The 53,599-nt window shown below is 31.6% G+C and overlaps 2 protein-coding genes and 1 pseudogene across 2 annotated transcripts; 2 read left to right on the forward strand and 1 right to left on the reverse strand.

Moving 5' to 3' along the window:
• Positions 1-29,184: 29,184 nt before the first annotated feature.
• On the reverse strand, positions 29,185-30,023 carry LOC115961529 (pentatricopeptide repeat-containing protein At3g21470-like). The gene is made up of 2 exons (XM_031080501.1): positions 29,473-30,023; positions 29,185-29,425 (listed from the first exon to the last, which is right to left on the reverse strand). Exons 1-2 carry the CDS (start codon positions 30,021-30,023, stop codon positions 29,185-29,187), a joined length of 792 nt encoding a protein of 263 aa, XP_030936361.1.
• A 2,602-nt stretch (positions 30,024-32,625) lies between these two features.
• Positions 32,626-35,343, forward strand: LOC115959565 (annotated as a pseudogene).
• Positions 35,344-40,575: 5,232 nt separating this feature from the next.
• LOC115960679 (pentatricopeptide repeat-containing protein At2g29760, chloroplastic-like) lies at positions 40,576-43,253 on the forward strand. Its single transcript, XM_031079644.1, has one exon. It carries the CDS (start codon positions 40,624-40,626, stop codon positions 42,469-42,471), a length of 1,848 nt encoding a protein of 615 aa, XP_030935504.1. The 5' UTR covers positions 40,576-40,623; the 3' UTR covers positions 42,472-43,253.
• The last annotated feature ends 10,346 nt before the right edge of the window (positions 43,254-53,599 follow it).

Raw genomic sequence — 53,599 nt, forward strand, 5'->3', positions numbered from 1 at the left:
ATACCAATTTACAGTAGTTGTAAAAAAAATTAGCTTTAACTTCTCCTATAACACATGATTTTTTGGTTTTCTAGTGGTAAAATAGTTTTTTTGCTAAAATATAATCACCATTGTAAATATTTTTATTGTTTTTGTTAGGGTTTTGGGTTGGATAGTTGCTATTTGGGTTAGACTAGTTAGATTGATTGGGAAAAAAATGGTCTAAGGTTTTGGAAAGAGAGCTCAACTTAAAAATAAAATATATAATAATTGTACGGCGTCGAGGTCCCAAGACCCAGATGGGCCCTGGGCTCAGGCCCAATGGCACGGCCCCATCACTCTAAGCTCTGCTTGAAACTACCTTCAAGAAATACGAGTTTTGAGCCTCAGCTCCTAAACTATGCTTGGCATAAATTTCCCGAACAATCAATGAAACCTTGTCCGAACGTACCATAGGATGCTCGGCAGTTCGGGGAACATCACGACCGAGCATATTCACCTGAGTTGGAACCAAGTTCCAAAGCCATAATCGCTGCATTCCACTCTCACCTAAACATCCACTTATAACAGATAATATTGGACCTTCAATTGCACTAACAATGGCAGCAATCATGATCTCCCCACTAACTTAGAGCTATAAATAGGAGAAGTTGGGGAAGAAGAGGGGGTTCAGAGAAAAGGGAGAAAAAACAGTCATTTAGGAAGAGAGGAGGGATATTACTCTGAGTTTTTGTGCCGAGAACGACCCAAAGTAAGAAATCCTAAAACCCACTTTATAAATAAGTTGTGAGCCCAAGTGAGGTTAAGCCCAACAGTCTCATTTCCGGCACGTACAATAACTATATAAAAATATTGACCTAGTGGGACCAGGACACCTTGGGCCCCCACCTAGGTCCGTCCCTGAAACTAGTGAATTTAAAAAAAAAAAAAAAAATTAAATGCACATGCATGCTTTCTTCAACATTGAAGGATTCTTTTCTTTTTCTTATTACCGTTTGGCAAAAAGTTAAAAAAAAAAAATAGTTTTTTGTTTTCGTTTTCTTACTGTTAAAAAAATAAAATAAAATAAAAAATAATCTATCAAAAACCACATAATGCCAAATAAAACGACGGTGTTTTTTTTTTTTTTTTTTCCTCCAAGTTTCTTATGTGATCATCTTGATTGATATTTATATGATTTAAAATAAATTATACCAACAATAAAATATTTTATTTTATTTTTAACAACTTGCTACAGTCAACTAATATTTATACCAGTTTATTGTAGTTGCAAAAAAATTAGTTTTAGCTTCTCCTATAACAACTATATTAAAATATATATATATATATATATATATATATATATAAATAATTGGCCCTCGGGAGCCCGGACCCCTCGGGCCCCCACTTGTGTCCATCCCTGACACTAGTGAAAAAAAAATTTTAATTCACATACACATGCATGATTTCTTCAACATTGAAGGATTCTTTTCTTTTTATTTTCTTTTTTCTTTTTGTTATTACCGTTGGCAAAAATTTGTAAATTTTTTTTTTTTTTGTTTTGTTTTTTGTTTCCTTTCTCTTACTTAAAAAAAAGAAAAAAGAAAAAAAAAAGCTATCAAAAACTACATAATACCAAATAAAATGAAGGTTTTGTTTCTTCCAAGTTTCTTATGTGATCATCTTGATTGAAATTTATATGATTTAAAATAAATTATACCAACAATAAAATATTGTATTTTATTTTTAACAATTTGCTACAGTCAACTAGTATTTATACCAGTTTACTGTAATTGCAAAAATTTAGCTTTAGTTTCTCCTATAACACTTGATTTTTTCGTTCTTTGGTGGTAAAATAGTTTTTTTGTTAAGATACAATCACCATTATGAACGTTTCTATTCTCTTTGTTAAGTTTTTGGGTTAGATGGTTGCAATTTGGGTTAGACTAGTTAGGCTGATTAGGAAAAAATGGGTCTAGGGTTTTGGAAGGAGGACCCAACTATAAAAATAAAATATATAAAAAAATATCAAAAATTTGACCCAGGGGGGCGCATGCCCCTTTGGGCCCCCATCTAAGTCCATCCCTGACACTAGTGAAAAAAAAAAATAAAAAAATAATTGAAATGCACATGCATGCTTTCTTCAACATTGAAGGATTCTTTTCTTTTTTTTTTTTCTTTTTTTTTTCTTTCTCTTATTACCATTTGGCATAAAGTTATAGAAAAAAAAATTGATTTTTGTTTTCTTTTTCTTACATTTAAAAACAAATAAAAAATAAACTGTAAAAAACTATATAATGCCAAATAAGATGAGGGGTTTTTCTTCTCCAAGTTTCTTATGTGACCATCTTGATTGACATTTATATTATTTAAAATAAATTATACCAACAATAAAATATTGTATTTTATTTTTAACAACTTGTTATAGTCAACTAGTATTTATACCAGTTTATTGTAGTTGCAAAAAATTTAGCTTTAACTTCTCCTATAACACATGATTTTTTGGTTCTTTGGTGGCAAAATAAATTTTTTTTGCTAAAATACAATCACCATTGTGAATGTTTTTATTGTTTTTGTTAAGTTTTTGGGTTAGATAGTTGTTATTTGGGTTAGACTAGGTAGGCTGATTAGAAAAAAAGGACTAGGGTTTTGGAAGGGGGGCTAACTACAAAAATAAAATATATAATAACTATATAAAAAAAATATAAAAAATTGGACTCAGGGGCCTTGGGCCCCCACCTGGGTCCTTCCCTGACACTAGTGAAAAAAAATAAAAAATAATTCATATGCACATGCAAGCTTTCTTCATCATTGAAGGTTTCTTTTCGTATGCACATGCAAGCTTTCTTGGGAAACCCCAAACCTTACAATTATATTTTCTTTGATGAAATCAGTAATTACCCTCGGACATGATTGGTACTTATCTCTAGCAAAACGAGTAGGTCTACACTTTGTCAAATATTGGGCATAATGCTCAAATAACAACTGCTGCAGAATAGTACAATGGGCGGAAGAGGTAACTATATGACAGGATCCCGCCTGACTCTCGTCACTCCGCAGGATGTCTAATTGGACATATAGATGCCCCAAGAACATGGGGGCCAACGACAGGCTCACCCTAGCAAATATTTTGATGGCTAAATGAAAGTATAAGGGCTTTATGGCATAGTGGGGGTGGGACCCAAAAATAAATTTACAAAGCCAAAACGCAACAAAAGCCGCGTGGCAGGCAGCTATAGAGAACTTAGAAGAAGAACTAACCTAGTATGACAGTTTGGCGTTCCCGACCATCCTCTTCTTCAGTTCGGCCTCAATAGCCTCTTCTTTCGGAAAAAATTCTAGAGTGACAGGATCGGCATCACCAAGAATAGGCAGGAGTAACTGATTGGCCATGTCTTCAAGGGTAACAATGAGTTTTCCGCACGAGAAAAAGAAGGTGTGGGTGGTGGTATACCACCGTCGAATCAAGTGTCGAAGGTTGTAGAGGTCCCGGAAGTTTAACAAGCAGCGAGATGGGACGATGGCTTTTAGGACACCGGCACGTTGCAACAACCCTATGAAACCCACATCAGATAACTCATTATCTACACATTCGCTCCAACCTAAGGCAATACTTGACCCAAATTCGAAATGGATGGGCATGGGAAGTGAGATGCCTTGGCAAATGGCCAGATCAGGGATTGAGGAGGCTAACGGAGCCCAAGAGACGTCAGGGTTTCGCCAGCAAAGGGTGAGCCATACGCGACCCGGCGGCGGCGGCGGCGTATAGCTGTCGGGAATCTTTGGGAAGTGAGGGTTGACTTCGTACCATGGATCGATCAGAAGGGCGCATTCACTATTGGGGTCGCCCTGTGTCTCTTCCCCAACGGAGTGCTCTGACTCAGAATACTCTACCTCCTTGACTACGTCAGGTATGACGGGAGGGTTGGAAGCGATTTCTTTCCCTTTACGGCAGGAAGAGCCTTGACTTTTCACCGGTGCCATGGTGAGAAGGCTTGATTGGAGAAGATGGGTATGAGTGTTTGAAAAGAAAAAGACAATGAAGAGAGGGAGACGGAGAGAATGTGTTATTGGAAAAGAAGAAGTTTGTGTTTAAAGTCTAGAAGGACTCCTCCTTAAATACCCAGGTCATTAATAACGACACGAAGGAAGGCGACGGGTCAGCCATCAGAATGGGATGAAATTAATGAAATGGCGGTTATGCTTAAAGAATAACTGCCAAACTGGGAAATTTGAAGAGACAACCCTGTTCGTGGCAGGAGAAGAAAGAAAAAAAAATAATATATATATATATATATATGTGTGTGTGTGTGTGTGTGTGTGTGTGTGTGTGTGTGTGAGGAGGGGTCCACTGCTTAAAAAAGCCCGCGAAGGAAAAGAAAGAAAAGAGAGGACAAAAACGTCTTTTCATTCACATATGAACCGCAGGAACGCTTCATATGTTCAGGGGGCTAAATGTTGAGAGTCATTTGTGAGAATCCAGGTAGAAAGAAGAAAAACCCAATAACAAGGGCAGCAAAGAATTGGCAAGCAGATAGCAAAACCATTAGGCTTAAGCGGTGAATAATGGATCACAGGCCCATGAAATAAACAAATGGGTCTCGAAGAGGCAAATGGGCTTAAAGAAGCCCAGAAAGAGAGAAATAACATACCCATGGGCAATATATGATGTAGAAAAGTGAGAAAGGGCCGCCGCAGGCCTAAAGTAATGCAAACTAAGAAAGTAAGAGGTTTATGGCAGGCCCATACCCCAAGGATGAGAATAAGGTAATTGGGCTAGGGAAGCCCAATGGATTTAGTAAAAGCCCATGGGAATGTAGAGTTAGTAAAAAGGCCAAGGAAGCCCAAAGAAAGCAAGTAGGCCAAGGATGCCCAAGAGAAAGACAAAAGGGACACAGGAGCCCATAAGTTAAATGAGAGTTTTTTTTCCCTCCAAGTTTCTTATGTGATCATCTTGATTGACATTTATATGATTTAAAATAAATTAAACCAATAATAAAATATTGTATTTTGTTTTTAACAAATTGCTACACTTAACTAGTATTTATACCAGCTTACTGTAATTGAAAAAAATTTAGTTTTAGCTTCTTCTATAACACATGATTTTTCGGTTCTTTGGTAGTAAAATAGTTTTTTGGCTAAAATACAATCACTATTGTGAATGTTTTTATTGTTCTTGTTAAGTTTTGGGGTTGAATACTTGCTATTTGGTTTAGACTAGCCAGGCAGTACATGCATGCTTTCTTCAACTTTGATGGATTCTATTAGGTTCTAAGACTTTAGGAACTAAATGTATTAGAACTTCAATGTGTAATGTGTTGGAAAACCATGATCAAAACTTAAAGTCTAGTTTTATACTACTCAAAGTGTGTTTATTTGTAAAGTTAGAATGAGTGATTGCAGGATTTATTTGTCTAAATCTGCAAGGCTCGATCGATCGAACCTCATGTAAATTAATTTTCTGCAGGATTTTCCAACTCAGTTCTAGCCCGGTTTGACGTGTTGGGTTTTATATTTTACTCTAAGTATAAAAGGAAAAACCCTAGCTACATTTTAGATGTCGTTGATGTGTTGTGTGTTGAATCTCTTGTGAGATCTAAAGGTATTGACCTTTATACATAGCACATTTGGTACACTGTAATGATTATTACATGAAAATAAGAATAACTATTATAAGAAATGCATTAAGTTAGAATGTAACAAGTATTACTATTCATTAGTTTGGTGACCATTTAGAAATAAAATCTTGAATATGCATCCACAATTTAGTAGAGTATAAAAAGAATGTGTAATTAAATTATTTTTAAGTCAAATTTAATTAACAATAAGGAAAAATTATTTTCTTTCATTTTGAAGATGTGGCAACTAATGGCTTTTTAGGAAATTTTAAAAAAAAAATTATTACATAAAGTGAAGGAATAAATATTCAGTACTTTTAATAAGGAATAGTTATTCCTCATTTTGGAGAATAACTATTCATAAGGAATAACTATTCATTGTATTAAAAACATAACCAAACAACTGAATAGTTATGTCATATGAATATCTATTGCATTACAGTGTCTATTACAGTCTACCAAATATGCCCTTAGAGTTATCAAGATTCATGTCAAGAACTTGGTGATCGTTTCAATTACTGCATAGAGAATTTAAAGAAGATCTGAAACCTTTGAGTGGAGTCTCAAAGTCACAAGTGGGAGTACTTGTGATTGCAGCGAATCAAGAAAAGAAGTAGTTCGTGGACTCGGAGCTGTCACGTGGTTATGGTAGTAAGTTTTCTACTCGAGGTAGCAATAGGATATTAGTGGTCTAAATCTTATTGTACAAACTTCAATTCTTTCACAGTGGATCTGTTTTACCTTGAAAATAGCTAGGTTAAATCCTCTCCAGATTTTTTATCGGTTTGGTTTTCTTGAGTTATCATATCGTGTGTTCTTTATATTTCCACATATTTACATGATATGACTTGATTATGTTAACATAGATCTGAATAATTTATCTAAGTAATCACTTGGCTAAGTAACTAAGTTAAACAACTTGTGTTTTAAGGGGTCTAAATACATACAAATTCTTTTCTTTTTCTTTTTCTTATTACCGTTTGGAAAAATGTTTTTAAAAAAATTGGTTTTTTGTTTTCTTTTTCGTACTTAAAAAAATAAATAAATAAATAAACTATCAAAAACTACATAATGCCAAATAAAATGAGAGGTTTTTTTTTTTTTTTCCCCCCCTCCAAATTTCTTATGTGATCATCTTGATTGACATTTATATGATTTAAAACAGGCTAAAATGCAAAACTGACCCTACAACTTTCTTCAAATTTTATTTTAGTCCTCTAACTTTGATTTCCTTAATTTCAATCCTCTAAGTTTTAGATTTATTCAATTAAGGCCTTTCCATTAACTTTGTTAAAAAATTTTGAAAAAAAAAGTCTAGAATATATTTTTCAATCATTAATTGAATTTTTTAATTTAAAAAAATTGAAGAAAAATTTATAAAATTGAAAAATTAACTACAATATATAACAAAAGTTAATGGAAAAGCCTTAATAGAATAAACTTGAAAGTTATAGGACTGAAATGAACAAAAGCAAAGTTAGAGGACTGAAATGAAATCTAAAGAAACTTAGAGAGTTAGTTTTGCATTTTACACTTGAAAATAAATTATACCAACAATAAAATATTGTATTTTATTTTTAACAACTTGCTACAGTAAACTAGTATAAACTGTCAACTAGTATTTATACTAGTTTACTGTAGTTGCAAAGAATTTAACTTTAGGTTCTCTTATAACACATGATTTTTTGGTTCTTTGGTGGTAAAATAGTTTTTTTGCTAAAATACAATCACCATTGTGAATTTTTTTTTTTTATTGTTTTTGTTAAGTTTTTGGGTTGGATATTTGCTATTTGGGTTAAACTAGCTAGGCTAATTGGGATAAAAGGGGTATAAGGTTTTGGAAGGGGGGGCTGACTACAAAAATAAAATATATAATAACTATATAAAAAAATTAAAAAATTGGACCCGGGGGGCCCGGGCCCCCACCTGGGTCCATCCCTGACAATAGTGAAAAAAAAAAATTTAATTCAATTGCACATGCATGCTTTCTTCCACATTGATGGATTTTTTTCTTTTTCTTATTACTGTTTGGCAAAAAGTTAAAAAAAATTTCCTTTTTTGTTTTCTTTTTCTTGCTTTTAAAAAAAATAAAAAATAAACTATCAAAAACAACATAATGCCTAATAAAATGAGGGTTTTTTTTCCCCTCCAAGTTTCTTATGTTATCATCTTGATTGACATTTATATGATTTAAAATAAATTATACCCACAATAAAATATTGTATTTTATTTTTAACAACTTGTTACAGTCAACTAGTATTTATACCAGATTATTGTAGTTGCAAAAAATTTAGCTTTAACTTCTCCTATAACACATGATTTTTTGGTTCTTTGGTGGTAAAATAAATTTTGTTTCTTTTTCTCCAAGTTTCTTATGTGAACATCTTGATTGACATTTATATAATTTAAAATAAATTATACCAACAATAAATTATTGTATTTTATTTTTAACAACTTGTTACAGTCAACTAGTATTTATACTGGTTTATTGTAATTGCAAAAAATTTAGCTTTAACTTCTCCTATAACACATGATTTTTTGGTTCTTTGGTGGTAAAATAAATTTTGTTTGCCAAAATACAATCACCATTGTGAATGTTTTTATTATGTTTGTTAAGTTTTTGGGTTGAATAGTTGTTATTTGGGTTAGACTACACCAAAAACTGATTGTTGTCTTGGTCCGATGATAAAGAGCTATCATTAGGAACAAATGCCATAGATTGAAACTCTCTCAAAAAAAAAAAAAAAAAAAAAAAAAAAAAAAAAGAAGCTAGACTGATTTGGAAAAAATTGGCCTAAGGTTTTGGAATGGGAGTCCAACTACAAAAATAAAATATATAATAGTTATATAAAAAAATTGGATCAGGGGCCGGGGCCCCATCTGATTGGTCCCTAACACTAGTGAAAAAAATAATAATAATTAATTCAAATGCACATACATGCTTTCTTCAACATTGAAGGATTTTTTTTTCTTTTTTTCTTTTTCTTGTTACCGTTTGGCAAAGAGTTAAAAAAATTCGTTTTTAGTTTTCTTTTTCTTACTTTTAAAAAGAATAAAAAATAAACTATCAAAAATTACATAATGCCAAATAAAATGAGGGTTTTCTTTTCCTCCAGATTTCTTATGTGATCATCTTGATTGACGTTGATATGATTTAAAATAAATTATACCAACAATATGAAGGGTTGAAAATCTAAATATTGTTTAATCATTTAAATCAAAAAGCGAGAAACGTTCTAAAATGTTTAGTGTTTGACCTAATGGAAATCCACCAGATCAGAGAGATTTTCGAGGTTTTTCTTTATACCTAACATGCCATATATATACATATAATCTGCATATTCTACCATTTAAAAATGAACAGTGCCCAAGATGCAAAATCATCTTAGTCACGCATGCATGTGTGATTTATGCCTTCTTATTCATGCATGCAAGTGCGTGGTACGTGTAGGGAATTGCCCCCCCCCCCCCCCCCCCCCCCCCAACCCCCCAAAAAAAAAAAAATCCTTATTATATATAAAATTATTTTAATATTTTGAAATTTTAACATACAAAAATAAGAGGTGACCCCTCCGAATATTTAAGTCAATCCAATGATGCTCTTAAAAATTAAAGTACTTAGTGTAATTGTTATAAAGATAGTACTTTATTTTCTTAATTTCATTTTTTATTGTAAAATGTGCTCTTATATGTGTTAAATTTTTTATCAAGTTTGGCATCAAATATGTCTGAATCTATTTTTTTCAACTCATTATGTGGCTAGTGGCGGCTCTAGGATTTTTTTATAGGGTGGTCATTAAGTAAATTAAATTATTCAAAATCTAATAAAAATAGAACTTCATATATTGATAAATAAATAAAAAAGCAAATACATAAAGTCTTATAATTTCCTTCTAATAATATATATTTTTTTCATATATTTTGAAATCATTGCATGATAGTCTCATTATCAATGTTGCAAACTATATCTCTTTCAAAATTTTAGTTAAATAAAAATTTTCTTGGATCTTTTCTTTTTGTTTGTAGAGACCTAATATATTGTTAAGGGGGCAAAAGTTTAAGGACAAAATTTGACTACAAACTTAGTTGTAACCTAAGGCTACAATTCTCACTAAACAAATTAACATGGCTACATATTTATGCAAATAGGTGCCCCTTTGGCTGCTCCTCTTATTCCATTACCGATTGCTTCTAGCGGCGGATTGAAAATCTAACCATTGAATTGAATGTTTTTTATGTTATTAAAACACATGTCAAATTTCATATCAATCAGATATTATTTACTATTCGATCCATAAACATTTGTTTAGAAATATAATTTGAGACTACAAAAACTTGAATTTAAATATTTGATTGACAACATAACTATTGATTTTGGATCTTCTTGAAATTTTGCAAATATGTATGATATAAGAAAAAAAAATGTAATCCAATAGTGGATTTTTCAAAATTCACATCCAATAGAAAAAATATTGAGTGGAGTTATAACTTTGCTCTACAGGACTACAATCATGTTTTTTTTTCAAACTTTGTTCAAAATTTAATTATGTTGGGCCTAAAAAATATTTAGGGTGGTCACAAATTTTTTTTAAAAGGATAAAAAAATTATAAAATTTTTAAAATTTATATATAATAAATTTTTTTCCCAAGTCATGGACCACCCTGGACACAATGTGGAGCCATCACTATATGTGGTGATTAAAAAAGTCATTGACTCATCAAAAAAATATTGTGACTAAAACTATACATTAAATGCTTCTTTAGTTGCCACATAATGTGTTAGAGCAAAATAGCTCCAAACATGTTTGGAGTCAAACTTGTGCATCCTAGTTTTTTTAAATTTCATTAGTTCAATTGAAATATTTTTTAAACACTTTGGTATAAAATTTGATACAAACATATTTTTGATAAAAATACTAAACCTTTTTTTTTTTGAGTGTGTGTGTGTATATATATATATATATATATATATATAACTTATCAAATAAAAAAGTGTATATATATGTGGAGGTTTCTCTCGAATAATATATTAGTGTCACATCTCAGCCCCCCAAACAAAAATTTCTAGCCCCGCCCCTAGGTGTATGCAAAATCATCTTATATAAGGTCATGGCATGCCGGTGGACACATTGACAGGGCCATGACATGCTAGTGAACACGCTGTCAATGTGTGTGTGTATATATATTCACATATATGTAGTGGCGGTTCTAGAAATTTTTTTTAAGATGGTCATTCAAAAAATTAAATTATACCAAATCTAATAAAAAGAGAAATTCATATATTGATGACAAAAAAATAGAATAAAATAAAACAAAACAAACAAACAAACAAACAAAAAAACATATGCAAATACAAGGTCTTACAATTTTCTTATACAAATTTTCTTATTTTGAAATTATTGCATGATAGTCTTATTATCAATACTGCAGGTTTCATCTCTTTCAAAATTTTAGTTCAATAGAATAATTCTTGAGTTTTTTTTTTTTTTTTTTTTTTTTTTTTTTTTTTGTAAGGACCTAATATATTGTTAAGTGGACCAAAATTTAATAACAAAATTTGGTTACAAATTTAGTTGTAGCATAAGGCTACAAATGTCACTAAGCAAATTAACAAGGTTATATACTTTAAAATTCTAACTGTTGAATTGCAGGTTTTTTACGTTCTTAAAATACATGTCAAATTTCATGCCAATCAAATTTTATCTACTATTTAATCCATAAACTTATTTTTTATGTATCATGTTAGACTACAAAAATTCGAAATTGAAATATTTAATTGATAACACAGCTATTGATCTTTGATTTCCTTGAAAATTTTCAAGTATAAAAGAGGATATAAGAAGAAAATGTAGTATATTGGTAGATTTGTCAAAATTCACGTCCAATAAAATATATATATGTGTGTGTGTGTGTGTGTGTATAGAGAGAGAGAGAGAATGGAATTGTAGCCTTAGTCTACAATCAAGTTTATTACCAAATTTTGTACAAAATTTAAATATGTTGGGCCTAAAAATATTTATGGTAGTCACAATATTTATTTTAAAAAGAAATCATAACTTTTTTATTTATATAATATATATTTATATATATATATATATATATATATATATATATATATATATATTATGGTTGTTGTGATCCTATAATCACCAGAGACTCAATGTGGAGCTGCCCTTGCATATACGTGGGGTCTCACCATCACAGGCCTAGAAGCACCCTTTCATTTAGTCCAAAGGAAGAGTAGGTTCCACGAAATCCATTGCCATTAATACCTTATAATCCGATAATCATTCCCACCTAAAATACATAATCTAATGGTAGAGTTTTAAGAACTCTATAGTAAAAATTATTTTAAGAATTCCAGAAGATTGTACGCAATCTTCTTTAACTCACTTTCTCCCTGTTCTGAAATCCACCCGTATCCTTTTTCCATGTCGGAAACATGAGCACTTAGTTCTTGCCCATTTGTTATGTTTGTATGAAAAAAATTGGGTGATTTTGATTGCTAAGCTCTTGTACTTTTTTATTTGACCTATTAGCCATGTGCTTGTGAGAATGAGCTAGCCTTATATAGTTAAAAACTCAAACCATACTAACTACGAATACAAGTTTTTTGTACCACTTTTTGTGTTTTACTTTATATTTTATGTTTTGCCAATCTTAATAGGTCAAATGTTTGATTTTTTTAAAAAAAACTTTTAATTTTGGTTATTTTGTAAGAAAAGTTAAGTAAATATGTTATAATTGGTAATTAATGGAGCACAAAAAGTGATTCTGAGTATTTTTATTCACTACCAACTAAGGGTTATTTTAATTCCAAATTCATAATATTTTAACAGACCCTTTTCAAAAAAAAAAAAATTATCAGTTGCATGAATCGTGATTAATCATTTAGAAGCAAACCATCAAAACCATCCCTTATAGCCACCACAAACATGTGCGCCTATGCGGAAATTGCATACCTGTTTTGTCTAATCTCATAACAAAAAAAGGTTCATTGCCATTCAAAGTTCAATAAAATGGTAGCTTATGAAACACGAAAGGTGCATGGAGAATAACAAGACAGTATGTATATATATATATATATATATATATAGGATTATGTTCAAGTTACACCTAGTATAACTCTAAACAATGTTACACTACCCAATAATTTGTTATAGAATTTATATTTTGAAAATCTCACCGTTGAATTATACGTTCTATATGTTCTTAACAATCATGTCAATTGAATGTTATTTACCATTCGATTCATAAACTCATTTTTTATGTATTATTTTAAACTACAAAAACTTGAATTTTGAACAATTGATTGATAACATGGCTATTAATTTTTTATCACCTTGAAATTTTGCAAGCATAGAGAATATACGAAGATAATGGAATCTAACGGTAGATTTGTCAAAATTCACATCCAATTAAAAATTATTAAGTGGTGTAAAAATTGTTTAGAGTTACACCAGGTGTAACTTGAACTCAATTATTTATATATATATATATATGAGTATCTGGGACTTTTGAGTAACCCAACCATTCAACAAAATACTAAATGATTGGATAATTTCTTTTGAACATAAGATATAAAAGTATTTAACTTTAAGGGGTTGGTTTAACGATTCTTAGGACCTCGTAAAATTTAGGAAGTTTTTTCATCTCTTAACTGTTAAGAATTATGCAAGCGTTTTGTAAGTCAACTAGTTGGTATTTTCTAGTATTTCAAAAAAACATCTAAGGTTCAAATCTTACTACCCAACAATTGAATTATCAATAAATAAAATAAAAACTATTAAGAATTAGAAAATAAATGAACCTTGATCAGAGTCACATTTTTCGGTCGCATACACTTATGCCTATTGACAGTTGCAACCCTAGGATTTTCTGTTAAGGGAGTCAATAGTGTCTTAAGTTAGGATTTTGTTGTGGGGGAGTAAAAAATAAAATGATTAATTCTATTTTATATATACAATTGTCATATTACATATAGTAATATAACATAGTATTCTAAATAGAATACAACACAACTATATTGTAAAATAGTCTAAAAGAATTATTAATAGTTTAAAGATCTGTAAGAAAACAACGATAGAATGCATAAATAAATAAAAATAAATAACTAATCATAATATTTGTCAAATTAATAATAATTTATTATAATCATATGTAACATCAATTAAATAAAAATATATGATAAAGAAGAATAGTAACACACCTAAGAGTAGGTCTAAGAGTAAACATTAAACTAAGGAAAATAAATAGTAACTTATATAAGATTTTGCTTTTGAAGTGTATGGATTTTTAACCACACATGTGGTCATTCTCTTGGAATTGGAGCAAGTACTAAAAGACTTTTTGGACTCAAAAAACTATAGAACACTTATCAAACTACTTAATTAGATAAAAAGAAGATATAGAAGGGAGAAAGAGAGAATGAGAAAAGAATCATAGATGTAAATACAAATCAGTTGGTTATACAAGTGGTGTAATTTTTTGTTGATGAAGAAAAAAAGTGCAAGAAAAAATAGTTTCATTCTACCATCAACAGATCATATTAATGTAAAATTATAATAACGTAATATTACGGCGTAACGTAACATCATGACAAATCAAACACTCTTCTAGTATTTCATGTGAGTAGGTATGAGTCATGCAAGTCCAAATTCATAAATGCAAAAATTGTCCCTTATGCGAAGTTAAAATGATACCATCATAACTTACATCATAAATTAAGGAAAACTTTTAATCTTCTAACTAAGGAAAGGTTGGACCTATATATCCCACCCCCGCTTATATAGAGCTTTAGAATCATATTGGGCTGCCAAGCTAAGTGTCAGAATCTTTCATGGTCTTTTTTTTTTAATAGCTTTTAGGAGTTACTATGAATTTTCCATATTCATGAAGGATTAGCTAGCAAGCTAGAAGTGACAAGTGTGCAAATTTTTTATTGGAAAATGGAAACTCCTTTAAGCTTGACGTAAATTTTTCATTTTTCTTTTTTTAAAGTTACTCATTTCAGATGCATGGAAAAACCTCTCTTAAAAATTAAAAATAGTCCCATTATTTCTCAACCGGAAATATGATATTCTTTCCATCTTTTTATGAACTGCAATATAACTTATGTATGTCACATTGTTTGTTATTGCTTCTTTCAATTTGTTGTTCCCAAACCCTGAAGACCTGTACTGTGGTTCAAGATTTTCGAATGGCTTATTTCTTAGAGAAATTGAATATAGTGTATGAATCTATCAACTAGAGTGTCGGAAACTTAAGAAGCAACCATTGAAAAGTAATGCACGAAATAATTTGCATGATTATATAAATTAAAACACCATCATTTCAAACTCATACTACAAACTGTGTCAAGTATGTAAACTAATTACTCCATTTCAAAATTATATATTTTCAAATTAATAAAATCCTCTGTTAAATAAAAAGAAAGAGGACAACTAATATATTTGTTGTTTTCAAGTATATGAACGTGCCATTTTAAGGTCACTGCCTAGCAGGTAGCTATTGGTAACTGCAAATTGCTTTGATAATTTGACGTTTGGACGAGGAATTAGGCACATTGAAGTTGGAACATCTAAGAATCTTAGACTACTCACCCTATTTTATAAAAAAAAGGAAAAAGATTACTCACCATAAGATGGTGGCTTAAAGTCAATGCCTTGTTGGGTTATTATTGGATTGAAGAAGAGATTTGAGGTTTAATCTCCGTCTACACCAAAAATCATTTGGTATCTTGGTCTGATGATAAATAACTATTATCAGGAATAAACGTCATATGTTGAAACTCTCTCTCAAATAAAAAAAGTCAAGGTCTTGTTATTTGTAGAGACGGATTCAGGATTTTAAATTAGCGGGGGCCAGATTATAATAAAAAAAACTTTAAATAGACATTTATATAGTATTAAAAAATTATAAATACACAAAATCGTCGTTTCTAAATACATTAAGATGTAATCATTAACCAAAAAAGACAAAAACAAAAACAAAATAATATTTTTTCTAATTCTAGGCTGGCTAGGATTTTTTTTTTTTTTTTTTTTTGGTTAAAGTTAGAGCATTTATAATGGTGGTGCTAAAAATTTTAGTTTTTAGTATCTCAAAAAATTACTTTATCTATTTTACCACCTCACTTTATAATACATCCAATATCAAATATTCTATTTTTGTTTATCACTTCATTTAAAATAATATAAACAACTCATTAAAATAATAAGGAAGAGAGAGAATTTGAGTTTTTTAATTGAAGGAAGAAATATAATCTTAATAAAATATTTTATTTTATTTTTAACAACTTGCTACGGTCAACTGATATTTATACTAGTTTACTGTAGTTACAAAAAATTTATCTTTAGTTTCTCCAGTAACACATGATTTTTTTGTCCTTTAATAGTAAAATAATTTTTTTTGCTAAAATATAATCGTCATTGTGAATATTTTTATCATTTTTGTTAAGTTTTTGAGTTGAATAGTTACTACTTGAGGTAGGCTCTCTAGACTAATTGAAAAAAAAGCGACCAAACTACCAAATGAAATAGAGAATGACTAAAAAAAATTTAAAAAAATTTGGACCCATGGGGCCCAGCCCCCTTAGGCCCCACCTGAGTCCGTCCTGGTTATTTGCCTGAAAAAGAGAACAAATGGTGACTACTCTTCATGTGCCTGCTTGTGTAAGACTTGGTTTCCTAAAATGTTATACGGTACTTAAATTATTATTTTATTTCTTTAGTGAAACATTTAAATTCAATTTAAATATTCAAATTAATATGTAACTTAAACATCTAAATAATTGTTTTCTATATGCTTTTTTATTATTTGTCAAGGTCAAATTTTACCTCCAAAGTTATAGGCCCATGCATTGCACACTTTTTTAAAAATTACAAAATTGTAAATTATTATTATTATTAGTGAAGGCAGAGAGAAAATCCAATTAAATTCTAAATTAGAGTCTAATTTTGCGTTACATGTCTCATCTAATTTTTAAATTTGTGTGTCAGGTAAATTATTATATGCAAAAATCAAAGAGTCTAAATTCAATTAGATTCTAAATTGAATTTTAATTAGAATTCAATTTTGCGCCATATGTCACATCTAATTTTTTAATTTTTGTGGCAAGTAAATTATTGGGTGCAAAAACCAAAGAGTTTAGATCCTAAATCATATATATATATATATATATATTAATAGTCAAGAAAATCCAATTAAATTTATATTGGATTCTCAATTTTGCGTCATGTGTCCCATTTGATTTTTAATTTTGTACCAATTGAATTATTAAGTGTAAAAATTGAAGACTCTAAATCCAATTAGATTTTAACTTGAATTTCATTATATATATATATATATATATATAATGAAACCTGTGGGGCCTGAAATTTGGAATCCCGGCCCGCTTCACATTAAGGGCCCAAAGCCCAAACCAAGAAGCCCTACTATCGAGGAGGTATGATGAGAACCCCTTAATGGCCCAAGAATGTAGCCGAGAACAACCTCACGCTCAACGCCTCACAAAACGCCTGAAGAAAAGGACAAACTCAGTACAAGAGCAGTACAAGCGAGAAAGCTGTCAACACCATAACGTGGAGCCCAGCACCTGACAAGCCCATACCCCATACCATGCTATCCAGCTTTTCCCAACCACTTTGACGTGAGGATTGATAGGACGAGTAATTGTCCCAAACAAGGAGAAACTGACACGCAGATGAAGAAGAGGAATTGAATACTAGTATAAAAGGGAAAAGAGAGCTAAAAAGGGGAGGGGGGCCCCGGAAAAAGAAGGAGAAAAAAGAGGAAGAATGGGGAGAAGGTACTGCTCCTAGGATTAATTCCGAGGAGTCAGACCTTTCAAACCACATCCGTGTGAGGGTTAGCTATATAGGCCAAATCCACCTTCGTATGGGCTTCCATGAAAATCCTGACTAAACCGTTGCCCATCGACCAAGGTCCAGCCTTTCTATCCCACTCTCTACAAATCATATTGTTCGGGCCCTTTGCATACGAGCCCAACGTCATCCTTGAGTCGTTAAAAATCGTGTCCTTACAAAACCATTACATATTTTAAAAATGTATGGTTTAAAAAAAAAAATGTAACTTAATAACAAATATAATTTGAACATCTTCTATAAAAAAAAATGTATAATTTAAATCGTATAATTGTAATTTTTTAATTATACCCGTACATATGTACGAACTACACACTAATTATTGTCAAGGATAGGCCTAAGTGGGGGCCCAGGCCCGCTTGGGTCCAAAATTTTCTTTCTTTGTTATAATATTTTTTATTTTTGTAGTTAGCCCATTCCAAAACCTAAGGCCCTCTATTTCCACAACAAACCTAACTAGCCTCACCCAAATAGTAACTATTCAATCAAAAAACTTGACAAAAACAATAAAAATATTCACAATGGTAATTGTATTTTAGCAAAAAAAAAAAAAAAAAAAAAAAGAAACCTATTTTCCACTAGAAAATCATGTGTTATTAGAGAAGCTAATTTTTTTGCAACTACAATAAACTAGTATAAATACTAGTTAACTACAGCAAGTTGTTGAAAATAAAATACAATATTTTATTAAAATTATAACTCTTTTTTCAATTAAAAAAAATCAAATTTTCTCGCTTCTTTTATTACTTGAATGAATTATTTATATTATTTTAAATGAAGTTATAAAAAAAAATAGAACATTTAATATTGGGTGTATTGTAAAATGAGGTGGTAAAATAGATAAAATAACTTTTTGAGGTGCTAAAAATCCTTATATTGAGTAATTCAATCCATAAATGGTAACTAGAAAGAGATAGAAATGTTCTAGGGCTGAAAATCCCCAAAACACCCTTAAAAGCACTATGCAAACGTCATGCAAATGTATTCATTTGATTGCTAGAGTCTGAATTTCAAATTAGTTTTTAGAGGTTTTAGCTATGACATGCATACACATAAAAGGATAATTTTAATTTCATCCATATGTATTTAATTGTGTCTATCTCATCTCTCAACTTTTAAAGTCAAATCAATTTTATAATAAACTTTATCAAAATATATATATATATATATATCATTAAAACTTATAAGAATAATAGTGATTTGGTCGTGAAAGTTGAGAGAAAAAACTAAACCAATTAATAGTTTATAGATTGATTTAGAAAGTCAAATTGAAAAAATTAATTGTATAAGGATGGGAATGAGCTTGCTCATGCCTTTGCTAGAAAAGCGGATTTAGTTGTAGATACTAATATGTGGTTAGAAAACCTACTACCAAATTTGGATGATATATTCCAATTGGACTTTTCGCAATAAAATATTCTTACCTTTTCCTCAAAAAAAAAAAAAATTATAGGGACAAAACTGAAACCATGACCAAATTATAGTTTTTCCATTAAAATATTACTCTAATTAACTCAATTATCAAAAGTTTCAAAATTTTAGGGGAATTTTAATATTTATTCTAAATTATTTTATAATTAGTTGTAATTTTGTTTTTTGATTAGTCTTATGTGATGTACATTTTTTATGTAACTTAAAACAATTAAACTATATTTTTGAAATATGGTCTTTATTTTACATATGATATTGAATTAAGTAGTATATCACACAAGAATAATATTAGTTTATAGGCAAAAATGGATCTTACACCCACTTACTTTGCCCAAAAATCATAATAGTATTTTAAGTTTTAAATTGGTCATTTTTAGTTGTTCAAGTTTGAAATTGTTCATTTTAGCTTATTAACTTTGCCCATAAATCTTTTTAGTTCTTTAACTAACTAATTCCTCTCAAAAGAAAAGGTGAACTTGAGTCCCACATCGTCAAGCTAGGAACTAACATATAGGTTTAAAGCTTTCGCTAGACTAACAAGACTTAGGCCATTTTGTTAGTTTACCGTTTGTGATCTTAAACCTGTTAGTACACTAGAATTTCAATGCTAACTTAACTAACTAATTCCTCAAAAAAAAAAAAGAAAAAAAAAAAAAAAAGTAAGGTAGAGAGAGAGAGTTTCTTTTATTGCTTGAGATTTTGTGATTACCATTGCCTTACTACTGAAAAGGACAAGAGAGAGATAGAGCGTGTGTATAGATCGTACATTTGGTGGGACTTTTTATTTTTATTTTTTTTTATTTTTATATTTAAATATAATTAAATAATATTTATTTAATTAAGACTATTTTCATTATTTCATTATTACCTTCTAAATCTTTTTAATGTATTTCTTATTCATATGTTATATTTTCACTCAAATTTTTATTGTCTTATTTAGTATTAATAACAATTTTATCTATAGTTGCCTTTTTAGATTCAATTTGTTTTTCTGGTTTTTTTTTTTTTTTTTTTTCTCTTCTTTTTTTAATTTTTTTCATATCTAGATAGATATTTTCTAGTAACCATTTATTATTAACAAAATATTTATAAATAAATGAAACGTGATTTATAATAGAAAATTATAATTGAACTAAAATAAAATTTGAAGTGTAGAACAATAGATCTAATTTATCAAAAGCTTTACTAAATAATATGGTCACTTTATACTCTAAATTTGTACAAATAAAAATTTATTTTATATAACTAAATAAATTAATACTGATAAAAAAGTAAATTATTTTTAAAGGATAACTAATGAAAATATACTTTTTTTTTTTTTGAGAATCTCGTCGGGGCGATCTTATTCATCAAATGACAAATTAGAAATTACAAATTGACTAACATCTGGTGAAACATGCTCCATCTAGACTAATAAAGGAAAAGAATCAATTGCTCTCTTGGCCAAAGCATGAGCTGCATTATTGCCTTGCCGCCTAGTGTGAGAGAAAGAAAAGGTTCTAAGTGAACCTGCCATAGACACTGTGTCTTTTACAATTTCACCAATGGATGAGTGACGCCAATTTGAAGCCTGAAATGCCCTATAAACCACCTCAAAGTCGCCTTCTAGTATTGAGGAAGATAATCCCAACTCTATAGCAAATTTTGCTGCTCTTCATGCAGCTAAAGCCTCCAACACTTCCACTGAACCCGGGTATAATATTTTTTTCAGCTAAGACAGCGATCACCTCCCCCTTGCATCTCTTACAATAACTCCAATCCCTACTTCTCCTGACTCGGTGAAAATATATTTAAACAATACAAATTAAATAAATTACTAGAATATTAATATATATTATTGGAAATTGGAAAGATCAAACTTAAATAAAATATATTAAAAAAATTTAAATAAAGTAACAATCACATCGGACCCACGTGATGATGGCTAGACGGTATAAAGCATAAACCCTCTAATCTTTATCTTTTTTTTTTTTTAATAAGTACATACTAGTTTATAGTGCGGCTTTTTTTAATATACAATGCATTCTGTTAGCCATTAAAAGGGTCTTTAAATTTTTTTCCTAATTTGGATAAAATGGTAAATAAGTCTTAATTAAAATATAACATAAATATATTATTTTAGTTAAAAGATGGGGCATTCTTTTGTTTGAAAACCTTAAGCAACTGCTTTAGTCATTTATATACTAGAGCTAGCATTGGCGCTTGTCCTTGCATAAGAAACTTGAATCTAAATCTTACTTATACAAAAAACCAATTGTTCATCATTGTCTTGATTATAATCAATAAAAAGTAAATTTAATGAAGTGGACACCATAAGCTTAACTCTATTGTTTCTAAAATAAATTTTTTAATAAAAAGAAATCACTAAAAGTAATTTCACCACCCTTCCTCATTTTACTTTAGTAAAAGTATATGTTTTGTCCCTGAATTTAGGTCAAATTCTAAATTAAACTTGAAAGTTGAAAGGTTCTATTTTAGTTCTAAAAATATATATAAACATGGATGAGTTTACAATAGAAGGTTACAAAAGACCGACGATTGCAATATATATAAACATGTTTTGTCCCTCCATTGCAATAGAAGGTTACAAAAGACATAACTTGGAATGTTCACAATTTTTTTTAGGACATATGTTTTATACAATACTAGTGTATAATCTGTGTATATGCACGGTACAATTAAAAAAAATCATAATTATATATATATGACTTTAAATTATACTTGATGTAAGAGTTATACCTTTTTTTAAGCCATGGATGAGTTCTCTCTCATTGTTTTATTTTAGTTTATTTCTTATTTATTTATATATATATACACATGAGTTTATTCTTTCTTCTTTTTTTGTTTATTGAGTTTTTGATGATTTAATTATATTAGACTCTTCATTTTTTGCATAGCATTAACTCACCTAAAAAAAAAAAAAAACTTAAATAGGACATATGACGCAAATTGAGTTTTTGATGATTTAATTATATTAGACTCCAATTGAATTTTTTTTTTCTCAACTTGGCTTTAATTATGTTTATATATATATATATATATATGAACTTCCTAGTTACTATTTTACTTCATACATGGCAATTTAATATGAGAAATACTAGCGACACAATGATTTCACAACAAAATTTATGTGACAAATTATTAGTGGTATGTAGATTAAAAAAAAAAAAAAGTGATGTTTGTGGTGACCAAAAAAAAAACCAATAATAGATTGACACCTAAAATTTATTATGAAAATGTTAGGGATGTAAGACTCCTCATTTAATATTTAATATCACACGATCTAAAAAAAAGAAAAAAAAACTACATCAACAACATTTTCACAACAAATCTTAGGTAGCAAGTTGTTACTTGCTATAGCTAGTAAGCAAAAAAGTAATTTTAGTGGTAATGACCTATGTTAGGAAAAAGTATTTTGTATCAAATGATACCATGTCATCCATATTCAAATCCAAAAAAATGATAGATATATGTATAAAAATAACTACCCACTAACACATGTTTTTCATTTATTATTGATGTAGTTATTTTTCATTGATATATCTCACACTTATTGGATTTTGATACCGCTAACATGGTATCATTTGATACTTACCATGATATATCTCACACTTATATCTCTCTCTCTCTCTCTCTCTCTCTCTCCATATATGTTTTCTCCCAAGAAAAATCCTCAACTCAACCATAGACCACTTTAAAACCTGATTTTTTTTATCATGGTAATCTGGTAATTCTCTGCTTCTACTGCAATATTTGTGCAAATATATGTAAGCACTATTGTTGTGTATTTCAACTTTTTTATTTTTTCTTAGCATTTTTGGATAATGAAGAATGAAATTAGATGGTGGCTGTGATGGGTGAAGAGAAAAAAATTATTTAAATAAATTAAAAAAATAATATTTTATTAAAATATAATTTAGAATAAATAATATAAGGTGAGTGTTTTTGAGAAACTATTCAGTAAAATTATATATAAAAAATAATAATAAGTTGTTATGTAAGTAAATAGTAATTTACGCATGAGCCGACATGAATAACGTGTTTTTAATATTAAAAAAAATGCTACCGTACTCGTGGTTATATGAAAAGAGGCCTATTCCAGTGCTTTTGGAAGTGCCGGGACAGGCCTTTTTTCATAAGGGAACTGAGAGACCTATCTCAGCGCTTTTAAAAACCCTGGGACAGGCCCCTCCATTCCCTTATGGAGAAAGAGCTATCCCAGCGCTTCCAAAAGCGCCGGAATAGGGCTCTTTTCATAAGGGAACGGAAAGACCTATACTAGCGCTTTTAAAAGCGCTGGGACAGATCCCTCCATTCCCTTATGGAGAAAGACCTATCCCGACGCTTTTGGAAGCGCTGGGATAACTCTTTCCCTATAAGGTAAATCAAGAATCCTATCCCAGCGCTTTTGGGCTTCCTATACCAGCGTTTTTGAAAAACGCCGCTATAGGCCTCCTATGGCAGCGCTTTGTAAAGTGCCGGCAAAAAGTGCTGGTATAGGCTTATCTATTACGACGATTTGTAAAAACGCCGAGAAAAAAACGATGGGACAAGACGATTTTTTTGTAGTGATCTCATAACTAAAAAAGATTCATTGCCATTCAAAGTTCAATAAAATGGTAGCATATAAAAGCGGGATTCGCCTTGAAACTTGAAAGCTGGAGTAAAAAGGGAATAACATAATGGAAGAAAAGCGGCATATATATGGAGACTGGGAAATAAAAAATGACACCTGTTCGAATTTTGAGACTTATGAAACACGAAAGGTGCATAGAGAATACTAAGACAGTTATATATATAAATATATATATATATATATATATATATATGATTAAGTTCAAGTTACACCTAATATAACTCTAAGCAATGTTACATCTCCCAATAATTTGTTATAGAATTTATATTTTGAAAATCTCACCATTGAATTACATATTCTATATGATCTTAACAATCATGTCAATTTTCATGTTATTTACCATTCGATCTATAAACTCATCTTTTATGCATTATTTTAAACTACAAAAACTTGAAATTAAACAATTGATAAATGACATGACTATTAATTTTTTATCACTTTGAAATTTTGCAAGCATAGAGAATATACAAACATAATGGAATCTAACGGTAGATTTATCAAAATTCGCATCCAATTAAAAAATATTGAGTGGTGTAAAATTGTTTAGAGTTACGCCAAGTGTAACTTGAACTCAATTATATATATATATATATATATATATATATATATATGAGTATCTTGGACTTTTGAGTGGTGTGTATGTGTGCACATTAACGAAGTTTGATATTCACATATTTGTTGTGGTTATGTATTATATGTATAGGTCTTGGTGACAATGCTAAAATTGAACTAATTGGACCTCCGGATAAAGTGATTAATGCATTTGGACCTGAAGTGATTGGTGAAAATGTAGAAGGGAAGGTTATAAGTATAAATGTAGTAGAACACTTAGGAAGAACAAACTACCAGTATGAATTAGAGCCACCTCATGCTCTTATCACTGCAACTGCGGCTAGAAATCGCCTCTACTTATTTAATGTAACAGCAAGTGTTATGGATATTTATTTTGATATGCTTCAATATAACCAAAGGAAAAGTATTCAATAATTCTTTTTCTTTTTCTTTTTTGATAAAATTCTTTTTCTTTTTGTAGGTCTTCAGTGGAAGAGGCACTACGTTGTCTAATTTAATTCTCTCATTAAATGAGACAGCATAAAGATATTGTTTCTGTAGTGTAATTTACAACAATTAGAGGAAAAAAGAAAATACTTCAAATATAGTTAAAAGCAAAGAGTATTGGTGGTGGAAATTTTGGGTTCAATTTTTTTTTTTTTTTTTTGAGAAAGATTTTGGGTTCAACTTGATATCATACATCTCATAAATATATTGTTTCTATAGTGTAATTTACAACAATTACAAGAAAAAAATAATAATAATAATTCAACAATAGTAAGTGTGTTGGTGGTGGAAATTTTGGGTTCAACTTGATATCATACATCTTTGGTGCGTATCAAATTCGTAAAAAGCTTTCTTGCAGTTACCTAACATGGGTTTGAGGCATTAAAGTAGGTATAGAAGGCCATCCTTCCAGCTCTGTATATGACTTAACCTTCAAAGTTCAGCACCTTTGCAATTAAACTTTCTGATAATCATTAAACTTGACAGCCAGCTCCTGAATACTTCTTTGCATGGTGAGTCTTGGTTTTGGATGGGGAAAGGGCAAAATATCCAATTAAACTGAAGCAGAATGTCAATCACAATATTTCCTTCTTCCAGTGATGACAGGATCCTTTTGGAAAGTAGAATATAGTCAAGAAGTTAGAAACAAACTTGGTTATGCAAAACCCAGTATAGATCTATGCTTTATTTAGCATCAACACAAAATGTGTTCTTAGTGCTGCCTGGCATAATCAAGCTGCAACTTGGTGTCTTTTGTAGCCTTTTGTTATCTATGACTGTTCTCATCCTTTCAGCTTTCTCCCAGCTGTCTGAAGTAGCATAAATATGTGACAGAAGAACGTAATGTGAATCAGTAGCAGTCACCATGTTCACATTTTGTGTGCCCTCTTTCACTATCTTTTCTGTCATATCCTAGTCCTGATGAATCCAACAAGCTCCCAGCATAGCTGTCCAAATTGTGTCCTTAGGTTTCATTGGCATTCTCAGATTCTCTTCACTAGATCATAATCGTCTCTTAGTCTCCCTGCTCACCGCAAAAGATCAACTAAGCACCCATAGTGCCTGACACTTGCTTCCAAGCCATACTTCTCCATCTTGGAGAATATTTCTATACCTTCATTCATAAACCCCCCATGCGCACATGCTGAGAGAATAGAAAGAAAAGTTGTATCATCAAGCCTTTTGTTTGAACTTTCCATTATGTCAAAAAACTCAAGAGCCTCTTTGCATCGTCCATGAGTGGCAAAACCCGAGATTATAGCATTCCAACAGGTAGTGTTCCTCTCAGTCATCCTTTCAAAGACCAACCTTGCATTAATCAAATCCCCACATTTCGCATACATCTCAACCAATCCACTCAAAACAAACACATTAACCTGAATCTTCTTACGATGTATCATGCAATGGATTTCTTTACCAGCATCCAATAGCCCCAACTAAGCACAAGCAGATAAAACACTCACAATAGTGTGATGCAAGAGATGCAAGAAGATTATTATTTAGTATTATTTATGTTTGTAAGCCAATTGTATTTTTATGTTTTAGGTCCTGTTAGTTTATTGGGCTTTTAGTATTTTAATTTAGAAGTAAGGTTATTTTTGTAATAAGGCAATTAGGGTTTCCTAGCCAATTAGAACTAGGGTTTAGCAATCCTTTATAAACAACTTATTGTATTCCTTGAGAGATAGTTGATATTTTCATAAATGAAAAAATGGCCGTTTGGTCTTTTTTTGGTCTGGTGCTGACTCCAGGTCTACCTTAGGTGCTGACTTCTAGTGGTTTCCTCACTTGATGCTGACTCCAAACAAGGCCTAGGTGCTAACTCCTAGGTCATATCCCTTTATTTTATTGTTATTTCAGTTTTGTTCTAGTTGTCCTGCGTCATAATGATGCGAGAGATGCAAGAAGATTATTATTTAGTATTATTTATGTTTGCAAGCCAATTGTGTTTTTATGTTTTAGGTCCTATTAGTTTATTGGGCTTTTAGTATTTTAATTTAGAAGTAAGGTTATTTTTGTAATAAGGTAATTAGGGTTTCCTAGCCAATTAGAACTAGGGTTTAGCAATCCTTTATAAGCAACCTATTGTACTCCTTGAGAGACAGTTGATATTTTGATGAATGAAAAAATGGCCGTTTGGTCTTTCTTTAGTCTGGTGCTGACTACAGGTCTACCCTACGTGCCTAGTGGTTTCTCAGCTTGGTGCTGACTCCAAGCAAGGCCTAGGTGCTAACTCCTAGGTCATATCCCTTTATTTTATTGTTGTTTCAGTTTTGTTCTGGTTGTTTTGCGTTATATTTGATATCAGAGCAAACATCAATCTGTTGAAGTATCACCGCAGGAAAGAATCAGAAAAATTATACACACCCAAAAAAAAAAAAAAAAAATTTCCTATCACTGCCGTGTTTTTCACCACTAGAAAGTTGTCGTCATTTTTCTTGTTTCGTACCAAAAAGCTGTCCTATAGTTATGCTACCCATCAGAAGACTAGATATTCATGCCAATCAAGCCTCCAAATCTCTTGCAACCATAAAGACATAGAGAAGAGAAATAAGAGCCCATTGCTGCAATTGTGCCACACTACCACCAACAAACCACCACGTTCAGATCGGGTTGAATCCTTTCACGACAGTTTTTGCGCATGCCACCACCACCACCTCTACGAGCCGCTGCTTTAACTGGTTATCCTCACCATCACCTTTTTTTCGCGCCGCCATGATTTCAGTTTTGCCCAGTGCCACAAAGCCGCAATCTAATCAGTCTCCATCGTTCAGATGTCACAAGGTAACCCACTAGCCTTGTCTAAACCCACTCTCTTTATTTTTTAAACCATCAAGCTAACTCGTCCCACTTTTATAACCCAGACCATTACCTAATCTGGCCCATTTGTTAACAAGCCCAAAGCCCACATTTTACAACACCGGTTTTCTTTAAAAAAAAAAAAAAAAATACAAGACCCAGTCCACGAAATCCAGCCTGTTAACTAGCCCAGTCCCAGCAACTATTTGAAGAATAGTCTTAGAAGCCTATTCCAATGATCTGTCCAGAGAACATCACAGCAACTCAGGTTCTTGTTCCAACTTCCAACTATTTGTTGAAGCACTATTTTAGAGAATCATGGTAATATTAGAAGCACCTTATTTTGATGGTTGTGAAACTTATCCACGAGATTTTGTCAACTGGATGAATGGGATGGAGCAATTCTTTGAGCAAGCAAATTTTGCAAATAACAAAAAGGTTAGGTATGCCAAGTTGAAGTTAAGAGGTAAAGCACAAAGGTTTTGGAAGAATCTTGAATATTTTCGCTATATGAGGTATGAACCTGCCATTAGTGTGTAGGAAAATATGAAAGAAAAGTTTTGTGATGAGTATTTGTCACCATACTATCGAGCTAAGTATTTACCCCATCCTCATCCCATTTCATGTCCTCAGCGCACTTTTGAACAATCTATCAAGGAATTAGCTACCAAGGAATTAAAGGAATTGTCTATAAAGCTCTTGAAAAATGTTCAAGACAGGATTACTCAGATGAATCAAAAGAAGACTCAAACCGATTCAATTGGGAAACCAAAGATATTTGATCACAATGAACTTATTGCTGCCCCAATAGAAGACAACATTAATGATGATATCTTGGTCATGGAGAATCCTCTAGCAACACTAAAGCCTAATGTTGACATAGACGTACATGCCTCGACAAGTGTTGCTTTAATATGCATGCAGGGAAATGAATCTATTGAAGAGCAACAAGGTGAAGAGATGGTGTCTAAAGAGAGTATTATGTTAGAGGGTGCAAATGATGTGATATTGAAAACTAATGAATCTGCTTTTGATTAGCCTTCCATGGTGCATGAAGACAAACAGTTTGCTAAAGTGGAGAAAGTGGATAACATACTGCTTCCAATGATTCAAGATAAGATTATGTTGATTCCACACATTGATTTTGTTATTCCAGAAGAGTTTGTCATGGTGGAATTCAAGGTTTTTCTTTTCTCTATGCTCCCTAAGGTAATTCCAGACTTGAAGCAAGTGTTACTTGTTAGCATCCTAATCCTTCAACGATTGAGAACTCGAGGTCGATTTTTCTCCAACCAGAGGAGAATGATGCGAGATGCAAGAAGATTATTATTTAGTATTATTTATGTTTGCAAGTCAATTGTATTTTTATGTCTTAGGTCCTATTAGTTTATTGGATTTTTAGTATTTTAATTTAGAAATAAGGTTATTTTTGTAATAAGACAATTAGGGTTTCCTAACCAATTAGAACTAGGGTTTAGCAATCCTTTATAAGCAACTTATTGTACTCCTTGAGAGATAGTTGATATTTTGATGAATGAAAAAATGGCCGTTTGGTTTTTCTTTGGTCTGGTGTTGACTCCAAGTCTACTCTAGGTGCTGACTTCTAGTGATTTCCCCGTTTGGTGCTGACTCCAAGCAAGGCCTAGGTGCTGACTCCTAGGTCATATCCCTTTAATTTTATTGTTGTTTCAATTTTATTTTGGTTGTCTTGCGTCATAGTGACTTCATCAAGTGCAAATCCTTCAGCTTGCATTTGGCCAAATGCTCCCATAGCTTCCATACAAAAACCATTTTGAGACTACCCAAAAATCAACGAATTCCAATTCACTAAATTTCGGACAGGAATTCGATCAAAAATAGCCTTGGCCTCATTTACATCACCCTTCTTGCAGTACCCAGAAATCATCGAAGACCATGCAAAGAAATTCCGGTGTGGCATCTCCTCAAAAACTTCCCTTGCAGCCTCCATCTCCCCATTGCTGGTATACCCATCAACCATCACAGTCCAGGTAACCACATTCCTCAACTCATGAGGAACACTGTTGAACAATTTCCTTGCAATACAATATCTCCACCCTTTGCGAACCCATCAATCATTTCATTCCAAGTCACTGCATTTCTTATTGACATCTTTTCGAACAAAATTGATGCAGAATTCGTTTCTTTATTCCTCAAGTATTCACCAATCATGGCATTCCATGTTACAACATTTCTCTTAGGCAAATAATCAAACACTTTACGTAAATCAATGATATCACCACATTTAGCATACATACCAAGCAATGAGGTCCCAACAATTACATTGCAATCCACCCCGGTCTTTATCGTCTCGGCGTGCAAAGCTTTCCCAAAACCAAGGAAAGAAAGAGAAGCACAAGCCTTGAGAATTAAAGGGACTACACCCACATAGTCAAGTCCTATACGCCTAATATCATTGTACACAACAAGAGCTTCTCTAAGGGATCCTTGAGAGATGTGATTCCTTATGAGGAAACTCCAATTAGTGAGAATTGGTAGGGTACAATAATCAGAGCTTTGGTTAATTGTTTTTGGATTTTGATGTATGTACTGGGTTTGATGATAGTAGACTGGGCAGTTTGTAGTTTCTTTAGGATTTTGGGACAAAGTTACTCTCATTTTTGAAAGTTTCATTTATTTTCCACTTCAAATCCAATTGTTTATTTAGTTTTTGGAGGGAGCTTCTTATAACATGCAGCTCTCTCACCACATCATTTTTACAAACTCTCACCTCATTATAAAGTGTGTTTTTGGTGGGTTTTTTGTCATTGAATAAGAGATTTGGAGTTTGATCTTATCCTATACCAATAAAACTAATTGGTATCTTAATTTGATGATAAAGAACAACCATTAAGAGCACATGCCACCTCAAAATTATTTTTTTTTGACAAACTCTCACCTCATTATAAAGTGTGTTTTAGTGAGTTTTTTGTTATCAAATAAGAGATTTGGGTTCAATCTTACCCTACACCAATAAAAATCATTGCTATTTTGATCGACCATAAAAGGTTAAAAGAGGTTGTTTGGTTAGTTGGAGAGGCACCATTTTTTGTTTTCATTTTCAACTTTTGAGGGTCCCACCACTAAAAAACTGGTTTGGTTTTAACATTTGAATTCAGTTTTTATTTTCAGTATCTTAAAAGTTGGATTTGAATAAAAAAATGAATACAAATTTTCATTGTTTTTGTTTTCTAGGAATACAAATACAGTGGCATATTCGTAAATATTGTGAAAGCACAAAGTTAATTTTTATTTTTTTTAGTGATGTGATGTGAGTGAGAAATTTTTTTTTTTTTAAATAGAAAATAATGACCAAACACAAGTACAGTGTATTATATACCCAAATTATGTATTTAAAACAATTTACCAAACACTACCAAATGTAAAAATAAGTGCTTTTTTTATATTTAAATTCAGGATTTGAATATAAAATAAAGAAAATGAAAACCAGATACACCTATTTTTGAAACCAAATCGGTCCTAAGAGCATCTCCAATAATTTCTCCAAATTTTTGTACTATTTGGAGTGTGAACAGTTGTTTTTACCTTTTACCTACCTTTTTTTTTTTTTTTTTTTTAAATTCACTTTCAACAAATTCTCTATCCTTTCTCTATTTTATTTAAATATTATTTCTTCATTTTTTCTTTAATCTTTCTTTATTCTTTTTTTAATATTTTTTTAATATTATTTCTTTATTCATTCCCAACGGCTATATTTTTAAATCTCCCAACAATAATATTTTCAAAATTTATAATAGTCATATTTTCCAATAGGCTTTTTTTTTTTTTTTTTAATAGTCTCTCTCTCTCTCTCACACACACACATATATATATATATATATAAGGAAACCATCTTTATTGCTATAGTTCCTTGTATATGGGAAGCATGGAATTTGAACAAAAGAACAAAAGTTTTAATGCAATCAATTCAACCTTCTTAGCAAAGGCACCACCTGTTTCATTGTACTAATACAAAAGAAATTTCATATTTTAAAAACTAATGGGAATTAGCATTATAGCAATAATGGAAATTGGTACAAAGCTTTAGAACTAGTACAAAGCTAATGAGAATTATCAGTATAGCAGTAATGGCATTTTAAAAGCTTAAAAACTAGTACAAAGCTAATGGGAATTAGCAATAAGGTTGAACATCACCTTTGAGATCACATTATAGCAAAACAAAATAAATAGTGCAATAGGATCATATTGCAGCAAAACAAAAATGAGTGACCGAACATACATTCTTGGTTAGTAGGATCACATTGCAACAAAACAAAATTAAAGCGCTCTCTTAATCATATACAAAATAAGATCATTGATGATGATAATAGTCTAAGAACAAGACCTTCGCTTTTCAAGGATTTCCATTTGGCATTGACAAATATATTCTTGTTACACTGAAGACAACATTCTTACATCCATCATCATAATCTTTTTTTCTTCCTTCATCTGATTCATTCTCAATTTCTCAATTTTATTATCCTCCTTCAGCTTTTCCATTTTCAATTTTTCCATTTCATATTCCTCTTTCGATCTTTTCATATCCAGTTCCATTTTCATTCTTGCCATTTCAAGTTTTTTATCCCTAAGTTGAATTCGCGCCATCTCATGCTCATGGTCTGCAAGATGTTCTTTCTCAATACAAGTTATTTTCATCTCACTCATTTTTCTTCTTTCTTCCATCATGACATTCAATATGTCTTCCATATGTGAAGTCGTACCTTGTTTGTACTTTCGTTTCTTCAATCTTTCTTTTTCGGCCTTCACCCCTAGTGGTCTCTCCAAGTTTACAATTGGAACCTGTGGAATATCATTATCCTCTAAACTTATTGATTCTAGATTAGAAGATGAAGATGCCTCAAATCTCCTTCTTTTTTTTTGTTGCTGATTGTTAGCAATAACCAACCATTTTGGTGAGTGCTTTAACAAATTCCAACAATGTTCATATTAAAATTCGGTACCCTACAATACTTGATAGAGCTGTTTTGCTGCATTAACCTGAAAAATTAACAAATAGTTTATAGTTACTATCTTGAAACAGTGGAAAAAAATTAGCAAATTAACACAAATTTCTTTATAAGTTGTAACTTGTTTTCAACATCCATAAACTTCGATATAATAACATAAATGCCCTTCCCAAATTTTTTGAACTTTTCCCTCTATGAAGCAGCTAGAGCAACTGTCTTTTAAATGACCCATAAGCCTAAAAGGGCGGCTAGGAATGCTGAAACTCTTGCAGAACTGTAAAACTATCAGGGAATTGAAGCAACCCATCTTCAAATTCTCATGCATGGCCTCCATGAAAGCGATTTTGTGTTGCCTAAGCTTATCACTCTTGCCTCCGAACTGGTTTCCCTTGATTACGCGGTTCGCATATTTCGAAATTCTCAGTATCCCAATGTAATTTCCTACAATACTATGATTAAATGCTTTGTTGGAAGGACCCATCAAGGTGCATTGCGTGTTTATGATCAAATGAAGGCCTTGGCGATTTTGCCGAATAGTTTTACCTTCACTTTTCTTCTGAGGTGTTTTGAATCGTTTGAAGCTCTAGGAGATGGTAGAGTGATTCATGGTGATATTGTGAAGCTAGGATTTGGTTCAAGTGTTTTTGTTCAGAATACCCTTTTGGATTTCTATGCTAAATGCGGTGGGAATTTGGATTCTGCGTGTCGGGTGTTTGAGGAAATGCCTGAAAGAGACGTGGTGTCGTGGAATTCAATGATTTCTGGGTACATGGCGCATGGAGAGGTTGAATTTGCAATTGGGTTGTTTGATTTGATGCCTGAGATGAGTATGGTTTCGTGGAATTCTGTTGTTTCAGGGCTTTCTAAAGCTGGAAATATGGAATTGGCTCGCTCAGTCTTTGAGAGGATGCCAGAGAGAAATGAGGTTTCTTGGAATTCTATGATTTCTGGCTATGTAAGGTTGGGTGATATCAAGTCTGCACAGTATATTTTTGATCAGATGCCAAAGAGAACTGTAGTTTCTTGGACGGCTATGATTTCTGGGTGCACTATGATCGGTGATCTTGAATCTGCGAGGAACGTTTTTGATCAGATGCAATTTAAGAATGTTTTTTCTTGGAATGCTATGATTGCTGGTTATGTTCATAACCATGAGTTTGATCGAGCTTTTTATGTGTTTCATCAGATGTTAATAGATGGCAAGTGCAGGCCTGATCAGACAACTTTGCTCAGTGTACTTTCTGCGTGTTCTCACATGGGGTCTCTTGAACATGGGAAATGGATTGATTCTTATACCAAGAGAAACAATTTCGACGGCTCTCCCTCCTGTGGGTTTGATTTCCTTTGTATCAAATGACTGCCTGGGTGTGGCTTGTAATAGGCTTTGTCCTATTGGCTTGGCTCCTTGTTAGTTTCTTTTAATATACTTTCCTTTTTACCAAAAAAAGAGAAACAATTTCGACTTGTCTATTCCTTTAGGCAATGCTTTGATAGACATGTTTGCAAAATGTGGAGATATAGAAAATGCAAAGCAGTTTTTGATAAGATGGCTAAAACATGTGTAATTACATGGACTACGATGATTTTGGGTCTAGCAGTTAATGGTCAGTGTAAAGAAGCTCTAGCTCTCTTCGGTAGGATGCATGTAGAAGGTATTAAGCCAGATGATGTCATTTTTATTGCTGTTCTGTCTGCTTGCACTCATGGAGGGTTGGTGGAAGAAGGTGAAAGGGTATTTGACCAGATGGTGCACAAGTTTGGTATTGTACCCCGAATTGAGCATTATGGTTGCATGGTTGATCTTCTGGGTCGGGCAGGGAAGTTGGAGGAAGCAGTACGATTTATCAAAGGCATGCATTTAGAGCCAAATGCTGTCATTTGGGCCACTCTACTAGTTTCATGTAAGATTCATGGAAATGGGGACATGTTAGAGTCTGTAACCAGGAAAATTATGGAGCTGGAGCCTTCAAATCCTAACTATTTAACATTGATTTCAAATTTGAGTGCATCAATTGGACAGTGGAGAGATGCTTTAATCTCTCGGGTAGCAATGAGACAGCAAGGCATGGAAAAAGTTCCTGGTTGTAGCTCCATCCAAGTAGGGGATAAGGTCAATGAATTTCTTGCCAGAGATACAAGTCATGAGGAAAGAAAGGAAATCTATTGGGCTTTATCATGTTTAAATGGACACTTGAAAGCAGTATGTGATGGATCATGAAAAACTCCCATGGTTCATTGCCCTAATAACATGTGCCTCCTGAGATGCTATGAGGAAGTTGAGTATTTAAATTACACGTCTTGGGAAAAATTCATCATTTCTTTATTCTGTTCCTGGAGCAAAGTTTATTCAAAAAGCAGGGTCCTAATTACTTCCAAGAAAAACCTCTCTTTTATGACACAAAATGAGAAGGTACGAGAGGTTTTTGGTACATGAAATTTTGGAGGTTGAATTGAAAAACCCAGATTAAATGTCACCCAACTTGTAGAATCAGGCAAGAGAAAACTGTGGGCAGGCATAAACTTGCAAAATCAAGGTTATGGTGGCATGGTGAAGAAGTATGGCCAGGGGAAGAATAAGTGTTAACCCTGACCCTTATATCATCTAAGAGATGGAATGATTTGTTACAGTGGTGGCTTCCTTCTGGCCCCTCATTGAAAATGGATATCAAACCAGAGTTGGAGTTCATTGTCTTGAATGAGATACATCAAAGCATTGGGCCATCCTAGTAAAATTCAAACATTTCCATGATTTTGAAGGTGAGAAATTCAGCCTGTAGAGTTGATACTACAAAAGGAAACTGTAATTGGTGATGAAGGTATAAAGGAGAGTTTATACTTAATGGCTGGCTGCTCTAACGCTTGCAGCTTGCAAGGGGCTCCTTTCATGCCTGAAGATAACTGCAGTGAGTTAATGTGTAATTTTTGCAACTAAACATGTTAGTTTTAAACTTTCAAAATACCGACACAAACTTATCATTGATCCACACCATACACTAAATAATGTTTTAATTTAATTTATTTGAATAGCTTTCTTATCTTCCCCTCCTTCTCTTCCAAAGAAGAAAACAAGAAGGAAGCTTTCTCAAATAGTAATAGTTTATAGATTACTTGTGAAGACTCATTATGTTTTTTTTTTTTTTTTTGTGGGGGGGGGGGGGGTGGGGGGCTGGTGTTGTCTGGCTTGTTTCAACCATAAATTTTGCCAGTCAACATCCTTAAGTCTAGATTAATTTGTATTGTCCACCTCGTCATCAAAATCTAATGATAAAATCAACAAATTGGTCAATTAATTGGAGTGGATATTACAAACTAATGACAACTAGGATGTTAATTTTAGAGATATAACAACTATTATATTAATTTTGAAACTAATTTTAGATGGTAGGATGGGCATTACAAAGTAATCTTGTTCAGTAAAATTGAAAATTAATTTTTACACTCACAAGAGCTGTGACTTTACAAATGGCAATAAAAATTATTATGGCCTGGACGACTCATTAAACCTAAAAGAATCCTACTAGTTGGTGCTAATTCTGGCTGAAGAACCATAAGCCCACATTCAATGTACTTACACAATCTAAAGGCTAAAAGCCACCTCAAGTCTCATCCTGTTTCTGGAAATCATTACCTCTGTTCTCTTAAGGATATCACAACTTTCCCAGTTGTGAATTCTGCATCTTGTCCTCCCCCCCAACCCCCCTTTTTTTTTTTTTTTTTTTTTTTTTTTCAGTTTTAACATCAAAAAACAGTACTCATCCATTTAAAAATGGTTTATTGATTACCGATCACAATTACAAAGCTGCAATGACTCTGCTTCAGATTCCAACTAAAAAACAGGAACAGTGAGATGCTTTTCTAACTTTTAGTTTTGGGTGCCCGTTTCCATTTTGATGCTTTTGAATTATAATTTCTAATTCATTCTAACCTTATTCATTGTGAGTGTTGAAACCAAAATAGTAGTCATATGACACCACTGTTCAACCAAAATTTCTTTTTTTCTTAGAAATAATAGTCTAGATTCTTGACAGACCAACAATGCTTGTCCATATATTATGCTCTGAATCAGGTTTTGCTGTAAAGGGTAAAAAGACATAAAATTCAATAAGTGTTCTTAGAAGGGCACATGGAAAAAATTAACAGTTTTTGGAAACTTTCGGTGGGATATAATGATTAGTTTGTCATGATCTGGCCTAGATGTGTATTATCAGTAGCTCCTCTGCATACTGTAACTGATGCTAAAAGATACTAAATATTATCCTTGAACAGAACATAATGATGCACTTGTAGAGGAAGTTTTACTTTAAGGTAACAGTACATAATGTTTTTGAGTGCAGAGATATTATATTAGATGTACAGCCACACATGCCGAAATTGTGGACAAAAGGAAGAACATGCACAAACAGATTGAGTTTGTTCAACGTCTTTCTGATGTCATTTCCCTTTAGTAACTAGAGGGTAACATACCAGCTCAGACCAAAGGGGTATATAAAAACTGTGGGTAGTATGTATTTCTTTGCATGAAAACCAATTTTTGCTGAAAATTAGGATTTGTTGCACCTACTAAAAATATTCCGTTCCTGGAATAAAGCAAAATTGTGATCACCTTGTCTAATTTTTCTTTGCAAGTTATTAATAATTATCCAAGGCACTGGTCGTTTCAATCCTCCTTTTTCTTTGCAAGTTCAAATCAATAAACCAAAGTATCAAACCCAGGGCATAATTGTGAAAATGCTGCATATATATTGTGACAACAAATTGACAGGCATGAATCTAGAGAATGAAGATTAACATAGACAAAATGCTTTTGAAGTCTGCTTACTTCGGCTATGATAAAGACTTTAGAGAGAGAAAGAGATGGTTACTTGTATATGATGTGATGCTCTTCTGATTACTTGTATTTGATGCCCATAAAGCAATATGTTTAACCAAACTATGTTACGGAATTTATTGAAAACATGACTTGGGAAAGGATTCCATATATGATGTAACACCTTTTTTAACCTTCCATTCCTTTTTATTATTATGGTCATTTTCATATACAAGACAAGAGGTGCCAGATAGCAGGAGGGTCTAACAATGTGAACCTCCAAAACTTTGAACGTGGCAAAAGAAAAGCTAGTTTTGGTAGGGGATGCTGGATAAAATCACTTTTGATGATAATGCAAGTGCCAAAAAGGTTGCAAAAGTTTATGCTGGCAAAGGTTGGCAATCTTGTCTCAAAGTTCTTAAACTTGTAAATTATATTTTATTGTTAATACTTAATAAAAGTAGTACATACCAAGCAATGAGGTCCCAACAATCACATTGCAATCCACCCCGGTCTTTATCGTCTCGGTGTGCAAAGCTTTCCCAAAACCAAGGAAAGAAAGAGAAGCACAAGCCTTGAGAATTAAAGGGACTACACCCACATAGTCAAGTCCTATACGCCTAATATCATTGTACACAACAAGAGCTTCTCTAAGTGATCCTTGAGAGATGTGATTCCTTATGAGGTAACTCCAATTAGTGAGAATTCGTAGGGTACAATAATCAGAGCTTTGGTTAATTTTTTTTGGATTTTGATGTATGTACTGGGTTTGTGTTTGATGATAGTAGACTGGGCAGTTTGTAGTTTCTTTAGGATTTTGGGACAAAGTTACCCTCATTTTTTAAAGTTTCATTTATTTTCCACTTCAAATCCAACTGTTTATTTAGTTTTTGGAGGGAGCTCCTTATAGCATGCAGCTCTCTCACCTCATCATTTTTACAAACTCTCACCACTTTATAAGTGTGTTTTTGCTGGGTTTTTTGTTATTAAACAAGAGATTTGGGGTTCGATCTTACCCTATACCAATAAAACTAATTGATGGCTTGATCTGATGATAAAGAGCAACCATTAAAATCAGGCGCCACCTTTTTTTTTTTTTTTGGACAAACTCTCACCTCATTATAAAGTGTGTTTTGGTGAGTTTTTTGTTATCGAATAAGAGATCTGAATTTGATCTTACCCTACACCAATAAAAATAATTGCTGTTTTGATCAACCATAAAAGGTTAAAAGGGGTTGTTTGGTTAGTTGAAGAGGCACCATTTTTTGTTTTCATTTTCAATTTTTAGCGGGTCCCACCACTAAAAAACTAATTTGGTTTTAGCATTTGAATTTAGTTTTCATTTTCAGTATCCTAAAAGTTCGATTTGAATAAAAAAAATGAATACAACTTTTCATCGTTTTTTTTTTCCTATGAATACAAATATAGTGGCATATTCGTAAATATTGTGAAAGCACAAAGTTACTTTTATTTTTTTTAGTGATATGATGCAAGTGAGAAAATTTACTTTTTTTTTTAAAAGAAAATAATGATCAAACACATGTATGATGTATTATATACCCAAATTATATATTTAAAATAACTTACTAAACACTACTAAATGTAAAAATAAGTGCTTTTATATATATATATATATATATATATATATATATATATTTAAATTCAGGATTTGAATATAGAATAAAGAAACTGAAAACTAGATACACCTATTTTTGAAACCAAATCGGTCTTAAGAGCATCTCTAGCAATTTTTCTAAATTTTTGTACTGTTTGAAGTATAAACAGTTGTTTTTACCTTTTACTTACATTTTTTTTTTTAAATATACTTCCAACATATTCTCTATCCTTTCTCAATCTCATTTAAATATTATTTCTTCATTCTTTCTTTATTCTTTTTTTAATATTTTCCTTATTTCTCTATTCATTCCTAACGGCTATATTTTTTAAATTCCCAACAGCTATATTTTTAAATCTCCCAACAATAATATTTTCAAAATTTATAATAGTCATATTTTCCAACAGGCTATTTTTTTTTTTAGAGTCTCTCTCTCTCTCTCACACACACACATATATATATATTAGGAAACCATCTTTATTGCTATAGTTCCCTATATATGGGAAGTATGGAATCTGAACAAAAGAACAAAAGCTTTAATGCAATCAGTTCAACCTTCTTAGCAAGGGCACCACCTGTTTCATTGTACTAATACAAAAAGAAATTTGACATTTTAAATGGGAATTAGCAATATAGCAATAATGGAAATTGGTACAAAGCTTTAGAACTAGTACAAAGCTAATGAGAATTAGCAGTATAGCAGTAATGGCATTTTAAAACCTTAAAAACTAGTACAAAGCTAATGGGAATTAGCAATAAGGTTGAACATCACCTTGGATATACATATATGGTTCAATAGGATCACATTGTAGCAAAACAAAATGAATAGTGCAACAAGGTCATATTGCAACAAAACAAAAATGAGTGACCCAATATACATTCTTAGTTAGTAGGATCACATTGCAACAAAACAAGATTAAAGTGCTCTCTTAATCATATACAAAATAAGAGCATTGATGATGATGATAGTCTAAGAATGAGACCTTCACTTTTCAAGGATTTCTATGTGGCATTGATGAATATTCTTGCTGCACTGAAGACAACATACTTACATCCATCATCATAATATTTTTTTCTTCCTTCATCTGATTCATTCTCAATTTCTCCATTTTATTGTCCTCCTTCAACTTTTCCATTTTTAATTTTTCCATTTCATATTCCTCTTTTGATCTTTTTATATCTAGTTCCATTTTCATTCTTGCCAAATCAAGTTTTTTTTATCCTTAAGTTGAATTCGCACCATCTAATGCTCATGGCCTACAAGATGTCCTTTCTCAATACAAGCTATTTTCATCTCACTCATTTTTCTTCTTTCTTCCATCATGACATTCAATATTTCTTCCATATGTGAAGTCGTAACTTGTTTGCACTTTGATTTCTTCAATCTTTCTTTTTCGGCCTACACCCTTTTAGTGGTCTCTCCAAGTTTACAATTAGAACCAGTGGAATATCATCATCCTCTAAACTTATTGATTCTAGATTAGAAGATGAAGATGTCTCAAATCTCGTTCTTTTTTTTGGTTTCTGATTGTTAACAATAACCAACCATTTTGGTGAGCGCTTTAACAAATTCCAACAACGTTCATATTGAAATTTGGTACCCTGCAATACTTGATAGAGCTGTTTTGCCACATTAAGCTAAAAAATTAACAAATAGTTTATAATTACTATCTTGAATCAGTTGGAACAAATTAGCAAATTAACACAAATTTTTTTATAAGATGCACATTGTCTTCAACAGCCATAAACTTCGAAATAATAACATAAATGCCCTTCCCAGAGTTTTTGAACTCTTCCCTCCATGAAGCAGCTAGAGCAACTGTCTTTTGAATGATCCATAAGCCTAAAAGGCGGCTAAGAATGCTGAAACTCTTGCAGAACTGTAAAACTATCAGGGAATTGAAGCAAACCCATCTTCAAATTCTCATGCATGGCCTCCATGAAAGCGATTTTGTGTTGCCTAAGCTTATCACTCTTGCCTCCGAACTCGTTTCCCTTGATTACGCGGTTCGCATATTTCGAAATTCTCAGTATCCCAATGTAATTTCCTACAATACTATGATTAAATGCTTTGTTGGAAAGACCCATCAAGGTGCATTGCGTGTTTATGATCAAATGAAGGCCTTGGCGATTTTGCCGAATAGTTTTACCTTCACTTTTCTTCTGAGGTGTTTTGAATCGTTTGAAGCTCTAGGAGATGGTAGAGTGATTCATGGTGATATTGTGAAGCTAGGATTTGGTTCAAGTGTTTTTGTTCAGAATACCCTTTTGGATTTCTATGCTAAATGCGGTGGGAATTTGGATTCTGCGTGTCGGGTGTTTGAGGAAATGCCTGAAAGAGACGTGGTGTCGTGGAATTCAATGATTTCTGGGTACTTGGCGCATGGAGAGGTTGAATTTGCAATTGGGTTGTTTGATTTGATGCCTGAGAGGAGTATGGTTTCGTGGAATTCTGTTGTTTCAGGGCTTTCTAAAGCTGGAAATATGGAATTGGCTCGCTCGGTCTTTGAGAGGATGCCAGAGAGAAATGAGGTTTCTTGGAATTCTATGATTTCTGGCTATGTAAGCTTGGGTGATATCGAGTCTGCACAGTGTATTTTTGATCAGATGCCAAAGAGAACTGTAGTTTCTTGGACGGCTATGATTTCTGGGTACACTATGATCGGTGATCTTGAATCTGCGAGGAACGTTTTTGATCAGATGCCATTTAAGAACGTTGTCTCTTGGAATGCTATGATTGCTGGTTATGTTCATAACCATGAGTTTGATCGAGCTCTTTATGTGTTTCATCAGATGTTAATAGATGGCAAGTGCAGGCCTGATCAGACAACTTTGCTCAGTGTACTTTCTGCGTGTTCTCACATGGGGTCTCTTGAACATGGGAAATGGATTGATTCTTATACCAAGAGAAACAATTTTGACTTGTCTATTCCTTTAGGCAATGCTTTGATAGACATGTTTGCAAAATGTGGAGATATAGAAAATGCAAAAGCAGTTTTTGATAAGATGGCTAAAACATGTGTAATTACATGGACTACGATGATTTTGGGTCTAGCTGTTAATGGTCAGTGTAAAGAAGCTCTAGCTCTCTTTGGTAGGATGCATGTAGAAGGTATTAAGCCAGATGATGTCATTTTTATTGCTGTTCTGTCTGCTTGCACTCATGGAGGGTTGGTGGAGGAAGGTGAAAGGGTATTTGACCAGATGGTGCACAAGTTTGGTATTGTCCCCCGAATTGAGCATTATGGTTGCATGGTTGATCTTCTGGGTCGAGCAGGGAAGTTGGAAGAAGCAGTACGATTTATCAAAGGCATGCATTTAGAGCCAAATGCTGTCATTTGGGCCACTCTACTAGGTTCATGTAAGATTCATGGAAATGGGGACATGTTAGAGTCTGTAACCAGGAAAATTATGGAGCTGGAGCCTTCAAATCCTAACTATTTAACACTGATTTCTAATTTGAGTGCATCAATTGGACAGTGGAGAGATGCTTTAATCTCTCGGGTAGCAATGAGACAGCAAGGCATGGAAAAAGTTCCTGGTTGTAGCTCCATCCAAGTAGGGGATAAGGTCCATGAATTTCTTGCCAGAGATACAAGTCATGAGGAAAGAAAGGAAATCTATTGGGCTTTATCATGTTTAAATGGACACTTGAAAGCAGTATGTGATGGATCATGAAAAACCCCCATGGTTCATTGCCCTAATAACATACGCCTCCTGAGATGCTATGAGGAAGTTGAGTATTTAAATTACACGTCTTGGGAAAAATTCATTATTTCTTTATTCTGTTCCTGGAGCAACGTTTATTCAAAAAGCAGGGTCCTAATTACTTCCAAGAAAAACCTCTCTTTTATGACACAAAATGAGAAGGTATGAGAGGTTTTTGGTACATGAAATTTTGGAGGTTGAATTGAAAAACCCAGATTAAATGTCACCCAACTGGTAGAATCAGGCAAGAGAAAAACTGTGGGCAGGCATGAACTTGCAAAATCAAGGTTATGGTGGCATGGTGAAGAAGTATGGCCAGGGGAAGAATAAGTGTTAAGCCTGACCCTTATATCATCTAAGAGATGGAATGATTTGTTGCAGTGGTGGCTTCCTTCTGGCCCCTCATTGAAAATGGATAACAGACCAGAGTTGGAGTTCATTGTCTAGAATGAGATACATCAAAGCATTGGGCCATCCTAGTAAAATTCAAACATTTCCATGGTCTTGAAGGTGAGAAATTCAACCTGTAGAGTTGATACTACAAAAGGAAACAATCATTAAAAATTTGGATGTCACTGTAATTGGTGATGAAGGTATAAAGGAGAGTTTATACTTAATGGCTGGCTGCTCTAATGCTTGCAGCTTGCAAGGGGCTCCTTTCATGCCTGAAGATAACTTCAGTGAGTTAATGTGTAATTTTTGCAACTAAACATGTTAGTTTCAAACTTTCAATATACCAACACAAACTTGTTATCATTGATCCACACTATACACTAAATAATGTTTTAATTTAATTTATTTGAATAGCTTTCTTATCTTCCCCTCCTTCTCTTCCAAAGAAGAAAACAAGAAGGAAGCTTTCTCACATAGTAATAGTGTAAAGATTACTTGTAAAGACTCATTAAGTTTTATTGTGGGGGGGGGGGGGGGGGGTGTTGTCTATCTTGTTTCAACCATAAATTTGCCAGTCAACATCCTTAAGTCTAGATTAATTTGTATTCTCCACCTCATCATCGAAATCTAATGATAAAATCAACAAATTGGTCAATTAATTGGAGTGGATATTACAAATTAATGACAACTAGGATGTTAATTTTAGAGATATAACAAGTATTATATTAATTTTGAAACTAATTTTAGATGGTAGGATGGGCATTACAAAGTAATCTTGTTCAGTAAAATTGAAACTTAATTTTAACACTCACAAGAGCTGTGACTTTACAAATGGCAATAAAAATTATTATGGCCTGGACGACTCATTAAACCTAAAAGTATCCTATGCAACAGGTGGAACTGAACCTACTAGTTGGTGCTAATTCTGGCTGAAGAACCATAAGCCCACATTGAATGTACTTACACAATCTAAAGGCCTCAACTCTCATCCTGTTTCTGGAAATCATTACCTCTGTTCTCTTAAGGATATCACAACCTTCCCAGTTGTGAATTCTGCATCTTGTCCCCACCCCCCTTTTTTTTTTTCAGTTTTAACATCAAAAAACAGTACTCATCCATTTAAAAATGGTTTATTGATTACCGATCACAATTACAAAGCTGCCATGACTCTGCTTCAGATTCCAACTAAAAAACAGGAACAGTGAGATGCTTTTCTAACTTTTAGTTTTGGGTGCCCGTTTCCATTTTGATGCTTTTGAATTATAATTTCTAATTCATTCTAACCTTATTCATTGTGAGTGTTGAAACCAAAATAGTAGTCATATGACACCACTGTTCAACCAAAATTTCTTTTTTTCTTAGAAATAATAGTCTAGATTCTTGACAGACCAACAATGCTTGTCCATATATTATGTTCTGAATCAGGTTTTTGCTGTAAAGGGTAAAAAGACATAAAATTCAATAGGTGTTATTAGAAGGGCACATGGAAAAAATTAACAGTCTTTGGAAAATTATGGTGGTATATAATGATAAGTTTGTCATGTTCTGGCCTAGATGTGTATTATCAGTAGCTCCTCTGCATACTGTAACTGATGCTAAAAGATACTAAATATTATCCTTGAACAGAACATAATGATGCACTTGTAGAGGAAGTTTTACTTTAAGGTAACAGTACATAATGTTTTTGAGTGCAGAGATATTATATTAGATGTACAGCCACACATGCCGAAATTGTGGACAAAAGGAAGAACATGCACAAACAGATTGAGTTTGTTCAACGTCTTTCTGATGTCATTTCCCTTTAGTAACTAGAGGGTAACATACCAGCTCAGACCAAAGGGGTATATAAAAACTGTGGGTAGTATGTATTTCTTTGCATGAAAACCAATTTTTGCTGAAAATTAGGATTTGTTGCACCTACTAAAAATACTCCGTTCCTGGAATAAAGCAAAATTGTAATCACCTTGTCTAATTTTTCTTTGCAAGTTATTAATAATTATCCAAGGCACTGGTCGTTTCAATCCTCCTTTTTCTTTGCAAGTTCAAATCAATAAACCAAAGTATCAAACCCAGGGCATAATTGTGAAAATGCTGCATATATATTGTGACAACAAATTGACAGGCATGAATCTAGAGAATGAAGATTAACATAGACAAAATGCTTTTGAAGTCTGCTTACTTCGGCTATGATAAAGACTATAGAGAGAGAAAGAGATGGTTACTTGTATATGATGTGATGCTCTTCTGATTACTTGTATTTGATGCCCATAAAGCAATATGTTTAACCAAACTATGTTACGGAATTTATTGAAAACATGACTTGGGAAAGGATTCCATATATGATGTGACACCTTTTTTAACCTTCCATTCCTTTTTATTATTATGGTCATTTTCATTTGCAAGACAAGAGGTGCCAGATAGCAGGAGGGTCTAACAATGTGAACCTCCAAAACTTTGAACGTGGCAAAAGAAAAGCTAGTTTTGGTAGGGGATGCTGGATAAAATCACTTTTGATGATAATGCAAGTGCCAAAAAGGTTGCAAAAGTTTATGCTGGCAAAGGTTGGCAATCTTGTCTCAAAGTTCTTAAACTTGTAAATTATATTTTATTGTTAATACTTAATAAAAGTAGTACAAACATTCTCTTGGAATTGAGATCCTTCGGGGCTCAATAATTTAAATACAGCAAATCTAGTCTTCTCTTCCTTTTTTTTCCCCTGATTATTCTGTATTCACGTGGGCATAATGTGAGTCTGCAGATTTTTGGTGTCGTGATCGTATTGTTAAAAAGCTTAGACCGGAAAATGTAAACAAAATCCACACAAAAAAAGATTAAGGTCAAACTTGAGTACAAGCAAAGAAATGCTTGCGGTACTTCATAACTTTTGGTTGTCTAAGTTTTATAATAATTAACAGTATGCATCATATTTAAAGTAAAGAAACATCAAAAATATCAATGAAACAATAAAATTACTAATACAAATAAATAAATAAATAAAAATAACCTTAAGTTATATGTCACAAGCCTAGCATGTAAGAATAAATTTTGTTTTCATCAAAGCACCAACCTTTAGTCTGCTTAATTTTGCCCAATTCAGCGAACCGATGCACTATTTTGTCATTACCCCTTTGATCCACTAAAATCTTTTAATCATGGCTTGTAGCTCAAGGCAAAGACCATTAAGAATCTTGAAACAACTCATCACATATGTAGGGATATTAAGGACAATTGCTTTGATCAACACTTACCATCTGACATGGAAAGCCAACCCAAGGCGTCATGTTAGATTGAGTTTGGTTGGCATTGGTGGGTTGAGTGCATAACCCTAGAGTGAGAATTTTCAATGAAAATTTTTATTTGAGATAGTTAATTTTCAATGATTTATTTGTTTTAAAAAATAAGTTAAAATATAAAGATAAATTTACCTATATAAAGTGTGATTTTAAAGAGAAAACATTTTTACATTTTGCATTATATATCCAAATGATTAAATTTTTATATTTTATTTGAAATTGGTATAACATTGCATATATAGGGGGCAAAGTAGAAGGTCTGTCTTTTTGTTTTGTTTTTGTTTTTTATGTGAATATTGTGAATTTTATTCAAAATGAAAAGCAACAAGTATATCATGAAGAAAAACATGCTCTAAGAAACAAGGACTCTCTTTAATCAATAAAGAAAAATCATTAATGTCTAATGCATATTTTGCTAACAAATGAGCAAGTTTATTAACTTGTTTGCAAACATAGGATATCTGAAAGTCATGAATAGTAGCCAGCATACCATAGATAACTGGGGAATGCTCACCCAAATCCTGAGAAATAATGAGGGAGTCACCCTTCAGTCATAAACTCTTGAATACCCACAACTTTAGCAAACGGAAAGCCAGCTTCAATAAAATTGTATTAAAAAAAAAAAAAAAAAAAATCAAACTCTATATCATTAGTGTAATGTATTTTCATATATATTTTCCACAAGGTACTAAATAATTCAACATACACGAAAATCTATCAGAATATGTTGAATGATACACTATTAATCTTGATGGAATGTCGCTATGTCATAATTTATATTAAGATAGAAACATGCAAATCATGAAATTCACATTAAAGTTTGCCTTGTCCATTTTGTAGACCTCCCCTCTGATTCAAAGCGAAGTGACAACTACAAATCTTATCAGTTGTCATTTAAGAACATCATTTTCTCTCAAATGTTCTATATATATCTAAAAAATAATAATAAATAAATAGAGAACAAGAAAAATAATTAGCTACCTTGTTTCAATCTTTAACGCAGAGTTACCTGGATCATAGGACACTCAAAAAATGGACCAGATTCTCATTCTAGTCATCACTGAAAAAAGAATTGAGGGCAAAGAGAAGCACCTCATTTATCCAAAAAATAATAATAAATAAATAGAGAACAAGAAAAATAATTAGCTACCTTGTTTCAATCTTTAACGCAGAGTTACCTGGGTCATTGGACACTCAAAAAATGGACCAGATTCTCATTCTAGTCATCACTGAAAAAAGAATTGAGGGCAAAGAGAAGCAACTCATTTATGATATGTGAAGTTGCGTCCACAAATTTGATTAATCCAACTAAATTCAATTTGGTTTTGGCAGTTAATGTCGAATTATAAATGCAAAGATATCCACAACGCAATGTGGTGCACTTTCAGCCAGTGATCATCTAGACAAGAAGAGTCCTCCCAAAAAGGCAATGTGATATTGGGTGAAAACCTTCAGTACCTGCCTTCAATTATTCTTTGATTTTGATGGCTACTAACATGAATCGATATTGATGATAAAATGGTCCACATGAAATGACTTGCCCTATGTTAAAATTATCTGACATTATTCAAAATAGATAAATGTAATAGTCATACAAAATGTAATATAAATGCATACTGTAATTTACTTTTCATATCTAGGTTTATTTACTCAGTTGCTCGCTGTTGATGAGTTTTAATATTTTGAAGTCGGTTCATGATTTATTTATTTCCAATAGTTTTAAAATTTATCTTTATTTATGTATGTAACTAAGCAATCATTCATCTATTGATCTTTTATTTGATTGTGTCATTGATTTTTAACACTATTCATTGCTGGAAAAACCCAGATTTTATAGCCAAAACCCAATGTTTAAAATTATGAAAGATTCAAGAGATTTAAGTAAAAGATTAATGGAAAGATGGAGAATTAAGGATTTAGTCTCATGAGAAAATAAATAAGATATAATTTTTAAATATGGACCAGCTACTGGGAGTAGGATTGCCGCGAAGTTTGGTAAATGATTTTGATTTGAACCAAAAAAGCTATAGCAATATGAGAAAATTGAATTTCAATTGTTATAAAAGATCAAAAAAAAAAAAAAAAGATCAAGTGTTGTGTGTCTCTCATTTAAAAGAAAAAAAGCGTCATGTGTCAAATTTTATATTATCTCTTTATTTATAATAATATTTTATCTACTTATCTCAATTTTGGGCATTAAAGTTATATCATTTGTGTTGTTAATGAAATTGTGGGTCTTAAGAGAACAAGGTTTCTCTCTAAACTAGTTTAGAGAGAACCCTTTAAATTACTTTTATAACGTTTTATTTTATGTAAATTTTAAAAATCTAACCATTGGATTGCATATTCTTTATGTTCTTAACAAACATGTCAAATTTTGTTCAAATCGGATCTTATTTACTATTTGATTAATAAATTTATTTTTCATACATAATTTTTTACCACAAAAACTTGTAATTTAAACTTGTCATTTAATGACATAACTATTGATCTTTGATATTCTTAAAATTTTGTGAGTATGAAAAATATATTAAGAACATGCAAGCCAACAATTAGATTCTTAAAATTCATATCCGATAAAAAGATATAAGAGGAGTTTGTAAGGTTGTCATGGAAAATTTGTCCATAAACACCAGAGGTGGGGGAAAAGTTACAATATAAGATTCCTATGACAAATGGTTGAATCAGGCAGTTTCAAGTTTCGAACAGGTTGAGTAAGGATCAAAAACTTCTCAGATTACCACCGCATATCCTTGGTGCGATGGTCACTCCACAGGTATAAGTGCTTGTGGGGTGTGGGGGGTAAGGGCCAGGGTTCAAATCTTCAGGAGGGAGTTTCACACACATATACACTTAGATTAGGTTAGAGTAGAATTCTATCTTGTATCAAAAAAAAAAAAAAAAAAAAAAAAACTTCTCAGATTAAATTTGGTAATTAATTCTAATAGTATACTTGTTCGATAACTCCCATATTCCACAAAAGAAGAAAAAAAACGCATAAACATGAAAAAAAGTTAAATCACTTATATAACTAAGTATGAATTTGGATTAGTATTTTACTAAAAGCTTACTTGCTTGCTTGTTGAAATTTGACAAAAATATAGTTGTACTTAAAATTTTTTTAAAAAAAAAACTATAATTAAAAAGCTATAATAAGCAAATCAGCTAAAAACTAAAAGGGAAAAAAAGGCTAATCCAAACTTACACTAGTATATAGAATTTTAAAAAATGAAATATAAAATATTGTGTGTGTGTGTATATATATAAAAGAGTAAATAATTAGGAAGAAAAATGTATAATGAAAAAAAAAAAAAAAAAAAAAAAAAAAAAAAAAAAAAAAAACACATTGTTAGAAGTAGATCCAATACTAAAAATATTTATATTTAAGAATTGCATGTCAAGTTGGTGAGTATTGTCATTAGTATAATTTTTTTTTTAACAATATAAAAAATATAATATAACTTTCAGGTTTGATGAACAAATTAGGTTTGGGTTGGATCTGTTTGAGTCAAATCAAAATCGAGTTCAAGAAAACAAAAATTCAACCTAAACAAGTTATTATTTTTATACCATACCTTTTTTTCATAGAAAAAATTCATCTCCCAACTAGTTTGGAATTATCTTCCTTCAACACTAACAAAGAAAAAGTTAATTCAAATTAGTCTAGAGCTATCCCCCCTCAACACTAGACTCTAGTAAAAGAAAAAAATTAATTCAAATGCACATGCATGCTTTCTTCAACATTGAAGGATTTTTTTCTTTTTCTTGTTACCGCTTGGAAAAAAAAAAAAAAAAAAAAAAAAAAAAAAAAAAAACTACATAATACCAAATAAAATGAGGGATTTTTTTTCCCTCCAAGTTTCTTATGTGATCATCTTGATTGACATTTATATGAATTAAAATAAATTATACCAACAATAAAATATTGTATTTTAATTTTAACAAGTTGTTATAGTCAACTAGTACTTATACCAGATTATTATAGTTGAAAAAAATTTAGCTTTAACTTCTCTTATAACACGTGATTTTTTGGTTCTTTAGTGGAAAAATAGATTTTTTGCTAAAATACAATCATTATTGTAAATGTTTTTATTGTTTTTGTTAAGTTTTTGGGTTAAATAGTTGCTATTTGGGTTAGACAAGCTAGGCTGATTGGGAAAAAAAATGGGGTTTAAGATTTTGGAAGGGGGGCCAAACAATAAAAATAAAATATATAATAAATATATAAACAATTGGACTCAAGGGTCCCGGCCCCCACCTGGGTCCATTATTGACACTAGTGAAATTTAAAAAAAAAAAATTTAATGCACATGCATGCTTTCTTCAACATTGAAGGATTTGTTTTTTTCTTTTTCTTATTACCGTTTGGAAAAAGGTTTTTTTTAAAAAAATTCGTTTTTTTCTTTTCTTTTTCTTACTTTAAAAATAAAAAATAAAAAATAAACTATCAAAAACTACATAATGCCAAATAAAATGAGTTTTTTTTTTCCTCCAAGCTTCTTATGTGATCATCTTGATTGACATTTATATGATATAAAATAAATTATACCAACAACACCATATTGTATTTTAATTTTAACAACTTGCTACAGTCAATTAGAATTTATACCAGTTTATAGTAGTTGTAAAAAATTTAGTTTTAACTTCTCCTATAACACATGATTTTTTGGTTCTCTAGTGGTAAACTAGTTTTTTTGCTAAAATATAATCACCATTGTAAATATTTTTATTGTTTTTGTTAGAGTTTTGGGTTGGATAGTTGTTATTTGGGTTAGACTAGTTAGATTGATTGGGAAAAAAAGGGTCTAAGGTTTTGGAAGGAGAGCTCAACTTAAAAATAAAATTTATAATAACTATATAAAAATATTGACCTAGGGGGACCAGGACACCTTGGGCCCCCACCTAGGTCCGTCCCTGAAACTAGTGAATTTTTTTTTTTTTTTTTAATTTAAATGCACATGCATGCTTTCTTCAACATTGAAGGATTCTTTTCTTTTTCTTATTACCATTTGGCAAAAAGTTTTTTAAAAAAAAATAGTTTTTTGTTTTCTTTTTCTTACTGTTAAAAAAAAAAAATAAATAAACTATCAAAAACCACATAATGCCAAATAAAATGACGGTGTTTTTTTTTTCCTCCAAGTTTCTTATGTGATCATCTTGATTGACATTTATATGATTTAAAGTAAATTATACCAACAATAAAATATTTTATTTTATTTTTAACAACTTGCTACAATCAACTAGTATTTATACCAGTTTATTGTAGTTGTAAAAAATTTAGTTTTAGCTTCTCCTATAACAACTATATAAAAAAAAATATAAATAATTGGCCCTTGGGAGCGCAGACCCCTCGGGCCCTGTGTCTGTCCCTAACACTAATGAAAAAAAAAATTAATTCAAATACACATGCATGATTTCTTCAACATTGAAGGATTCTTTTCTTTTTATTTTCTTTTTTATTTTTGTTATTACCGTTGGCAAAAATTTGTAAATATTTTTTTTTTGTTTATTGTTTCCTTTTTCTTACTTTAAAAAATAAAAATAAAAAATAAGCTATCAAAAACTACATAATACCAAATAAAATGAAGGTTTTGTTTCTTCCAAGTTTCTTATGTGATCATCTTGATTGACATTTATATGATTTAAAATAAATTATACCAACAATAAAATATTGTATTTTATTTTTAACAACTTGCTATAGTCAACTAGTATTTATACCAGTTTACTGTAACTGCAAAAATTTAGCTTTAGTTTCTCCTATAACACATGATTTTTTCGTTCTTTGGTGGTAAAATAGTTTTTTTTTTTTTTTTTTTGTTAAAATACAATCATCATTATGAACGTTTCTATTCTCTTTGTTAAGTTTTTGGGTTGGATGGTTGCAATTTGGGTTAGACTAGTTAGGTTGATTGGGAAAAAATGGGTCTAGGGTTTTGGTAGGAGGACCCAACTATAAAAATAAAATATATAATAACTATATAAAAAAATATCAAAAATTCAACCCAGGGGGGGCCTAGGCCCCTTTGGGCCCCTATCTGAGTCCGTCCCTGACACTAGTGAAAAAAAAAAAAAAAATTTAATTGAAATGCACATGCATGCTTTCTTCAACATTGAAGGATTCTTTTCTTTTTCTTTTTCTAATTACCATTTGGCATAAAGTTAAAAAAAAAAAAAAATCGATTTTTGTTTTCTTTTTCTAACATTTAAAAAAAATAAAAAATAAACTATAAAAAACTATATAATGCCAAAAAAGATGAGGGTTTTTTCTCCTCCAAGTTTCTTATGTGATCATCTTGATTGACATTTATATGATTTAAAATAAATTATACCAACAATAAAATATTGTATTTTATTTTTAACAACTTGTTATAGTCAACTAGAACCAGTTTATTGTAGTTGCAAAAAATTTAGCTTTAACTTCTCCTATAACATATGATTTTTTGGTTCTTTGGTGGTAAAATAAATTTTGTTTGCTAAAATACAATCACCATTGTGAATGTTTTTATTGTTTTTGTTAAGTTTTTGGGTTAGATAGTTGCAATTTGGGTTTGACTAGGTAGGCTGATTGGGAAAAAAGGGACTAAGGTTTTGGAAAGGGGGAAACTACAAAAATAAAATATATAATAACTATGTAAAAAATTGGACCCGGGGGCCTTGGGCCCCCACCTGGGTCCTTCCCTGACACTAGTGAAAAAAAAAAAAATTAATTCATATGCACATGCAAGCTTTCTTCATCATTGAAGGATTCTATTCTTTTCTTTTTTTCTTATTACCTTTGGCGAAGAGTTAAAAGAAATTACTTTTTTCTTTTCTTTTTTTGCTTTAAAAAAAATACTATCAAAAACTACATAATGCCAAATAAAATGTGGGTTTTTCTTCCTCCAAGTTTCTTATGAGATCATCTTGATTGACATTTATATGATTTAAAATAAATTATACCAACAATAAAATATTTTATTTTATTTTTAACAACTTGCTACAGTTAACTAGTATTTATACTAGTTTATTGTAGTTGCAAAAAATTTAGTTTTACCTTCTCCTATAACACATGATTTTTTGTGGTAAAATAGTTTTTTTTGTTAAAATACAATCACTATTGTGAATTTTTTTTTTATTTTTTTTATTAAAATTTTGGGTTGGATAGTTGCTATTTGTGTTAGAATAGCTAGGTTAATTGGGAAAAAAAGGAGCCTAAGGTTTTGGAAGGGGGATCCAACTATAAAAATAAAATATATAATAAGTATATAAAAAATTGGACTCAGGGGTCCGGGCCCCCTTGGGTCCCCACCTAGTTTTGTCCTTTACACTATTGATTTTTTTTTTTTTTAATTTAAATGTACATGAATGCTTTCTTCATCATTGAAGAATTCTTTTTTTTCTTCTTTTTCTTGGTACCGTTTCGCAAAAATTAA

This window comes from Quercus lobata, chromosome 9 (genome assembly GCF_001633185.2).
Source record: "Quercus lobata isolate SW786 chromosome 9, ValleyOak3.0 Primary Assembly, whole genome shotgun sequence".
Taxonomy (NCBI): domain Eukaryota; kingdom Viridiplantae; phylum Streptophyta; class Magnoliopsida; order Fagales; family Fagaceae; genus Quercus; species Quercus lobata.

What these genes read in the sequence shown, in the direction of transcription:
- LOC115960679 (XM_031079644.1), top strand. Translation starts at nt 40,624, where the DNA reads ATGATCCATAAGCCTAAAAGGCGGCTAAGAATGCTGAAACTCTTGCAG.
- LOC115961529 (XM_031080501.1), bottom strand. Translation starts at nt 30,023, where the DNA reads ATGAGAGTAACTTTGTCCCAAAATCCTAAAGAAACTACAAACTGCCCA. An exon ending in TGGAATGAAATGATTGATGG is followed by an intron (nt 29,426 to 29,472) that starts GTTCGCAAAGGG and finishes ATTGTTCAACAG; the next exon opens with TGTTCCTCATGAGTTGAGGA.